At 29.7% G+C, this 72,089-nt stretch overlaps 3 protein-coding genes, 4 non-coding genes and 1 pseudogene across 7 annotated transcripts; 5 read left to right on the top strand and 3 right to left on the bottom strand.

Annotated features, from left to right (window-relative positions):
* Positions 1–3,853: 3,853 nt before the first annotated feature.
* Positions 3,854–5,187, top strand: LOC124943376 (annotated as a pseudogene).
* A 16,245-nt stretch (positions 5,188–21,432) lies between these two features.
* On the top strand, positions 21,433–21,532 carry LOC124944247. Its single transcript, XR_007099886.1, has one exon. It is a non-coding gene; the product is annotated as a small nucleolar RNA Z279/snoR105/snoR108 (small nucleolar RNA).
* Positions 21,533–25,264: 3,732 nt separating this feature from the next.
* LOC124943375 (calcium-binding protein PBP1-like) lies at positions 25,265–25,621 on the top strand. Its single transcript, XM_047483888.1, has one exon. The coding sequence runs from the start codon at positions 25,265–25,267 to the stop codon at positions 25,619–25,621; it is 357 nt and encodes a 118-aa protein (XP_047339844.1).
* Positions 25,622–31,334: 5,713 nt separating this feature from the next.
* On the bottom strand, positions 31,335–33,235 carry LOC124943374 (agamous-like MADS-box protein AGL66). Its single transcript, XM_047483887.1, has 10 exons — positions 33,051–33,235; positions 32,891–32,944; positions 32,553–32,571; positions 32,388–32,449; positions 32,275–32,281; positions 32,110–32,171; positions 31,917–32,016; positions 31,770–31,832; positions 31,634–31,686; positions 31,335–31,488 (listed from the first exon to the last, which is right to left on the bottom strand). Exons 1-10 carry the CDS (start codon positions 33,233–33,235, stop codon positions 31,335–31,337), a joined length of 759 nt encoding a protein of 252 aa, XP_047339843.1.
* Positions 33,236–38,042: 4,807 nt separating this feature from the next.
* Positions 38,043–63,815, top strand: LOC124943373. Its single transcript, XM_047483886.1, has 6 exons — positions 38,043–38,089; positions 38,163–38,222; positions 59,710–59,779; positions 62,176–62,337; positions 62,407–62,937; positions 63,144–63,815. Exons 1-6 carry the CDS (start codon positions 38,043–38,045, stop codon positions 63,813–63,815), a joined length of 1,542 nt encoding a protein of 513 aa, XP_047339842.1.
* Positions 47,534–47,620, bottom strand: TRNAM-CAU. Its single transcript is given in 2 exon segments — positions 47,534–47,569; positions 47,583–47,620. It is a non-coding gene; the product is annotated as a tRNA-Met (tRNA).
* Positions 49,228–49,301, top strand: TRNAN-GUU. Its single transcript has one exon. It is a non-coding gene; the product is annotated as a tRNA-Asn (tRNA).
* On the bottom strand, positions 56,319–56,417 carry LOC124944141. Its single transcript, XR_007099802.1, has one exon. It is a non-coding gene; the product is annotated as a small nucleolar RNA Z279/snoR105/snoR108 (small nucleolar RNA).
* Positions 63,816–72,089: the final 8,274 nt, after the last annotated feature.

Raw genomic sequence — 72,089 nt, 5'->3', positions numbered from 1 at the left:
CATCTAGAATTGTAAACCAAATTTCGGTTAAAAGACAATTCGTTCAAAGGTGTTGCGTTCATAGGTGCTGCATTTAGAGGTGTTGCATTCTTAAGTGTTGCCTTCTTAGGCGCTGCCTTCTGAGGCTCAGGCACCCCCTATCTGCATCCTCGTTCTCCCCCATCCCTATTTACCTCCTTGTTCTCCCACCCATCCCTATCTGTCATATATGCCTCCTTGTTCTCCCCCATCCCTATTTGCCCTATCTTCTTGCTTGTTCTCCCCCTCATCCTTATCTGCCTCCTCGTTCTGAAGAGGTGGTAGTGGAATGCGTTCAACATCGCTTCCACGTCCGAATCCTCCATTTTCCGACTCCGAATCCAACATAAGCTTCAACTTCGTGTCATTCCAACATGATAGTATAGAAAATCGACGATCATCAACTCCTAGACCCACTTCAGGGTTGCTAACCCTATACACGTAGCATAGTTGAAAATATACATATGTTAAAACTATTTATATTTGCAACCACGGAAATAAATTAGTGATAACTTACAATAAGGAACGTCTGTGGTCCTTGAAAATGTCGTTTTTCATGCGCCTTCCATTTTTCGCATGATTGAACTAATCCTTCAAGTACAAATTTGCAACAATTAAACTTTTTGATATTATGAACATCTTAAATAGATTTCAGAATTCTAAACCTGCAAGTGAAAAAAAACATATTTGAGATATTATTAACAATGCATATACCATACATATATGTAAGTTTTGAGATATACATGGTTAGTTGACCCAAGTGATCACACTAGAGAAAACAACTGACAACAAATAATACGAAGTCTATCTTGAAATTGTTGTCAGCTGCTTTGTTCTCCATTATTTTCATTGGCATATCGGTCACTATAGGAGCGTCATTAATAGGGTTACCCCATCGAGTCCTAAAGGCCTTCAACTTGTCATCGGTTTCGTTATGCTTGTATTCTACAATGTCTAGCTCCCCTCTAGGGAGACCCAATACGATTCAAATATCCTCTTCTTCGATTTTTACCTCCTCGTCACTCTGTGGATGAATGCACATTTACTAGGTTCAAATTGTTTGACGAGATAACGAGAGATTGTGCCGCGGCATTTTGAAAGCAATAGTGATAGAAGAGAGTCAAAGCCTATTGACTTCACAGCCTCTTTTTGTTCATTAGACAACAGTTGAAGAAGATTGAAAAGGCCAAAAGATGAGGTCCTCGTTAAAAATAAGTTGGGGGGGGTTGCTTTGGTTTCTTGGGCGGTATTCCTTTTACGTTTATTTGCTTTAAAAAAAATCATGAAGCATATAAACATTTAAAAACCATGAAGCAGATAAACAAATAAATGAACCATGAAGCAGATAATCAAATAAATGAACCATTTCTTGTCCTGAAACCAGTCTTTCAGGACGAGAAGCCACCCTTTCGAGTCATGAAACCATCATATTGTGTCTCGAAATCACCCTTGCGGGTTCCAAAAGCATCATATTATGTCCCAAAACCACCATTTCGGGTCCTGAAACCACCTATTTCAGGTCCCGAAACCACCTATTTCAGGTCCCGAAACCACCCTTTCAAGAAATGATGGTTTCTCATCCCGAGAGGATGGTTTCGGGACAATATGCAGATAATAAACCTTTCGGGACACAATATGCAGCCAATATATGACACAATATGCAACCGATATATGGATATCAAAAATGTTTCTACGTTAAACCCTAAACACTATATACTTTTCTATATTTAAACCCTAAATAGAGATAAACCCTATCAAATATTAAACAGATATCAAAATCATCTACGTTATACAGATAAGATTTCTTATTTACCTTGGAGATCTTGTAGTCTTGTCGGGCAATGTATCTGGACCAACACCATCTTGAAAATAAGAGTAGTATGAACCTGGACCTACCCTAAATTAGAAATAAAATTTCAATGAAATTCAAACTAGTGTGTTTTTATAATTTTTAGTTTCACCTTTAAAGCATCCCCATCGGTGGGTGAAAATCTGATGTGGAGACAAATTGTACATGAGTACATGAATGGGAGTATGGGTATAATTGTGGAGAGAGAAATGAGAGGAGCAAATATTTACTATCGGTACAAATGAAGAAAAGCAAGCCAAAAAGTGGTCCCCACCTGACATGTTGTTTACTTTTTGATTAAAAATGTAAAATTGTTGCTTTTTAAATTTTTTTAATTGATAAAATGTGGATCTCTTTTATTTGAAAAAAATGACCGTTTCTTTCATCAATTGAAAATATTACCGTTTTATTACAGTTTTTTTATACATATGATCAGGTTTTTTTTATTTAGATAAAATCTATAAATAGATGCTCACACATTATCTAATTTCATCTCATATTCTCTTTCAAAATTGTTTCTACTTGAAATCTGAAAATAAATAGAAAATAATTCTTCTCAAGATTCATATATTCGTCCCCAAATTTTCACTTCCTCTCCTCAAAATTCCAATGTTCGACCCCAAAATCCAAACATTCGTGCCCACAATTTATTATTTCATCTGAGCCATCAAATGAATCCTCATATATTCACCCATCCTTACATGTATTCTGCCGAAATGTATTAACATCCATATATGCCATCTCCGATCTATGGAATGGGTCCTCCTAGAGCACCTGGGATGACTTCCAAATCGTCTAGAAAAACTAGTATTTGTGGAACTAGCACATACAAAGAGTGTGAAACACCATCTTTTTGTCAAGATTCTCCATTTCATCCATATCTGTCTCCACCGGATATTGATGCAATTAATCTAGACACGAGTGAAGATGCTGATGATGGAGAAAATATGTCGGGCCTAAAGAGTCATACTTATGCTGCAAGGTACATAGGTCCAGAAAATTAGATCTTTGCACAAAGTTGGGTGAATGTCAGCGAAGATGCAGAAATCGGTAATGCTTAGAGATTGGATGCCATGTGGAAGAGGATTGGCGATGATTATAATAAAAATCGACCTGCAAACTACCCAGTGAGACGTTGGGACCTTTTAAAAACGCATTTTCACACGCTGCAAAGGTTTGTGAGTGCCTTTAACGGATTGTACAATCAGATGAAGAGGGATTGGGGAAGTGGGCAAAGTGATGTTGATATACTCATGCATGCAATGAAAGAGTGGACACAAAGGCACAACAACAATGCGTTTACTCACTTGGGCATGTGGAATATACTTAAGGAAAGTCCTAAGTGGATTAACTAGTAGGAATGTGATCATAGTGGCAGGAAGAAGACAAAAACAACTGCTCAAGGAGGATACATGTCTTCTTCTAATCCAGAAGATGCCGATGAAGAACGCGTACGTCCGATCGGTCAGAAAGCAGCGAAGAGGAAGGGTAAGATGAATCATCCCTCGAAGGATATCATGTACGAGGAGATGAAACAAAGCATCGACAAAAACATGGAGGAATACAAAACGATAGCAAATGAGAAATTGAAGGATCAAATAAAATACAACAAAAAATGGGAGTATGATGTTATCATGAAGGATACCACGGGGATGTCGCCAATGCAAATAGCAGTACATCTCAAACTTTGTGACGAAATTGCAAAGAATTGGGGTATTTGAAATTCTGTTGTAATATTTGAAATTTCGTTGTAGTATTTGAAATTTTTTGTAGGGTTTGAAATTCTGTTGTAGTATTTGAAATTTCGTTGTAGTGAAATTTCGTTACAAACTAGCTATTATAAACTAGCCGTTTGAAACTAGCCGTTGTAAACTAGTCGTTGATGTATCATTATATATTAGAGTAGTTATCTCACACTTCTTCACAATACTTAAATCAATCTTCTTATACCATTTTCTCCTCATAGTAAAGACCATCCCAAACACAATGTCTTCAAATCCCAACCACAATGTCAACACCAATGTTGATAGTGATGAAGAGTTGTGGAATGATGACTCAGATGATCAAATGTTTTTCGAAATTCTTCAACAACAACAAATGCTTCTTCAGTACATAGGGAGCTCTTCCAATGCAACAACAAGAATAAAAAGAGGAGTCGTAGAGTGTGATCGTGAAGTAGGCCATAGTCGTCTTGTTGCTGGCTATTTCTCCGAAAATCCAACATATCCGAGTGATATTTTCCGTCGTCGTTTTCGGATGAAAAGAGGCCTTTTTACACGCATAGTCGATGCCTTATCTCGTGATGACTATTTTAAATGGAGAGTCAACGCAACTAGAAGGCAAAGTTTCTCACCATTTCAAAAATGCACGGTTGCCATCCGCCAATTGGCGTACAAAGGACCCGGAGATTAATTCGATGAGTACCTACGTATTGCTAAAACTACCACCATTGAATCATTGTTTAATTTTTGTCGTTGTGTAATCGTCATTTTCGGCGAAAGATACTTGAGAAAGCCAACTACTGTTGATTGTGAACATTTGCTCCTTATGCATGAGCATAGGCACGACTTCCCCGGAATGTTGGGTAGTCTCGATTGTATGCATTGGGAATGGAAGAACTGTCCAGTCGCATGGAAAGGACAGTTTACTAGAGGTGATCATGGAACACCAACAATAATGCTTGAAGCAGTAGCATCTGCCGATTTATGGATATGGCATGCCTTTTTTGGAGTCGCGGGGTCCAACAATGACATCAATGTGCTTAATCAAAGCCCCCTCTTCAGCAATGTTTTAAGAGGAAAGGGCCCAAAGATCGACTTCGAAGTGAATGATAGACAATATACCAGAGGGTACTATCTTACAGATGGAATCTATCCTGAATGGGTTACTTTTGTCAAGAGTTTTTAGTGCCCTCATGATCCCAAGAAAGCATTGTTTAAGAAAATGCAAGAGGCTGCAAGAAAGGATGTCGAGCGGGCATTTGGTATCTTATAAGCTCGTTGGGCGATGATTAGAGGACCGAGGCGTTTTTTGTACCAGAGTAACTTGAAGGATATCATGTATACATGTATTATTTTGCATAACATGATAATTGAGGATGAAGGGGATACAGCATTCAACTGGTCGGAGGAACCCGAAGACAACAATACAATTCCAGAGATATTTCAAGGTCCCGTCGGAGGATTTAATGAGTATAGAAAGAGATGGGCTGCACTACATGACAAGCAAATGCATCAACAACTTCGATCGGACTTGATTGAGCATGTTTGGGCGTGTTACCAGAATTAGTAACAAAATATGATTTAGTAGTGTATTTTTTTAATGTATTATTGTGATTTAGTTTAACATTGTACTCGTTTTTCATTTCTTAATTAAAAATTTTTATTTTTCAAAATTTTGAACACAAATTATTGACAATTTAATGTCCTAAATTATTTTTAAAATTTTTTGATTTTTTTAATTTTTTAATATAATTTATAAATATTAGTTTTATTTATTTAAATAAATTAATATAATTAAAAATGAAACAAGATTTACTTGAATTATTGAATTAAAAAATATTGTATGAATTAGATGATATGGATGGTGGAACCCTGAAATAGTAACAATTGTACCTGAGATGGTTGGGGAATAGAGGTATAAATTGATAGGTATAATTACTTTTGATGTGGCAGCTGATGTGGCACGTATTTATACCTATGTATGGGTATAGGGATGGAGATGCTCTTAGACTATTCACAACAGGGTATCAAAATTTTCATTTAATACCCTGTCACGTCAGCTTAACACCTATTTTAACACCTACTTTTTAGCATATCCTACAGCAGGGTGTTATTAAGGTATCAAAATTACTTTTTCACTTTCTCTCACTTCCACATCATTTATACATAATTTCATTTTTTTTAACCACAAACAATATTATTTATCACTTGGTAAATCAAACATACAAATATGGTAGAAAATTTTAAAAAAAAATTGGTGTCCAAATGACACAAACCAAGTCTCTATTTATAGATCTCGAAAAATAAAAAATAATACAAATATATATTTTTTTTTGATCAATTATTATGCAAAAGTGTATTTAAAAAAAAACAAAAACAAAAAAGTAACTACCAGCGCTGCCACTTGGCACGCTGTGATTGGGCCACATCAAATTTGGTCTCGTATCAAAATTTGATACCCATATTTTAACACTTAATTTTGATACTCTACTGCACCATTTGATATTATTTTAACACTCATTTGATACCTTATTTGACACCAGTTGTGGGTGGTCTTAGTTCAGAATTTAATTATATTTTTCTTCTATTTTTTTTAAACAAAAATATATTATCATTTACAGTATTTTTAAATCAGAATGAACATTTTTAGTACAAATAGAAACTGAAATTTGTATAGTCGTTTGTCATTGGTGGTTTTGTTTATGCAGATATTTTTTTATCATTGTCTTCAAATAATAAATTATTATATATGAAAAAATTTGTTGACTCCCTAGTCTCCGTTAACACTGAGATGCTAAGTCAATTCCGAAATAAATAAATAAAATTCAAGCTTCCAATTGAATGAAAGATGTGATTTTGATTTAATTGGTGGGTGGGTGGACATAATCAATAAGAGAATTATTAATTATTAATTATTAATTATTAATGCGTAATGGTTGAGCACAAATATCACTTGATTATGACTAGTTTAGAAAGTTCAAATTTGATTTGGTGGCTGTATTTTAATAATTTAAACAAAATTAAACATTATTCTTTTTCTATTTTATTTATTAAATGACTTAATTCATTAACTAAAATATTATTTATTTTAAATTATTATTTATTATTATATATATATATATATATACTTTAGTCTTTTACTAAAATAATTATCGATCATTATTTATTTCTCTATTATTCAAATAACTCAACCAGCTCTAAGTATTTTTTTTCTCCACCATCCTCTTTTGGTTTATTGTTTTGATACTAGATTTGGTATTGGGCTCTTCATTTAGTTACATTTTGTATGAATTGGATTTATTTTTGAAATGGTTAAAATGACCCTTTTAAATCAGAATATTATAAAAATGGAAACTGAATTTTTTTTACTCTTTGGATGATTATGTTTGTACGTGATGTTTGTGTTTATGCAAATATTTTTATCATTGTCTCAAATAATAAATATTATATATGAACAAATTTTATTGAATTTTAATTAAAGAAAATCATGTATAGTGAGCTTGTTTGATGTGGGATTCTGTAAGAAAAATGATATTATTTTAGGAATACATGTTTTTGATAAAAAAAAAAGATTATTTAGGTTAAATAAAAAAAGTATTTAATATTGTAAAATAATATATAAATATGAAACAATATTTAATAAATAATTTGATAGAAATAAGTGATAGATGATAAAATATTTTATTTAGTTAATTAAATTTAATTCAAAAATAATTAAGCTCAATGGTTATATCTATATGCTATATCAACATTTAATGAGCTTGAAAACTTGACAAAAATGTCATTGTGAAAGCAATTATCTTTATACCTAGCAGTGACAATATAAAAATGTATTAAAAGTGACACTCAAACATGTAAATAACGATTATTTCTACTTTAATTACTAATCGATTAACAATCAATATCTAGAAAAAAGATGACAACTCATTAATTACGAGTGACCATGCACTTAGGGAATGTTTGGAATGAGAAAAAGAATAAATTGATGTGTCTGATTGAAGAGTTTCATTTTATCAAATAATGAATCTCATTCTTGTACAATGGATTATCTCTCCACCATTATGATGTCTACTCTATTATATTATAATATTATATATATATATATATATATTTTATAATTATATTAAATGTTCTTTTATAATTAAAATAATAATTTTTTTTGTTAATTTATTTATTTTTCAAAAATTAATTATTTAAATAATATTAATGAATAATTTAAAATAAAATAAAATTTTAATCATAATTATAATAACTAATAATAATATAATATTTTTATATAATTAATTTTAAATATTATATATTAATAATAAAATTATAATAAATTAATTAAAATATAAAAATTAAACAATTTATATAAAAAAATATTTTTTTTTTAAAAAAAATATGAAATATTTTAATAAAAAAATGTTATAAAAAATTATACCTCACTAGTGAAAAATGGACCTTTACCGATATAATTTACCGAAAGTTTTATAAATCTTTCGATAAAGGTCTCGACAGGAAGAAATTTTTCGTTATTAAAAATAATTTTCGAGAAATGTATAAAACCTTCGGTAAATCACATTACCGAAGGTTGTTTACAAATCTTTCGGTAATACCATCAACCCCCAAACACGAAAATAATTATTTTAAGTTTTGAGATGTGGTATTAACGAAGGTTTTTCAAACATCTCTCGGTTTTGACTCTCCCCCCAAAAACTAAAAAGTTGGGATGGGGTATTTACGAAGAATTTTCAAATATCTCTCGGTTTTGGCTCTCCCTAAAAGAACATAAAATAATTATAAGTGTTGGGATGGGATATTTATGAAGGTTTTTCAAATATCTCCCGGTTTTGACTTTCCTGAAAACAATAGAAAATAATTTTAAGTGTTAGGATGGGGGTATTTGCAAATGTTTTCAAATATCTCTCGTTTTGGCTCTCTTAAAAAAACATAAAATAATTCTAAGTGTTGGGATGAGGGTATTTGCGAAGATTTTTTAAATGTCTCTCGGTTTTTGGCTCTCCCAAAAAAATAAAAATTAATTTTAAGTGATGGGATGAGGGTATTTGAGAATGTTTTTCAAACATCTCTCGGGTTTTGCTTTCCCCAAAAAAACAAAAAATAATTTAAAGTGTTGGGATTATGATATTTGCAAAGATTTTTCAAACATCTCTCGGTTTTTGCTCTCCTAAAAACATAGAAAATAATTCTTAGTGTTGTGATTGGGGTATTTGCAGAGATTTTTCAAATATCTCTTAGTTTTGGCTCTACTCAAAAAAACAGAAAATAATTCTAAGGATTGAAGGCGGGAGTATTTACGAATATTTTTCAAATATCTCTCAGTTTTACTCAAGTATTGGATTGGGTATTTACAAAAAAAAATTATTAAAAAAAGAAAGAAAAACAAAAGGAAAATATGAGGATTGAATTGGTGGTGGGAAATATCCCATCCCATGAGTAGAGGAAGAGCGAAGAAGGTGGTGTATAGATAACAGCTACGTGTTACCATTTTTGAAAAACATTCATCATTCTTCTTATTCATTTTATAAAGTTTAACAAACTATCACTTTTAAAAATAATATAATTAAATCATTTCATCAAATAAATAAGTAATTCTAAAATTTTTATAAAGTAACAAATTAATAATTAAGTTATTGAATATTGAATATACTCAATCTTTAACAAATTAATAATTTAAGTGATTGAAAATTGAATAGACTTCATCTTTAACAAATTAATAATTTTGTCTTCAACGTTAACATTGAGGTTATTCAACTTTTAATTAATATTGTCAATTATATAAACCACACCCTTCAAAATAGATATGGTGTCTTACCCTTATGTCATTAGAACTTACTACCTCCAAAAAGATAAAACCAACAAATAATTGATACATTTAGTTTATCTAAAATGTGATTTAAGGAGTGGGACAGTCACTCCAAAATATTAAAAGTGTTTTTTTTTCATTTTTTTCTTCAAGCATTTTTATTTCCGTCTTGTTCTTCTCATGTTTTTTTTATGAATATTAAAAATATGAAATAGTTAGGATCCACAAATTTAATCAAACACCAAAGATAAAAGTTTTATGTCAAATATCATGAGTAAAATCCCTATTCAAATGGAGGATTATGGTGCACGCGTGTACGAATTAAGTTGTCGAAATAATTTTCTAATCATAACTAAATTTTTACCCGAAAACTCTTCATTTTCTTAGTTTTATGTTTAAAAATAAACTGTGTTGATTCTTAAAAGCTAAAAAAAGTTAATACCCTCCTACTTTTAATCTATTAAAAATAAAATAGATTAATATTTTCTTAGCAAAATATTTTTCTTACAGAGAATGAGACACGTGAAAAAGTTACACCACATATTATGAGTTGAATCAAGTTCTTCTTAGTCACGTCATTTATATTGCAAATTTAAGCCAAGTTTGGCGGAAGTGTGGAAAATACATTCTATGCACAATCATATACACATTTTTATCTAAAAAAAGTTGTTTTATGTCTGAAGAAAATTCACAATGTAGCCAAAATAGGGAAAATTGTGGCACACAAATGGACCTCATCATGAAAGGTCATAAAATGATATTCAAATCCAATTTAGAAGGATGAGGCTCGTCAAAGATTTTCATATTCATTTGAAAGCAAATAATAAACTAGAAGTTAAATTAGGTTATAAAATATTTAATAGAAGCTTGATAGTGTTATCTAGCAACATTTTTGTCAATCAAACCAACCAATTAAATAGGTTAATTTAATTTTATTCGAGTTGGACTGCACGATTACGTTATATTCAGTGAGTTTGATTAATGATGTTATCACTGTCAGTTCAATTGAATAAACTAGAGGTGGACTTGATTTAATTGGTTGATTTAGTTCACAAGAGAATTAAATAATGTATAATGGATAGGACATATATATATATTAATTAGTTTAATTAATGATAAGATTCAACCATTTTACAATATTTGAAGGCCGACTCCAAGGTCGTTTCAGTTATAGCAAGTTGAAAAAAAAAAGCAATGTCCAAAGAATATTTGCCAAATATTTCGAGTGAAACTAAAAATTGTCATTTTTTGTCGTTTGGTAATTAAGCAACGCAAACAAATTATGTCAAACAATTACAAAAAATCAGACAACAAATATGACTCAACTAAACATGATATTAAATCGAATAAAATATAATACAAACAAAACACCTTGATGCTATAAATTAAACCATTGAAGAAGATGACAAGAAAAACATTGTTTTTCATTATTTTTTCTAGAGATTTAGCTCTTACAAAATATTAGAAATGTGTGCTCTATGTTTTGTTTTCAATTAGTACTTATAGTTTGAAATACACTAACACAATAATCTATTTAAGGTACTTGATTATGATAAATATGTAAGTCACACTTCACTTATTGTTTTATTGGGCTAGAAACTCATGTATAATAATGGTTTACCCATTTAATATTATTTAACTATCAATGTTTATATAAATATTGAATAGTATACTAATATAAGGGCTTGTTTGATGTAGGGTTCAATCATTTTTTTACATTATAAATGAAACTATGTTATGAATATTAAGAATACTTCATGTATGTTACCAAAAAAAAATTATTTTACTAAAGCCGAAATGGGTAATAAATGGGGGAGAAATGTGAAATGTCCCTCAAAATGTATATGATATATATTATATATCCCACATCGGATAGAAAAGAAAATTAAATAAGGTGGAGGTGTATAAATAGGAAGCTATGTTTAATTATATTTTCATGATCCTTCAGGCAATAAATGGGAAATGAGGAGTGGTATAATCTTGCAATTTGCGAGAAGGGTGTTCGTCCATGCCTGGTTACGACAATTGGGCACTTTTCATGACAATTGGGCACTTTTCATGATGTGGCATCACTTCATTGGTTGGAAAATGTTCATTGGTTGGAAAATGTAAAAGTGAGTGGAAAATGTAAAAGTGAGAGGAAAGAGAAAAAAGAGAGAAATTATTTAATTTTTTTAACGAATAAGATTATGCCACATCATTCCCTCACCTAATCATTTCTCTTATTTTTATACTAACACTTATTTTTATACTAACACTTGGGCTCTAATATGTTGGTTCATAATAATTATATACTCATCCAAATAACAAGATATTAATAAAAATAGATTTTTTATTTTAAAATATATTATATTATGAGATTATAATAATATCTTATAATATATATAATTAAGAAAATATTATATAAATAACTCCTCAAACAAACAACTTTAACCCACAAAAACAACTAATTCAATTCAAAATCATCCATACATATTTATTGATAGTCATAAAATAACAAGATATTAATAAAATAAAAATTATGTTCAAATATATTATATTGTGTTATGAGATCAGAATAAAATCTTATAATATAATTAAGAAAAGATTATAACCAAGATTTGTTAATGGATAACTAACACCTCCACCAAATAATTCAACAAAAAAATAAAAATACCCAAATGTTTGGCCCAAATTTCCTACTTCAGACTTGGGATGTGTTGAGAAAATCACTACTTTTATGTCGTTCCTGGACGCCTATTCCAACATAACAATTTAGAGTACTTCTATGAACCAATTTTTGTTCTATCCACCTTTTAAACAATTTTTTCTAAATTATTCATCTTTTCATTCACTGTCTCAAATTACCCACATTTCTCTCCCTAAATTATTAATTATTCTTTTAATTACAACACTAATTCACTAATTATTCTATTTTATAAATATAAATATATATAATTAAATTAATAATACATGTATTAAATAAAATATATTACATTAATATTAAAATAATATATATATATATAAATATAACATATAATAAAAATTAAATATTATAAATTAAATAAATATTATACACTAAAATAAAATACATTACATAAACTTTTAATATTATATATTAAAATAACATATATATATTACCTAAATATTAAAATAACACACATATTTTATTTCTCCTTAATTTTATAAATATAATATATATAATTAATATTAAACATTATAAATTAAATAATTCAAATAAATATTATAAATTAAAATAAAATATTATACACTAAATAAAATACATTACATAAAATTTTAATATTATATATTAAAATAAAATATATTATATTATATAAATATTAAAATAATACATAAATATTAAAATAAGACTTATATTTTACATGTAAAATATTATAAATATGTTAAAATTTATATAATTTATTTTATTTTAAGGTTTTTTAAATTGATTACTTTTATAAATATTTTAAAGTTAGTTAATTTATTTTAAAGTTTTATTTATTTTATTTTATTTTAGATTTATGTTATATATTTTATTTTAATTTATAATATTTATTTTAATTATTTAATTTAGTATATTTAATTTTAATTATATATATTATATTTATAAAATCAAGTACAAATAAAATATATGTATTGTTTTAATATTTCTGTAATATATGTGTTATTTTAATATTTATATAATATAGTATATTTTATTTTAATATATAATATTAAAGGTGTATGTATTATATTTTATTTTAATTTATAATATTATTTTAAATTATTTAATTTATAATGTCTATTTTTAATTATATATTATATTTATAAAATTAAGTAAAAATAATATATATATATATATATATATAATGTAATATATCTTATTTAATTTAATTTTAATTATATATATTTATATTTATAAAATAGAATAATTAATAAATTAGTGTGGAAGATGGATAATTAAAAGGATAATTAATGATTTAGAGAGAAAAGTGGGTAATTTGGGAAAATAAATGAAAATATGGATAGTTTAAAAAAAATTGTTTAAAAGGTGAGTAAAAATAGGAATTGGTTCGTACTTCTATTATATACTTATTTTTTACGTCTTATTTTATAATTTTAAAAATAATCCACAGACTATAAATTGATTTCTAAAAGTAAATATACACAATATACACAGTCATAAATAATTAATTCGAGAATGATAATGAATTTCAAATTAATTAAATTTCGGACCATTTTAATATAAATAAAAAAAATTAAAATATAAAAGGAAAATAAAATAAATAGACTAGAGAAAATTATGCCCAGTATTACCCGAATTATAATAAAATGTTTTTTTTATTAAATAATAATAAAAATGTTGGCAAAAAAAAAAGTCATTCCCCGTTGTATGAAATTGAAGGAGCATGGGGAATGGATTTGGGCTCTGCATAAGGATGGCAATTTGAAATCGCCCTGCGAAAACTGAATCGAATTGCTCCGTTTGGGACGGTTTTTCCCCGAAACTGAACGAGGATGGGGCGAGGATGATATTTGTGTCCCCCGCCCCAACCCGCCCCGATTTCACTTCGATTCTGTCCCAAATACCATAAACATATTTAAATATATTAAATCACTAATATATTTATTTATTTACTATATTTTATAAGAGTATTAACATTATTTTTTTATAATAATATAAAATTTTTATATATTACAATATATATTATATTAAAAAATTGGTTTATATAATTTTATTGTATAATATTTATTTATTTTTTAAAATAAAAATTATTAACGGTGTCCCGCGGGATTCCCCGAAACAAAAAAAACGAACGGGGCGGGGATAGTATTAAAAAAATCCCCGAAATTAAAACGGGGCGGGGATGATAATTACATTCCCCGCCCCGAACCGCCCCATTGCCATCCCTGCCTCTGCTGGATCCGAACCTAGTCTAAGGGGCTTAGATCTAAAAGTTAAAAAAAAAAAACTTGTAAGCATTTCCAATTATCTGTATTTTTTCTCCTAAAATTTCTCATTAGTTTTATTGTCATCTAATTCTCTTTTTCAGTGGGAATAAAAGGCGACATAATCAAATTCTAAATGTGCCTAGTTATTAGAATATATAATTCACTCTAGTTAGACCATGATGACCTGATATAGTAATAATATATTCAATCAATAATGACTACAAGATCCAGCTGTGTTCAAGCTTTCATAAACAAATAAAATAAAATGTTCAATATATTTAATTGGGGTGCCCAAATGTTCAATCAACAATAAATATAAAATGTTCAATCAACAATAAATATAAAATGTTCAATCAACATTACAAACTCTTAAATGATTATTTTTATAAAATTTTATATTCATGCTGCTAGCTGTTTTTGTCTATGTTTAATAAAACTGATCAGGCAACAGTAAGATTCCCATGATGCCATCCGACCTAATTTTATTAATTTTTTAAGCATTGTCTCTAATGATTCTGTAGGCAGAAGACATATGTAAAATAAATGTACTAATTTAATTAATTTTGTAACTATTACCTTATTTTGAATGTAATCTATCTTAACATATTAATAAATGACAATAAAACAATATAATAACTCTAAAATCAATGAAATTAAAAAATAATTAAATTATAAGTTTATTTGTTTAGATAATAATAACTTAATTTTAAATTTATAAATATATATAAATTTATTTTATTTATGTAAGATTGTAAAATCAAAATAATTTATAAACTCATACTATTCTAAATTTTAGTTTAATTAGTTTAAAAATTTATCTTTTAAAACTAACTATTTGATTTTTTTAAAGATCATACAATAATAAAATTTGAAGCATAACTCCAAATTTTAATCTATGACTGAATTCTGAATAATTTGTTTAATGTTGTGTTCAATAAAAGTGACTGGCATTATTATTTTGATTTTTTTTTTGTTTCAAACAAATTCTGAATTTCTTTCCTACATAATTTACAACCCAAATCATAAATTTGAAATTTTGATTTGATATCTAATTTTTTTTATTAAAAAATAATAATAAATAGCGGCTGCCGGCAGGGAAGCTTCTCTCTCAGTTCCCATTAAAAGTTTCTAAGAAACTTCTAACAATATATAAAACAAATTATTATTTATTTTATTAATGTTTTTAAAAACCATTCCAACCCAACGGAAATTAAACTGTTTGCTATTTACCATACACATCTCGACAGCGTTGGACCAAGTCTAACATGTTTGCTAACACCGTGACTTTTTAAATAAATAAATTAATTTAATTGAGAGAAAAAATAAATGAGAAAATTAAAGAATAAAATGTATTTATTGGAAGACATTATCCTAGTATGAATTATGTCCTATTTGTTATTTTTTTCTTACATTTCCTATTTTAGATTAATACTTATTATTAAATTTTAAAATGTTTCATGTGTGAATATTTTAGGCTTGTTTGCCACATATACATGATTATCATGATATTCAACCAAAATGTCGGTCTAAATGTTTTTAATTTATTATTACTATTTTAGTTTTGTAAATGGTTTAAATATGAGCATATTTATCATTCAAAAATAAGTTAATGTGTTTTACCACTAAATTATTTTATTAGTCTTCATGGTTGGTCCCAAATGTATTTTGGAACAAGTAAAAAATAATTGATTAAAATTAAAAAATGTTCAATTATGTTAGGATGCTCCAAACTTGAACTCAAATATGTTTGTGTGTTAATTAGTTTTTTTTATTATTAAACTAACTAGAAATCCATTATATGCATGAATGTATCTATACATAAAGTTATAAAAGAAATAAAAATAATAATTTACTATACATACATACATTCTTGAGAATAAGTTATAAGCAATAAAAATGAGAGTTTTCGAAGGATAAAAAAATATAGTATTCGCAGAAAATCCGGGAATAATTCGTAGAGTGAGTTGTGTGATAAGAATATATCGTTTTACCGTAACACATTTGTTTTTCATTGATAATTCGCTCTACTTGGTTTAGGCTACCTATAGGAATTTTAAACATCTTCTAGATATTTTATAGTTATTCGGTGTTTGTTCCAGTCTTCGAATTAATTTTAATAAGTCAAACATCTTTTTCTCATATTCTGTTTTGAATAGGAGAATGATGAAGTTGACAAATGTTTTGGGGTTCAAAATTGGTATTTTTTCATCAACCTATCTTGGTATTCTATTGGGTTCTAAATTACGATCAAATATCTTTTGAGACTCGATTATCACTAAAATAAAATCTAAGTTATCAAGATGGAAAATTAAAATAATCTCGAAAAAAGGTAGGTGATAAAATTTAAGTTATATAGATGATATTTTTATTCATTCTCTCCAAGAGTGTGGCAGCGAGAATGGAGAGAATAATAAGTAAATTTTACGGAGATTTTTTAACTCATCGTTTTGTCATCTAGTTAGTTGGGATAACATTAAATATTTTAAAGATCAATGATGTCTAGTTATTCGAGTCCTTGTTTCCTTTAAATATGCTCTTCTGTCAAAATGGTGTAGTAGATTTGTAATAGAGTCAAATAGTCTATAAGTATCGATGATTAAATGTAAGTATGATCAATATTGGTCTAGTTGGTTCACCAAAATTCTAATTATCTAGCGGGGTGTAGCAATTTAAGAGGAATTTATTCTATTTGAAAAGCTTTCACGAGTAGTCCATATTCATTATGGGGAATGAATCTTCAATTAGTTTTGGGATGATATTTGGTATAGTGTCGAAATTCTAAATGCGACGTATCTTGATTTTTCATCCATTTTTATATGTATAAATATACAGTTAATGACATGTTTGATTATCGCTCTAGTAGGTTCGCTAGTAGAATTAAATATAGAAGAGATTAAATAGTAGAGAAAATCATTCTCATAATAAAGTTGATTTTTTGTAGACACAAACAAGTGTCCTCGTCAGAACAATACGTTATTTATTGGGAAAACATAAATAGTTTCTATATGGGACATTGTTACAATTTGTTTGCTAAGATAATTTCATATGATTTTTATTCGTAGAAGTTTTAGAGAGTCAAAGTTTTCATCCAAAATCTCATTTTGTGGATTGAGCGCTATTCACAATTTAATTCTTACAGATGATATGTGTATGAAAAAATGTTTGTACGCCTAAAAAATTGACCATTTCTTAAAAAGGAAAACGTTTAACTCGAATGGTCAAAGCTCCATATCTTTTGCATTCCTCTCGAATCTAGAAAATAGGATGATGAATCAAAATGATAAGCTTGACTCGAGTTTTGTTTTGAAAACAATTTTGTTGATTTGATTTGCTAATTCCTTTACTTACCTACTCTTGAATCTTGTAAAATGAGGTGAGAAAACAAACTCACTCGGGAGCTCTCTCACCTAAAATGAGATGAGGAACATAATGTAAAATTTAGCAAAAGTAAACTGTTAGGATCGATTCAACAATAGAAAGGGGGTTGAATATTATTGAGCTACTTTTGACATTCAATGCGATTTTAATCCTGTTAGAGATTATTTTTTTTTATTTCTATTCTTCACAAATCGTCGCAAGCTCTTGAACGTATTCAAGTGCGGAACTTCCTCAACTCTGTTGTTGAAGTGAGACGTCTGCTCGCGCTTCCTCAGCTTGCTGACAACGCCTCTTGAGCTGTACATGCGTGTAAACATTTGCACAACTTAGTTTTATTCATTTATGAATTCATCATCAAAACTATATCGTATTGATTAAACTTAGTTTTATTGTTCTAAGTTCATTTTAATCAATTAAATCATTTTTCTTATTTCAACTTAATTAATTTTCTTTTTTTCTTTATTTAACTTAATCTAACATAAACATACTTGGCACTATTAAAAGTCGCCACTTAGTTTAATCCTTAAGATTTTTTTTTTTATAAATTAATTTATGGTTCGGGGTGCTGGATACATGTAGAAAAGAGGAATGACATTATAGCCCACACGTCCGTCTAAAAGAACCGTCTTTACTACGAAATAATTGATTTTTTGAAAACATGAAGGAATCATTACACTTTATTTGGAAGAAATTCAAACCTAAGTAAACATCTAAGGTAAATATCATATGTTTAAGTGACCACGTTCAATATCCAATATTTTCCTAAACATGCATCTAAGTTATCCATAAGATTTTAGACAAAGCTAGAAAAGTAAAACCAAGATGTAAAAAGCAAAAATAAGGTATAAATCTGCAATTGTCCTAAATTAAAATATTAATGTATAAAGTGTTGCATACATTATAAGATTCACTTAGGTATTTTTCTCATAACTTTTGGAGTTACATAACTCAAGTTATGTGCTTTTAAAGTTTGAAAAACTTGAAAATATATATCAAACCAGTCTTAAAATTGTAAAATTATTTATTTAAATGTGAAAAATTATTCCAAATTATTTTCTATTTATTTATATGTTTAGAAAATCATTTAAGGAATTTAAATATGAATATTATTTAAAATAATCAAAGTGAGAAACAAACGGGTCATAAGAACCTACCTAGATGGAGGTTCAAATGAAAATGATAAGCTTGTAGGTTTCAGAAGAGGTTCTGATTGATCCAAGGCTTTTAGGAGATTTGGGCCTAGTATGAGACAAGCCCACATGAATTCAGCTTAATTTTTACCAGCGTTCTTGACATTTAATAACTCGGTCGGACCTTGGGCTTAGATTGTTTTCTCGGTCGCCAAGGCAAAACCTCTTTCCCTACATCTTCTTCTTCAACGCGACGGTTAGTAGGAACTTCAATCCTCAAATGGAAACTTGGTTTCATCTCCAAGTGCACCAAATCGATCGAGGTAAATTGGTTCAATCTCCAAGTGCGACAAAACCCTTTTCGAGTACTCCAAACATCATCATTCATCGAGTATTGGGATTAGAAGAATTATGGTATAATGTTTCCAAAACTTATGAATTTTTGTGAACTTTCGAAAAGGGGTCTTCATTCGATGTTTGTAAAACAACACATGGTGGTTGCATGAGATACAACACGATCTATAACCATATTCCAATTAACGACTACTTTAGATGATATTCTCAAGCTAGTATGAAATTTGGAGAACGTGATGATTTCCTTGTGACGTGGAGAACGTGATGATCATTGGATGATCATACTTGTAGACGTTTCCTTGTGACACAAGAGTTATGATTGTTAGACGATCATGCTTTCAGAAGTTTTTAGTGGTGTGGAGAACGTGAAGATTGGTGGACGATCTTGCTTGTAAGTTGTATGCGTTTCTTGATGGAGTGGAGAACATTGACGATCATTGGACAATCTGCAAATGTTTCCGGATGGAGTAGAGAACGTGATGATCGTTGGACAATCATGCTTGCGAACGTTTTTAGATAGTGTGGAGAATGTAATGATCGTTTGACGGTCATTCTTGTGGACGTTTCTAGGCATTTTTGAGAACATGGTGATGCTTGTAGACGTTTTTGGACGGTGTGGAGAACGTGATGATCGTTGGACGATCATGCTTGCGAACGTTTCCAAGCGGTGTGGAGAACATGATGATGTTTGCGGACGTTTTTAGGCGGGGAAAATGTGAAGATCGTTGGACGGTCATGCTTGCAGACGTTTTCAAAATGTGTTGAGAACATAATGATCGTGGAACGATCATGCTTGTGGGTGTTTCCGGGCGGTGTGGAGAATGTGATGGTTCGTTGGACAATCATGCTTGTAGACGTTTCAAGACGGTGTGGAAAATGTGACGATAATTGGGCGATCATTTATCGGGATATCTATTTAATATTTAACCATCAATGTTTATACTAAGATTTTTTTTTACTAAATGTCACCTTGAAAACAATTTTTGAATTTAAATTTGTATACTACTAATAGTTAATATTTTTATAGTCTACTATCAAGTCTTTAATCTGATATTCTCCCATTATTATTAGTTTAAATTGTGTGTTATAAACTACTAGTTATAATACATTACTCTTTAAGGTTCGATTATTTAAATATTTGATCGGTTTGAACGGTTAGAGCGATTTCAATGACGCTCAACCGACAAACCGAATTGTTGGAATTAGTTTGCTAAAAATGAAACCGTAATGAATTTGGTTTGACCGGTTCCGTTTGATAATCGGTTTGATTTTAGCGGTTTCAATTCGGTTGAATGGTTTGGTCAGTTTACTTACACCCATACTACTACATTGAAAATTTATTAGGAAATTGTTAAGGACGAGTCTATAGACTTTCGATCACATCTTAACCTAAATTCAAATTAGGAGGGTTGGGGCTAGGTTGATTGCCCATTCTATGGTTGGAAATCGGAAATGAAGTTGATGGACTTGCTGATACGAGGACGACTTTGTCGGATCAAAATGAGATTTTTATAGTACTTCAAGCTCCGTAGAGAAAGATTCACTTGTAATTGCCGAAAGAAAAAAGATTTGTCGACACGATTTGTCAATAAAAAAATATGTTAAATTGACTTCATTGAAAAAAAGACTAAGCTAACCGTTAATGAAAAAAATTATTCCATGGTAATTATTGTGAATGAACTAATGAATATTTAGTTGTTTATATTGGGTAGTTCAAAAAGGAAATTACTGAAAATGAAACGGCTAAATGATTATGAAAACTGTAGTTTTGATGTTTCATCAACTTGTTTAGTCAAGTTGAAATTTTGTTTAGTCTACTACGTTTCTTTTGAGAAAATGTTGTACACACAATAAAAACATGTTAATTAGTTAGTGTAAAACTGTTAATTTGTTTTTAATAGTTGTTAGTTAATTTTGATAATTTCAGTTTATATTAAACTCGAGATGTAATTATTTGATAAAAACAATTTCAATAATAATACAACTCCAATAACTTAACATACTTCACAATATAAATTAAACTATGTGATGTATAATACCAAAAAAAATATATATCCTTTATTTTACTATGGAGTATTGTTCCACCGAAACGTAGAGTATTGAATGAATAATGGGGAGATGTAAAATGTCCCTAAAAAAATATATGATATATATATATATATAATATCCCACATCGGATAGGAAAGCTAATTAAATAAGGTGGAGGTGTATAAATAGGAAGCTATGTTTAATTATATATTCATGATCCTTCAGGCAGTAAATGGGATATGAGGAGTGGTATAATCTCGCAATTTGCGAGAAGAGTGTCTGCCCACGCCTGGTTACGACAATTGGGCACTCTCATTTTAAACCATCTGATCCCTATTTCTACTTCCTTCAAGGATTTATTTTATTTTTATCATTAAACAATTTTGATTACTTATTATATTATATATTAACACGGCCCTTGTTGAATAATGGGTTATTTTGAATTGGGCCAATATTTTTTGAAAGTTATTTGAATTTTATTCTCTTGTCCATACATCCCAATAACAATTCAGTCCATTAACATATATTTATTATCTATCAATATTCTTTAATGAGTAACACCTCAAGAAGATATTAATAAAAATTTATACTTTCACATTCAAGATTTATTAGGTAGGGTTAATTGAATTGGTTATTTAAATAATTAACCATTTTCTCAGCAATCATAGTAAATTAATTAATTAAATAGTTTTTATTTATCTTATTAAATATTAATATATTTTTAATTTATTATATCAATAACTTATTTTTTTATAACTCCATTCCAACTAAATTATTTAAATAATTCTAAATAAGTTATTTAAATAACCAAATCTCAACCACAGAATAACACTTACCAAATGACAAGATACTAATATAAAAATTATTTGAATAATCATTATTGAGTTATTTAAATACTCACCATTTTTTTACTATCCTTTTATCAACTAAATTAAATAATTTATTAATTAAAAATTAAATAATTTATAAATTAAATTATTCTTTAATTCTTTTTTGTAAATAATTATTTACTCAATTTTAATATTCTTTAAATATTTTTATCAATAACTTCACTTTTCTTAATTATGTACCAAATAAATTATTGAAATAATTCATTTGAATTGTTTAATAATCTAAATCCAACAAGACTTTAGACTTTCATCCTAACCTCCTAATATGTTAGTGTGAGCAAAATACATCAATTGAGAGTCTATATTATTTAATATAGGTTAAATTCAAATTAAATTTATTTAATTTATTACTCAATTGAATATTTTTTTTTTATAAATAAATTATAAATATAAAATGAATGAAAATAAAAATATAAAATATTTTAATTCTATTTTTTAGTGGGAATAAAACGCGACGTAATAAAATTCTAAAGGTGCCTAGTTATATATATATATATAATTATAATGATGTTTAATTTTTAAAGTGTCCGGATTGCCGGGGGTCGAGAGTTGTGGTTAATTTGGATATTTATGTGAGAGTAAATGGATACTTGGGTCGGATTGTGGGTTGACTCGCCCATAAACTTAAAACGGTTAAAAATAAATTTAAAAATATTATTTGTAGGTTTCGAACTTGCAACATAACAAAACAAATATAACCTTTTAACCAACTAGGCTAACAACAATTTATATCTAAAGTTCAATACCAAATTTGATGAACACGAGACATTTTAACAATAAAAGTTCAAATTTTTAACTAACTAATCTATATATATATAATGATGCTTAATTTTTAAAGTGTCCGGATTGCCGGGTCGAGAACTGTGGTTAATTTGAATATTTATGTGAGAGTAAATGGATATTTGGGTCGAATTGTGGGTTGACTCGCCCATAAACTTAAAACGGTTAAAAATAAATTTAAAAATGTTATTTGTAAGTTTCAAACTTGCAACCTAACAAAAACAAGTACAACTTTTAACCAAATGTGACTGAGATGTGGTTTGTCGAGGGATAATAAACCGGTATCATTTGAAAGTGGTTAAAAGAATATAAATCAAATATTTAATTGACCAAAGTGTAAGGTCACAATGCTAATTATTAAAAAATATGAATCAAATATTTGATTGACAAAGTGAAAGTGTAAAGTCACGAAATAAGAGATTCATTCGGAAAAAATATGTGATGAAACATGTGAGAAAATAAGTTGTTTTATCGAAGTGAATAAAATGTGGAATGAGAGCGTTATATTTTTATTTTAATAATTTTAAACATTAAATAAATATTATTATAATTCTTTTAATTTAATTTATTTTTATCTTCATTCGTGTGTATTTTACGAAAATTTTTCATGTTAGAATAATTCAAACCATGATGACTTGATATAGTAATAATATATTCAATTTCTTAGTTGCTCGTTATAGGGGGAGGCTAAAGCAGGGTAGCGAAACTAGGAACGGAGTTGATAAAGACTACAAGATCCAGTTGTGTTCAAGCTTTCATAATCAAATAAAATAAAATAAAATGTTCAATCGACGTTAAATATTTTAATTGGGGTGCCAAATAAAAACTCTTAAATTATTTATTTTATAGAATTTCATATATACATGCTGCTAGCTGTTTTGCCTATGTTTAATAAAACTGATCAGGCAACAATAAGATTCCCACGATGCCATCCGACCTAATTTTATTAATTATTTGAGCATTGTCTTTGATTCTGTAGGCAGAAGACCGATTGCAGGTGTAAAATAATATTTATATATTTATCTTTCTTTAAGACATTTTTCTTAAAATTACATATATATAATTATATTTTGTAAGTCTTTTTAAAATTAAGTTACAAGTTACTGGTCTCCACATTATTTGAAATATCCTAATGAGTTTTAATTACGTGTCAATTTAATAAAATTAAATTTCTTGTACAAAATATTATTTTTGTAAATATTTTGAACAAATGTTCAAAATCTGATCATATACTTAAATATTTCAACTTAAGTTAGTCATAATTAAGAGTTTAATTAAAATAATTGATTAGTTATAAATTTGTAAAATAAAAACTGCATTTCATATATTAAGAATTTCCTCTACAAGAATATTAATTATATATTATTATATTTGTATACACAATTAATTCAAATAAAAAACTCAAAAAATAATAACTATTTATAAATCAAGATTTTTAAAGTTTATAAATTATTTAATTTTATAATTTTTATAAATAAGTGAATTTTGTTTATAAAATTTAAAATTAATTATTTATTACTGATTTTGTTACTATTATTTTATTTAAGGTCATTTCTTTTTTAAAAATAATAATAAAAACTCTGAAATTTAAAATTTAATTGAACAAAAATCAAAATAATATTGTGAACACTTTTAATGAGATGTTGTGCTCATTAATTAAAAATGGTTGGCAAAATTATTTTGTTTTTTTTTTCATTCAAATTCTAAATTTCATTTGAACATCATTTACAACTCCAAATCATAAATTTGAAATTTTTATTTGATATTTGATTAAAACTTAATAAATAAATATTATTTTACAAATAGTCATTTTCATTCCATCAAAATGTGACACTAAACAAGCTTTCACACATGGACGGTGGATAACGGCTGCCGACGGGGAATCGCATTTATCTGATCAGTTTCCCATTAAAAAAGAATAAAAGATGTTTACAGGAAACATAAAAAGAAACTTCTAAGAAACTTCTGCATTCTCATTTCCCTAAGCCGCAATTCAAAATAAAAATAAAAACAAAAACATGCATCAGACAATGTACAAAACAAATTATTATTAAAATATGTTTTTAAAAGACTAATTCAGATCTCAATCAACCAACTGATATTAAACAGCTTTCTATCTAGACATCTTTGGACCTAACGCCCTGTTTGTTTCTTATTCACACACCACCCCCCATAATTATCCATGAAAATTCAGCCAATTTAAATTAAACAATTGACCAAGCAAGCAAAAAGAAAGGAAAAGAGAGAGCTCTTTCGTGGAAACAATGTTAATAATAAACAAGAAAAGAAATCATCAATCAAGCAAATGACAGTTTCTTTAAATGCCCATGAATCTTCTTCCATTCTTCACCACTTCTTGATCATCTTCATCATAATCAGACAATATTCAAAGATCAATGGCGACGAGAAAATCATCATCAACAACAACAACAACAGTGCTGTTCGAAGATATGTTGCCATTAATGGCGAATAAGCTTGGAGGAGAAGGTCTAATAAAGGAACTTTGCAATGGGTTTCGTCTTTTAATGGATAAAGACAGAAAAGTTATTACATTTGACAGCTTGAAGAGAAACTCTGCCGCTGTTCTTGGCTTGAACGATCTTCTGGACGACGAGTTAATGAGCATGATGAGAGAAGGAGACATTGATGGTGATGGTACTCTATCGGAGATGGAGTTTTGTGTTTTGATGTTTAGACTTAGTCCTGAGTTGATGGTTCAGTCTCAAAATTGGCTCCATGATAGCTCCTCTTAATTAGGTTTCGTCTTCTTTTTAAACTTTCGGTTGCTTGCTTTTAACTATTTTATAATTTTCATAATAATAATAATAATAACAATTTATAGTTTGGTTTTGAATTTTGCTGGAGATACAAGTACACACCCCATTTTTAGTATTAAATCTACATCAAAAATTTATTATTATTATTTTTTTTAATTTTTTTTTATCATTGTATTGAAAAAACTAAAGTAATTCATTAAAGTAAATATTTAAGTGGTAAGAATATTTGTAAGAGAACAAATATTACGAGTTTAATTCACAAATGAGTGTTAATAAGTTACACTTATCTTTTACATGCTTAATATTATCAAAGCTAGCTCTGACTTTTGGGTAGTCTCCAAATCTAGAAGTAAACAAACTTTTATATGTTTCTTGTCTCGCATAATTACCCTAACTTAATTGTAGATAAATAATATGTTCAAATTCATAATTTATAAAAATTAAAACATTACAGTAAGCTTTAGTAAAAAAAAAAATTATAGTTATAAAAATTCGAATGAACTACACTCGGTGGGATGAGTCTGTCTAGCCCTTGGACTTGCTATGCTTAATGATAGCCTATCTTGAATATCATTTGATTGAAGGGTTGATTTAGCTATTTGTTATTTGAAGAAATCTTTTATTTCAATTAGTATTTTTCATGAAAAACAGATGAGATAACAAATTCTGTGTGTCCTCATATTTTGAATTTATAATTTAGACAGAAAAAAAAGAATAAAAGAATTATAAGATGCCACAAATGTAAACTTGGAACAAAATTTTCATCTCATACTCATTCATATAAAAATAGATAAATAATAGATGCAACTCATTCATCCAATATAAAAACATATAATAAATACATTAGTTCAATTCTCATTTAGAACGTCTTAAATTAAAATAAAAATTCTAATTGTATTTACACTACTACATTAAAAAATATATAAAATAGCAAGTATATATAAAGTGGAGAAAAATTTAGAAACAATACAATAAGTAGTTACATAAATAGTTTTGTGAATTTAATGCTATTTTATTTTGGAGAATAAAACTCTACTTAAAAAAGAAAGAAGGAAGAAAAGATAATATATAAACTTAATACATAATTTCCTTACATTGAAACTTTATGTATATACACACATTGACTGAGTATGAAGATGATTATAAAAAATATTAACAAATACCAAACTAATATCACATTGCTAAATCCACATAAAGCTTTGTAAAATTTATGACAAATTTTATAATTTTTTAAAATAGTCCATATAATTCAAATAGAGTCATAATAACGTGAAAGATTTATATTGAACAACTATGATTATATAAAGTTTTACAATTTCTCTCTAACCAAATGATTTTTCAAAAGATTAAAAGGATGTGAAAATCCAATGATTAATACCCGTCAATCTACTTATTTTGATTCAAGCTTTCCAACAATGACAACGCACCTTAATATATATAGCCACTTAATCCCAATCAAACCTAACATAATGTTGGAATAGTTCAAAATGAATTATTTTAGATGAATGAATATATATGTCTATTAAAGATGAATGTACATGTTTATCATAATAAATGAATGCGTCTATTGTAATAAATAAATACGATTATTGCAAATGAATGGACACACACCTATTACGAATGAGTGTGTCTATTGAAGCATTGTCTTCCTTCTTATAAATAGACTACATCCAATTTAGCTACATTTATTTTTAGAGAGTTTTAGAGTTATGTCATATTAGGAAAGATGATAGTTTTATACAATATGTCTTAAAAAAAGTGATATCACACATCAAATCATATTATTCAGATTTCATATTATCTAACGCAAAATGTTCCAGATATCAGTCGCACAAGGCACTGCAAAGTAAGATGCAAAGGCGACTCCAAATACATGTAACACCTACGACATTGATGGGTAATAATGACATCATTCTCATACACGTATACTCTAATAACATATACTAACAAAATTCAATTGATAGTCTTATAAAAAATGTATAACATTGTCACACAAACAAGCTTTCCAAATCTCACATAGACTTACAATTCGGTCACTCTTCAAACATCTCACAAGTCACAAGGGACAACCCTATCAAGATCTCTCCCTACTGAAATTCATTTTCAATAGCTAATACATCTCAAAACAAACTATTGGAACAAGGGTACAACATTACTTTGAGTGTGACATATATAAATGACAATAAGCAAGAAAAAGACAAATTAAACTCATATCAACACAAAAATAAATCCCTAGAAATTAATAAAAAAAATCACCAAGTATTTTTATTATTTGTACATCCTCTTCTCAAAGTAAAATGTACTGAAATTGAAAATAAAAATAAAAAATCTAATAACAAGACTCATTTTAATGAACATGGCCCTCAACTCACCTTTTATATAAACGGAAGAAAATGCAAAATAAGATGAAATGGCGTCTCCAAACACATGTAACACCTATGACATTGACGAGTCATAAATGATATCATTTCTCATACATCTGGTTAATTTAGTCAAAATCCCTCTATAATGATATTCTAACGAAAGAAAGAGATCTTATTAAAAATCTTAAACTATAATAATCTATCATAACAAAATTCAATCGATACGGTCTCATAAAAAGTGTATAACAATGTCACACATACAAGCTTTCCAAGTCTCACATAGACTCATGAATCAGCCACTATTCTGACTTCTAACAAGGAACAACCCTATCAAGATGTCTCCCACCTAATATTCACCTTCAATAGCTAATACATCTCAAAACAAACTACTAGAACTAGGGTAAAACATATATTACTTTTAGTGTGACATATATAAATGACAAAAAGCAAGAAAAACACAAACTAAACTCGTATCAATGCACAAATATTTTCCTAGAGATTAATAATAAAAAAACAATCGCCAAATATTTTTATTATTTTTACATCCCCTTCTCAAAGTAAAGTGTAATGAAATTTAAAATTAAAATAAAAAAACAACTAGTAACAAAACTCATTTAAAGAAACACTAGCCTTGACTCACCTTTTAGATAAAAAAAACGCAATGCAAAATAAGATACAATGAACTCCAAATAATGTAACACATACAACATGACGGATCATAATTATATCATTTCTCATGCACATGTTGTTAGTCAAAATTCCTCTCTATGAATGATATATTTCAACCAAAGAAAGAGATCTTATTAAGAATCTTAAGCTATAATAATCTATCCTAACAAAATTCAATTGATACAGTTATAAAAAGAGTATAACAATGTCACACATACCAGCTTTCCAAGTCTCACATAATCTCACAATTGGGTCACTCTTCTGACTTCTCACAAGGGATAACTCTATCAAGATCTCTCCCTACTGGAATTCACCTTCAATAGCTAATACATCTAAAAAAACTACTAGAACTAGGGTAAAACATCACTTTGAGTGTGACATATATAAATTACAATAAGCAAGAAAAAAAATACAAACTAAACTAGTATCAACACAAAACTTTTTGCTGAAAATTTATTGAAAAACAATAACCAAATATTTTTATTATTTCTACATCCCTTCTTAAAGTAAATTGTAATGAAATTGAAAAGAAAAAAAGAAGTTAGTAACAAGACTCATTTTAAGAAACACGAACCTTGACTCACCTTTTAGATAAACGAAAGGCAATGCAAAATAATATGCATTGTCGACACCAAACACATGTAACACCTACAGCATTGACGTGTCATAATGTTATCAGTTCTCATACACATGTTATTAATTAGAATCCCTCTATAAATGATATTCCAACCAAACGTCACACATTCAAGTTTTTAAGTCTCAATAGACTCACAATTAGGTCACTCTTCTAACTTCTCAAAAGAGACAACCCTATCAAGATCTCTTCCTACTGAAATTCACCTTCGATAGCTAATACATCTCTAAACAAACTACTAGAACTAGGGTAAACATTACTTTGAGTGTGACATATATAAATGACAATAAGCAAGAAAATACAAACTAAACTCGTCAAGTGTAATGAAATTGAAAAGAAAAATAAATAAAAAAAAGCTAGTAACAAGACTCATTTAAAAAACATGAGCCTTCACCTTTTAGATAAACGAAAGGCAATGCAAAATAAGCAAAATAAATGCAATGACGACTCCAAATAATGTAACACCTACGACATTGACGAGTTATAATGATATTTTTTCTCATCTGAATCCCTTTATGAATGATATTCTAACCAAAGAAAGAGATCTTATTAAGAATCTTAAACTATAATAACATATCCTAACAAAGTTCAATTGATACGGTCTTATAAAAAAAATGTATAACAAGGTCTCACATACAATCTTTTCAAGTCTCACATAGACTCACAATTGGGTCACTCTTCTGATTTCTCAACAACCCTATCAAGATCTCTCCCTACTGGAATTCACCTTCAATAGTTAATACATCTAAGAAAAATACAAACTAAACTCCTCGTATCAACACACAAACATTTTCCTAGAAATTAATCGAAAAACAATCACCAAATATTTTTATTATTTCTACATCTCCTCCTCAAAGTAAATTGTAATGAAATTGAAAAGAAAAATAAAATAAAAAGTTAGTAACAATACTCATTTTAAGAAACACAAGCCTGGACTAACATTTTAGATAAACAAAAGGCAATACAAAATAAGATGCAATATGGAGTACTCCAAACACATGTAATACCTACAACATTGACCGTCATAATGATATCTTTTCTCATACACCTGTTGTTAGTTAGAATCCCTTTATGAATGATATTATAACAAAAGAAAGAGATCTTATTAAGAATCTTAAACTATAATAACTTATCCTAACAAAATTCAATTGATACGGTCTTATAAAAAGTGTATAACAATGTCACAAATACAAACTTTCCAAGTCTGACATAGACTCACGATTTGGTCACTTCTCGTGACTTCTCACGGAGAACAACCCTATCAAGATCTCTCCCTACTAATATTCACCTTCAATAGCTAATACATCTCAATACAAACTACTACAATTAGAGTAAAACACTTGACTATGACATATAAATGACAATAAGCAAGAAAAATACAAATTAAACTCGTATCAACACGCAAACATTTTCCTAAAAATTAATTGAAAAACATCACCAAATGTTTTTATTATTCTTACATCTCCTTCTCAAAGTAAGTGTAATGAAATTGAAAATAAAAATAAAAATAAAACTAGTAACAAGACTATTTTAAGAAATACGAGCCTTGACCAACCTCTTAGATAAACGAACAATCAAGAATCGTAGCATTACCTACAACATGATGTAATCACCACCACCAACAAAAATGTGCAGGAATCAACTTCAAGACATTTTTACTGTCTATAATGAAGAGCTACAAATATTTCCGAGTTTCACTCTAAGAAGTGTTTATAAAAATAAGTAGAAATATTTTTAAAAATATTCATTATCCTTATACTGCATTCAATGCTAATTACGAACCCTAAAACGAGAAATAAACATTTTCTCGAAATCAAAAAAAGAAAAGAAAAAGAGAGATATCTTGTTCTCTTATATAGTAATATTGTATAAGGGCATTATATCAATTAGGGCATGAAATGTCTCCTCTAATCTTAGAGAGTCTCTCCATATGAATGGAACATTAAATAGTAATTAGAGCAACAAAAAAAAAACATATATAGTAAGTAATTATAAGCTTTTAAGTCTTTCTAATGTTAATATTTTAAATGGAGGGTCGGGTTATGTTAGAAGTAGAAGCCTGCCCACGACCTGCCAAGTTCCAATTCGTTTGGGCTTTGAGAAAATCAATGTTCAAATGATGTCCCATTGGCCTAGATTCCTCCCTCTCATGTTCAATATTGCTCCATACCATCTTACTAAAAACAAATCAAATAAAAGAGATAGTAAGTTTGGAATTTCAACTAATAATTAATTAACTATGAGTTTGCAATAGAAAATAAACTTACAAATCCCCAAATATTCTAAGTTTCATGCAATAAAAGAATGAATTCAGTTAACTACCTTTGTAAGTTAGAGTTTCCTAACTCGTCAGTGTTCGAATCCGCAGAAACCACCTACATAAATATTTCATCAAAATTTTCATACAAAAATAATTCGAGCATAATATATATATTTTTTAAAAGAGCATATTTATCACCTCATGAACATCCACATGATCCCCATTTTTCTCCTGCACAATCTGAGTATGAAGAAGCTTAACCTGGCAAAACAAACAAAAACACATAAAAATTTATTCGACCTTTCATACAAAAAAATAAAAGAAATGTAACGTTTAGGAAATCACTTTGGAGTTTTCAATGCGTTGAATTGCATTCTCGAGGAATTGTTGGTACACTCCCGCCTCAAATAGCGACGTAATGTTGTCTTCATTCGGGTCATAGTATCTGTAATTATTTAAGAGAAATGAATAAATAATATTCAATTTTTTTTCATTAATTGAATCAATATTCATAAAGTATGGATTATTGCAAATTGACCTCATCTTCTCATTGGCCTCACGTTGCTTACGGTTGAGTTTAAACAACATATCTTCCAGCATCTGAAATACACATTTTTATTTGAACTAATTAATTAAATATTCATGTAAAGATTTGCTTATTTTAATCAAATAATTAATTCAGGCTTAATTAATATATAATTACCTCAATTCTGTAATCCCAGGATGAATGAATGAAGAAAAAGAAGTTCTCATCAGACAATAAAACATTTGAATCTATATATAATTAGTTAATAAAATATGAATTTAGATACAAACTTTGCCATTTTCTCCATAATTTCCCCTTCTGTCTTAACCTGCTTCAGTCTTTGGCATAGATACTGCAAATAACAAGTTAAGAATGATTTTTTTTTTTTAAAATTTATTTGATTTTCCCAAAAAAAAAAATGCGATTAAAAATCGAGGAGAGAGCTAAGAACGCACCTCTTCATTCCATATAGGCCTGAAAATCAATATCAACATAAATGAATGAGAATGATACCAATAGATCAAACACAGTTTATATGAATTAAAAATAAAATTTGATAATAGAAATAGATTAAAAGAAATCACACTATGTCACATCTAAATCTTGATAGATTTAGATTCACATGTAACATATGATTTTTACCCTAACTTATGATCACTACTCAGATCATAATTGTTTTTTTTTTTAATTGTTTTCATCAATTATTTGTACACTCAACAAAAAAACAATTGGATGAATGAAATGGGTTTATTCAAAAAAGAAAAAAGGAATAGAAGAGAACATATATACATACCCTCCTTTTAATTCATCAGGCCGACTGATAAACCGAAGGAAGATATCTTCAATACTGCAAATAAAATGAAGAAAACATTCAACAATTAATTCAAACATAACATTATCAAAACTTATAACAAATCTTTGGTTTTATTTGAAAACAAACATATTATTATTACCTTCCGCTACTGGCGAAGCAAGTAAGCATACCAGATGGAGAAAACATGATGAGACCGACATCAGTATCACATAAAACAGAAAGTTCCCCGGCTTTCTTAACGATTCCTTCTTTTCGTTTGAAGAAAATCACTTGACGAGATGTCGGATTTTCGATTCTCTTTAGCGTAAACTTGCTGCGACCCATTTCTAATTTGGTCAAGATTAGAACAAAGAACAACAATAGATCGATAGAGCAAACTTTTCACTTTATTATAATATATAGGAGATCGAGGGTGTGAGCGTTGTTTTGAGTCTTGAATTCTGATCAGATTAACAGATATTTAAGAATCTGTTTTTTATTTAAAACATAATCTGGGTTTGAATTTATGCGGATTATCAAATGGAAAATAATCTTACACAATTAGATTTTTTATTTGCCATTATTAAGTTTACAGATCTGTCGTGTTATCTGTTGAGACACTTTTTTAATATGATCTTACATTAATGATAGTAAAATTTGGATTAGTTAGAAAAACGACCGACTTTGACGATTACGTACATTTTTTTCTCATTTAATGATCTAGATATTAATGTGAATAGACACTGCAAAAGAAGTAGGATCATGATAAAACACAAAGAGAGAAATTGTCCATATTAGTTTGAGTGATTTTAAAATGGTTAGAGTTATAGAGGAGATAGATATTTTTGGATATTATTTTTTCTAGTTTTTTGTGTGAGTCTTGGTCATTAACTTGAATCGAATAAGTAAAATATGGGGAGCGCGGAAGGCTTCACGATATTTTATTTTGTCTCATCGTAGGTCATTTTGTAATCTTTCGATTATTTTGTTTCGATATATAACTTTTGTGTAGCTTATTTTTCTTTATCGTTTTTTTTGTTCAATTTTTCTTTGTGAAAAAAAATTAAAATGATCAATACAAATTGAGAAATTTTCTACGTTAATACGAGTGATTTTAAAATGAATGAACGAGCGAAAGAGGAGTGAACTCAAGATTTTGCGATGTGATTTTTTTCTATTTTTCTTTTGTTTCATCCTAGATCATTTTGTAACTAGTTCACTTTGATTTGTTTTGATATTTAATTTTTGTGTTAAATATATATTAACATTTATATATAACTTTTGTGTAGTATTTTTTTTTTCATTTTTGTTTAATTTTTTGTTGTGAAAAAAAAAAAAAAAAGTAGAAACACAACTTCGATTTTTTTTACTTAATAGAAGTGATGTTAGAATGGTTAACACGATGATATTTTATTCTATTTTTCTTTCCATTTTGTAACTAATTCATTTGATTTGTTTTAATATATAATTTTTGAGTTAAAAATATATTAGCATTTATATATAGCTTTGGTGTAGCATGCTTTTCTTTCTTAATTGTTTGGTTTAATTTGTCACTGCGGTTAAAATATAATGACAGACACAAATTGAGAAATAGTATAAATAATACGAGTGATTTTAAAATTGTTGAATAACAAAAGAGTAGGGAACTCGAGAATCCTGGATCTGTTTCTATATCTAACTTTTGCGTTAAACATATATTAATATTAATTTATAATTTTTGTGTAGCCTCTTATATATTTTTTCTCATTGTCTTGTTCAATTTGTAACGATAGAAAGAAGTACGTAGAATGATAAACACAAATTGAAAAATTGTTTAAATTATTTTCGAGAGATTTTAAAATAGTTAGATGAGTGAAATAGTGAAAGAGTGAGGAACTCGAGAGTTCACAACATTATATTTTTGTAATTCTTTACCGCACATTCTAGATCATTATATAATTTTTGTGTAGCATGTTTTTCTTTCATGTCTGCTTTGTTCGATCCGTCGTCACTTCCTTTATCTTCTTTATGAGAATCTTGTGCTGGTCATCGTAAGAGAAGTTAAATGAGAAATACAAATCAATAAATTGTCCAATTTAATAGAATTGATTTTTAAATGGTTAGAAAAAGTGAAATAGTAGGAAACGCAATAATTTATTTTAATCCTTTTTTCTAACTCAAGATATTTTATAATTTGATTATTTTTATTGTTTTATATGATATTTTTAATATTTATATATAATTTTTGCTTAGAATTTTTATTTCGTTGTCTATTTGGTCGGTAGGTAAGTTCTTCCTATAAGTTATTTAATTTTATTTTCATTTCATGCCTTATAGTGTGCTTTTCCAAAACAAATAAAAAACATTTAAGCATAATTTTGTTAATAAAAAAACTCCAACCACTAATGGCAACCTGCAAATTACACAATTTTAAAGTCTCTCCCATTATAATGGTAATTACTTATTAGCTAATGCACATAAATTAAAGAGAAATGATTGAGAGAGAGAATTTGGGTGAAGGAATAAGAGAGGAAATGACGTGGCATAATCTAATTCGCTGAAAAAATCAAATAATTTCTCTCTCTTCTCTCTTTCCTTCCATTTTTCCAACCAATGAGGTGATATCAAGTTATTCCATCCCCAAATTCCTTCTCCCTATCACTCCTCTAAATTAAAAGGGGATCAATTTGATAGATTCTGAATAAAAATTTCAAACTAAAACAAAAACAAAATGACCATGAATGGATTAATGTATTTTAGCCTAATTAAATTTAAAAATATACTATGTATAACACAATCACATTTCACATGAATGATAAAATATAAAGAACGGGTTTAGATTTAACTTTTCATTTATCAGAAAGAAGGTAAAGAAAAATGTTTGGATTAGGATATATACAAATTTATTCAATGTAAAGTACAAAATCAAAAAGTATGACTAGAAAGATAATCTTCTTCCTTTCTTGTTGATTTAAAGTTGTTTTCTTGTTGATTTAAAGTTGTGGAGACTTGACTGATTAACGTTCCTAGTTATCCCAAAAGTGAAAAGTTAAAGACTTAATTATGTGAAAGTTTCATATTAGCTTTTCTGGTTTGTTAGGAAAATTGCTATTTTCAGGTTATGGTTAAGGAACTAAAATTATTGAAACATTTCATTTCAATTTGTTAGTTTTGATCAAAATCTGTGTTTCACTTATCTTTAAAATATAAACTAAAGTCATGAAACGCGATTCATTCGAATGTAAAATGATACACGAGATTTCACCGCTTAAAACAAAAGTTTAACCTACATGGAAGTCATTAAAATGTGTGACGATGAAATAAACCAGGGATGAAAGTTTCACATTAGCTTTTTCTGATTTGTTAGAAAAATTGATAATTTCACGTTATGGCTAAGTAACAAAAATTATCGGAACATTTCATTACGGTTTGTTAACTTTGATCAAAATTTATGTTTCACTTATCATTAAAAAATAAACTAAAGTCAAAGAACATGATTCATTCGAATGTAAAATGATAGAGATTTCTCGCTTTAAAACAAAAGTTTAACCTTCATGGAAGTCATTGAAATGTGTGACAATAAAGTGAACTATGGATGAAAGTGGTTTAATGATGAGTGCAAATCAACAAGGATGCTAAAAAATTGATTGTACGTTACAAAATAATTTGTTTAGTTTAACTTTTGAAATTAACATATTTGTTCATTATTTCTTAAATTAATATAATTTACTATTCAAATTCAGTTATCTTATTTTTTTTTTATTAATATTATAATTTATTATTAAATATATTTTAAATTTAATTATATATATATATATAATTCAATTATTAATTTTTATATAATATGATATTGTTTTTAATTTTATATTTTAATATTTGTGAAAATTTTAAATATATAATTTTAAAATTTAAATGTTATATTCATATTATAAAATTAATAAGTTTTTACAATAATAAATAATTATACTTTCAAAAAAATTAAAATGAAAGTAATTTATCAAAGCCAATTTTTTTTAGAAACTAAGATAAATAATTAAGAATAAGTATAGTCAAGAAGATCATAAAAGTGTAACAATATTGCTAATAATTAAAAAATAAGATGATTGTAATAATTTTATTTTTATATTATAATTATTAAAATATATTAAATTAATTATGTATTAAATAAATATTTATAAAACTATTAGTTTATAATAATATTTATTATACTATACTATATTATATTAAAATATATAAAAATAAAAGAAATAAAAAATTTAATTGTGTTGAAAGGGTAAACTAAGTTAATTTGGGAGGTTGAATTAAAGAAGATAAAAAGAGTAACATATTCATTAGTGGGAAATTTGATCAAATAACCTCAAAAGATGAGGTTATTTGATCTGATGGTAATATTATAATTTTTTTGCGCTCGTGGTTCTATATATTTTTTATACGATTTTGCCTTTGTCGTGAAACGCTAAGTGACTTAGCGTTTCGCGAAGTGAATTAGGGTTAGTATAAATACTCAAATATTTTCATTTTCTTAGTTTTTTTTCTCTCTCTTCTCCTGTTCTCTCCTTCACGGCGGCCAGCGGCGACGACGGACGGCGGCGGTTATCTATACAGATCTATACAGATTTACAAGATCTTTTAACATAATCCATTTATGTTTTTATCTATACAGATTTACAAGATTTATAACCCTAAATCTATTTTGCATGCAGGTTTCCGATTCTAGGGTTTATAGTATGCAGATCTCCGATTCTAAGGATTTGAAGGTCGTCGAGGTAGATGTTCATTTCAGATCTGATAAATAGTTATGTTCATGTTTACATTTTCTTCATTTCAAAACCTTTTCATATTTGTTCATATTTGGTTCATATTTGTTCATATTTGTGGGTTCATATTTGTTATTTGGTTCATATTTGACCATTTCGTTAAGTGTGGTTCATTAATGGGTTTTGCATATAATCTTGGATCATATGAGTTCCGTTTCAGGGAAGATTCGCTAAGGACTTACCGTTTCGCTAAGTGCTTAGCGTTTCGCTAAGTGCTTAGCGTTTCGCTAAGTGCTTAGCGTTTCGCTAAGTGCTTAGCATTTCGCTAAGTGCTTAGCACTTAGCGAAACGGATCTTGTCTGTCTTCATCACCGGTGAGACTGAGCTCATGATTCCTAAAGGCTCCAGTTAGAGCCATGAATCCTTTGATGGTTGCAAAAGCCTTAGGTGGAAAGCTTACATGGTATGTATCATGTATGTATGTAATGTAAGAAAATAAGAGTATAATTGAAATTTGTTTGTTTGATTGATTGTAGTTTCGAGAGGGATTGGCTACGGAAAGATCTGAACGTGATTGAGTTTGGGTTGATCGGATGGTTAGCACCTTCCAGTATTCCGGCGATCAACGGACTCTTTCCAGCATTGGGACTGAGCAATTAAAATATATTTCTGTTTCTTTCTAATATTAATATACATAAACAAGTAAACAAACAGGTTAGGCTGGTTACTTGACACTTGAGATTGTTCTTGGCATTGACTTTTGGACAAATTGGATTCAAGGGCAGGACTAAAGATTACTTCAGTAAATAAATAAATTAATTCTAATTAAGAAAATAATAATATGTAAAAAGTGAACTACTTTCTTTGGTATTTGTTAATGAATGTTTAAGCTGCTTTTGGTACTTGTTAATGAATGTTTAAGCTGATTTTGTTTCATTTCTTTCTATACCATTTCATTTATGCATCAAACTAAAACATAACCATTTCTCTACAAATGAACATTTGATTTATGCAAAAGTAAAAAAAAACAAACAAACATTTTCTATACCATTTCATTTATGCATCAAATTAAAACATAACCATAACAAACATTTTCTATACCATTTCATTTATGTATCAAATTAAAACATAACCATTTCTCTACAAATGAGCATTTGATTTATGCAAAAGTAAAAAAAAATAAAACTATAAAAACACCATCTGTGGGAATTGAACCCACAACCACATGGTTAAAAACCACGCACTCTACCAGCTGAACTAAGACAACTCATGTTAAAATATTTAGCGAAACGATAAGTCCTTAGCGAAACGGGAAGTCCTTAGCGAAACGGGAAGTAAACCCTAAACAACAGTGATTCGAAGATGCATAAACCAAACATCAATAAACTTGAAATATCATAAGATAAACGTACCAAGTGGAACAGTGCTCGTGCTCGTCGTGAAACTCATTGTCGTTTCGCCGCCGTCGCCGCCGATCGCCGCCGCCCAGTTTAGAGAGAAGGAGGAGAAGAACGGGAAGAGAGAGAAGGAGAAGAAAAGAAATGAAAAAAAATGAGGGAAGTTATATTAAATAGTAAGGGTAATTTGGACATTTCACACATTTTCACTTCGCGAAACGCTAAGTGACTTAGCGTTTCGCGACAATGGCAAAATCGTCCAAAAAAAATAAAATCACCACGAGCGCAATTAAATTATTAAATTACCACCAGGTCAAATAACCCAGTCTTTAAGGTCATTTCGTCAAATTTCCCCATTAGTGTCGATCATTTTATCGAGTTTGACAAATTCACCACGATCTTCATGAGTTCTCGCGATTTAAATAAAACTCAGTCTAATATAAAAAGTGTTTGTTGGAACTTGGATCCATGTACACATAAAAGATTGGGCCTATTATTAACAATTGGGCTAGCTATTATATCTAGCTATTAAGAAATTAATTAGGCTAGTTGTTTGTTTTGTGTATGTTGCTTCATTTTCTGTTTCATACCTTTTGTTGATTATGTTTTTTTTCTCTGTATTTGTAATTAAATGAATTGTGTAAGCATTAGAAAAACATATATCCCAAATTATAATATTAAAATAATTATTTTAAATTATTTTTAAATAAATAAAATCAAATTAATTAAGGGATAGAGCCAAAATAAAAAATAAAATTATTTGGATAATTTTTATACTCATATTATCTCAAAATAATTTTAGAAAAAATTAAAAGACATAAATAAATAATTTTGTTGTATCCATTTCATCTAAAAAGAATTATTTATTTAAATCTTAAAAATATAAAAAAGTAAACAAAATAAATTAATACAATGTTTGTCATATTTATTTTAATATTTTATGTATTTAAAAAGATTAAAATTAAAACCAATGGTGAAATAAAAATCAATTTCAAATAAACTCTTAAGGATTTAATAATATATATTAGTTGCAGCGCACGCCAGGACCATCGGATGAGCGTTGGATTTTCATCCCGCACCCAAGAGAGAGTTGCGTAACCAGTTGTAATCAAAGCAACGCGCGCCCGGACCATAGCGGAACGACTAACTTCCCGTTAGCTAGGGCGCTAAAGGAACGCCAAATTCTAACGAAACGCCAACGGTGCGTCAACGAAACACTGGAAAGTGTTCAAAACGACACGCTGAAGTGGATAAGAACAACCGCATTTGATCTTCAAATCGAAATGGAACTCTTCCATTAGTCCACCATTTCGGCTCATTTAAAGCCTGATATGATCACCCTACGATGGTGATCAATTCTCCATATCAAAATAGGGATGAATCGTCCATATTCCAACGACTTCAACCAAGAAAAGTCAAAAGCCATTAATGGCTTTTGGCCGATTCAGTCCACTTGATGCCATTAGGAGGGCTATAAATAACTTCCTTAAGTAATTTCGAGGCAGAGAATTCAATCTTAACCTTCAATCAGAAGATTTCATAAATCCACCATTGAAATTCGTTTGAGACCTTAAAGTTTGGATCCATGTATTCCAACAACTTTTCTAAGATTCAATGAGTGTTCTCAAATCCTTGATATGATTTCAATCACCCTCTAATTCATATTTACAGTTTAAATTTGAAATTTTTATATTTCAAAAGTTTGTATGCTTGTTGTTCATAGTGTTTTATGGATGAAAATCATTCTTATGATCATTTAGGAACTATCTGGATAGGATAGAACCGATCAATCGATCTAAACAACACAAACTCAAATTTGATTTTTAAAAAAAAATTATGGGTTTGTAATTTTGGGTTAATTCTGTTGAATCACAGCCTAGAAAACTTCCCAACATGATTTTAATTATGTTGGGCAACTATTTAGATCATGTTTGATACATCTCAATCATGTTTGATCTAAATCAAAATTTCAAAATAAAATAAAAATTTTGAGTTCTTGAATTGGTCAAAATGAATAGGCAATGTTCTTGTTTTGGTACCATTTAAATATATGTAGTATAAGGAAGCTATTGGATAGCTCCTTACACTTCAAAATAAATTTAAAATCAAAATCCCGATTTTTTTATCACAAACTGTTTTGAACAAGATCATCATCCATTTCGATTCATACCTTGAGATGATGATCAACATATTCTTGAGAGTTTTGTGAAACTACCCAAACTCTTAGATTAAATAATCAGAGCTAAAAAATGAATTAAAAACACTACACTTAGTATTCTTGAGGACCGAGGCTATTAGCTTAGGACCAAGTGATCTGACCGAGGATCCTCAGCCTAGACTGAAACCTAGGACTGAGAAAGTTGACCTAGGTTCGACCGATGTTTTTAAACTATGATCGAGAAATCCGAATGAGGATTTTCAGGACCGAGAGGTACGACCTAAGACCGAGAGTCCTAAACCATAGGACCAAGAGTCCTAACCTTAGGAATGAGAGGTCCGACCTTAAGATCAAGAATCCCAAGCTTAGAATCGAGAGCTCCCAAACCTAGGACCGAGGGACCTATCCTAAAGCTAGCCCTAGACTGAGATTTTTATACACCTCGACCGACGAACCTAGCCCTAGGCTAACCCATGAGTGATAGGTTTTTACACATAGACTAGTAAGATTTGCGAAGGACAGAGAATCCTTAGCACCTCGACCATGGGACTTTAGTCCTTAGACCGAGGATCCCGAACCTCGACCCGGACCGAGAGTCTTTCGACCTCGACCGATAAAATCGAACCCTAGACCTATAACTCATGTCCTAAGGCCTGTTTGATTCTACTTTTCAAAATCCAAAATTAATTTTGTAATTTTGGGACTCCAAATCATTTTCAAAAATCCCAAAAATTAGAAAATGCATTTTACATATTTTTGGGATATTTGCATAAATATATTTCGACAAAGGCTCGTTTGGTGTTTATTTCTAAACCCTAATGCCTTTAAAAATGACTAATATTCTTCAGGTGTTTTCAACCTAGTTATCATCCGCAACAGGTACTAACATTTTAAATATTATTGTTTCAATATTTTAAATAATGCTAAACCTAGAAGCATGACTAGGAACGGAAGAATAATCTGATAAACTCAAACGTTATACAACTGATTTTCAAAAATCCAACTTTATAAGTAGAGACCGTTTTTAAAACGGGTTCGAATGATGAAGTGTGAAAGCCCTTTCCTAAGTATCACAAAACTATGAACTAAAAAAACTCTGGCCAATACGTGTGTAAACGTACTAACTTTTATTGATTTCAAAAAAACAATTGGCGCCTCTATTTCAAAATAAATAATCTTTTAAATTTATTATGTTTAATTAATTTCAAAAAGCTGTCATAAATCAGTGATATTTTTTAAAAATAATGTTGAATTTTTAGAACCTCGAACTTTTCACCGGGACCCACACAAAGAGGTTTTCTAGGGTTACAAATTGTTTTATGAATTTTAATTCAAAATACAATTCTCTTTTACCAAACCAGATAATTGAAATTCGACCCCTTAATTCCAATTAAAATTCTTGACATAAACAAACAAAGCCTTAACAGAAATGAAGAGGACTTAACTAAGAGATTAGAATACAAACCTGCATATTTGGAAAAGAATGATGACATGATCATTTGTGCAACATTATTTACCTTGATTGTCCCTTTGGATATCCAACTTGTTAGGACTTGAAGAGAATTATCATTGATTAGTTTAAGATAATAAACTAACCCTCTAGAATGTAGAATTCCTGAATATCTAGAATTTTTGAAATTCAGTTTCTTATAAAAGAGTTGTGTCAAATGAAATGTGCTAAAATGTGATATCGGTTGGTCGTTATATTTGAGGATGACCAAGAAGTTGAAGATTGCATCATAACTATAAACAAACAAATTCGGCAAAAAATGCATGAGTTCCCAGTTAATAACAGTAAGTTAATAACAGTAGACTCATGGGAAGAGACAGATTCAGATAAATCGCAAGTTGATGTATATATGCACAGTTTCTACAAAGACCCTAATATAAAAAGATAAATGCTCAAGAAACAAATATGTGCTCATCTGAAATCAATTCAAGGATCTAGAACTGGATCTATATATGAATCTGCATCCATATGAGAAATCAAATCCTAAGTAGGCTAAAAGTTTTGTTCACATTTATATTCATAATGATATCCAACAAAATATATAAAGCAGAGAACTCTCCTAAAGGTAAATACTAGGTTTAGACTAGCTCTTTAAAGCATATTCATTGTATATTGAAGCTAAAGATGACATGGTGATGTGAATCAATGCAAAGATAATTATTCATAAACGGTAAGGAGAAGACATAAGAAGCAAATTAATTAGTTTTTTAGTTATGATTATAGAAACAAGTGGAAACATTACACAACATTTTGATATGATAAAATTGCGAACATAATATTTTTAAGAATCCTAATTCTTTGACTTCCTCGGAAATGCTAATCCTTGACATATGGAATTATCGAATTCCAAGCATAATAGTAATTTTGCAATCCTAATATCACTCTTGAGATAATTTTAGGGGACAAAGACTGCAAGGAAAAATGACAATTTTTTTCTTGAAATGAGACTAAATGAATAGGAATTTAAGTTTGTAAGGAAGAAAGATAAATTTCAACTAACTTATTTTTAAGCTTGTAAGTAAGGGTGTTATGACTTGAACATGATGTTAGGGGTGTTCAATATTTGGTCTGAACTGAATAACTGACCGAATTCGAATTCACCATATTCAAATTTTAAAACAATTCGAATTAAAATACGGTTTTCGAATTGATTTTCGAGTTAAGGTATCAACTCGAAAACCAAACCGAAAAACGAATTTATTTTTTATTATTTATTATATATAATATAAAATAATTTATTTATTTTATTATATATAATATATAATAATTCCTCTCTCATCTCATCTATATTCTCTAAACTTAATTTCTTAAAGCCCACGTCATGTATATTCTAAACTTAATTCATATTTATTCTATAAATTTAATCCCTCTCTATTCTCTAACATAATAAATAATTTCTCAAACTTCCCTTATCTCTATTCTCCTAACATAATCCTCTAACTGTCACCTCCCTCTTTCATCTCTATTCTAATATGAAAGAGCTTTCAGGCTTCAACTGTCATCTTTGTCTCTTAAAACTTCGATATATCTATTCTCGCTATCTCTAGAGCTTCTTCTTTGTCAAGATTCTTAAATTTTAATCGATCTACTCCATTCAACACATATTTCAAATTCAAGATCTATTTCACATGTTCAATATCTTAATTCAAATTTTTGTTTTGAATTAGAATAATTCAAATTCAAGATTTGGTAATAAGAGAAAAAAGAAAATCGAAAAAATTTGGTTTGAATTCGAATTATTCAAAATTAAGACTAAATATCAAATTCGGTTCGGTTTTATTAGAATTTATTTGAATTTAGTTCAATTTTCGAATTGGTTTTAAAAAAATTAAAAAAATCAAACCGAATAACTCAAATAATCCGAAAACCAAACTAATGAACACTACTACATAAAGCTGCCATTTTTTTTGCTTATAGATGTCATAAACGAACTGAATTAGGTAGGCTTACCAAAATAAATAAAAATCAAAACTCTTTTACTCATAAACACAAATCATTGAAGTTTATTAAAAAAAAAACATACACACAAACACATTATAAAATAAAAGATAAATTAACCCATATAAAGAAGTGATCCTTCCGAATATTACATTATACAATATTAACCTAAAATATATTTTTATAAATCTTCTAATCCAAGGTCTATAATACAACTCGAATTAGATTTAAGCTGATAACCTAGTTATAGAATTAGAAATACATTGATTTAGAGTAGAGAATATAATAGAATGAGAATGAGAATGAGATTTACAATTACAATCTGCAATAAAGAGTATTAGGTGGGTGATGTAGGAGATTAACAATTAAGAAAAAGAAGATAGAAGATATAGAGAGAAGTTGCACTTAAGAGGTTTCATGAAAAAATGTATAATCTCTATACAAATCATGATCTCTTTTTTATATACTCTCATGCTCTCATAATCAATTTTAATCAATTCTGCGTTTTTGGCTAATGCCTTACTAATAATTATTTATTTTTATATTAATAATTATTTATTTTTAATCAATTAACTATCCCATATTTTAGCTAATTGTCTTATTAATAATGATTTATTGTACATAATTAAAATAGAACTGTTAACATTAGTTACGTCTATCCCACAACTTATTATACGGTTAGGAAATATAACCCTATGATCCCTTGTAACATTAGCCTCTCCTTCAACGTTTGTTCGACCATGAACACTACAATTAAAATGAGAAGATGACTTATTTCCATCCAATCCAAGTTCTGGAAATTCGTATTTCAGCTAAGGGTCACTTCCCTTGTAGCATCATCATCCGTTGAATTGGACCAACAAACTAAATATTGACCAATGTTGCGTCCATCTTTCAAATAACTTTTTCATCCAAAATAGAAACTGTAGAGATGGAACATGTGTCATAACCATTGCATTTCCTATTTTCTTTTTAAGTTGCGACACATGAATCACATTATGCATCTTAACTATAGTTGAAATATCCAATTTATTACCCACTTGTCCCACCCGCTCTATAATTCGTAAAGGTCCATAGAACTTTGGACTAATTTTATGAGTATTCCCTATAATTGACGCATATCGATAAGGCTGTAATTTAACGAACACCTAATCATCCACTGTCAAAATACAGTTCAGTAGTTTCTTGTTTGCTAGCTACTTTATTCGATGTTTGGCTCTATGAAGATGAAATCGTAACAATTTCAAAGCTTCCTCTCTAACTAATAAACTTCTATAAATTGTTTCTACTCTGAAATCACCAGCCAAAAAAGGATAATTAATTGTAGATGGATGACCATAGACAATCTCATATGGTGATTATAGTGCAACCGAATGTAAATTTGTATTGTACCACCATTCGGTAAAAATCATCCATTTAGCCAATGTCTGCGATTTTTGATCATCCATGCAGCTCAAGTATGTCTCCACACTTCTATTTACCACTTCTGTTTAACCATTGGTCTGAGGATGATATATTGTCGACATTGCTTAGGTAATTTCCTATAATTTGCATATTTTTTTTTAAAATGTACTGGCAAATATCTTATCTTTATCACTAACTATAGTGAGTGACATACCATGTAACTTGAATATATGATCCAGAAAGACCTGAGCGACACTATTTCTAAATAGGGGTGTCCCAAACTAATGAAGTGTGTCATCTTTGAAAGTCGATAAACTATAACCAGAATAACCATATGCCCTTATAATTTTGATAATCCTTCTATAAAATCCATAGATATATCTCACTCCAAATAGAATTATGAATCGCTAATGGTTGTAGTAAACCCTTCATCCATTGATTTTCCCATTTTTGTTGCTTACATTCAAGACTATTCCTAAGGAACTTCCATACATCGCGCTCCATACAATAGAGAATCCAGAGCCAGATTTCAATGTGTGCTCCAAAATTTATCAAGTATAATTTTTTTTACTATACAACACTTATATAAAAATAAAAGTATAATTAACAATGATAATAATGAAGATACAAAATCACGTTGATACTAATAAAATATTTATCCTTTTACAATTCAACTACTACTAGACGTACAAACAAATGGAGACAGTTGAATTCTTCGGGTGTTCATTTTTTGAAAATATTGTAAATTTTGTTCATTTTCAATTGTGGCAAAAATCTCTTTCTCGAAGTATAATACCAAAATTTCGTTCATCCACTCATCACTCATTCTGTTACGTAAATTAGTCTTAATAATTTTCATCGTAGAAAAGGCCTTTTCAACAGAAGTAGTCGTAACATGTAAAACTAATGCTAACTCAATCAACCGATATACCAATGTAAAAACTTTATGTTACCCAGTTTCAACAATCTTCTTAGTAAGACTTCCCAAATATTGAATCATAAAAAATTCATTTCGTACATTTGGAATGTAAGTCTAAAGTTGGTTCTCAAGTACTATACAGTTAGTTAACAAAAAATCCTCTAGATAAAGTTCAACAAGGTAGAGTATCTTACCAATATCAAATTGAGAAAATAAGTCCTTTGGATCTAAACAAGAATACAAGTAAGTACCTCTGTAGTTGATTCCGAAAAACGATTATTCATCTCTTGAATCATCGTATCAAAATCTATTATTATATAAAAAAAGAGAATAAAAAATGTTATTAGAAAACAATTAAAGATGTTTTTGCCTATACACTATAGTACAAATTTTTTTGCAGTAACACGCAATTATAAATGAATACAACAGTTTTAATGGTAAAGTTGAACATTAAAATGTAGCATATTAATGGTATCTATCACAAAAACATACTTTAAGGGTATATTTCAAAATCAGTCTATATTTTTAGGGAACTAGCCCCAAAAAAATATACGGTCATACATAGAGAAGTGCAATAAAAATGGGGTGAGAGAGGCTCGAACTCTCGACCTCAGGATTACTCGTAGAAGCTATGAGACCTACGCGCTAGCCAACTGCGCCACCACCCCTTTGTACCATTTCTTAATTTCTAATTATATATAGAGAGATAAATATATATTTCATAATTAATTTGAATAAATTATACCCAAACTTTTCACAAAAGTCATGGGGTGCTTAAACCCCTTCTTACACTCCCTTGGATCCTCCACTGGCTCCATACCACACCAATAATGTGTTTGTCTTAGTTTTGGGTATGTCACCATCACACCTAAATAGCTTTACACCATTGAGTTATTCAATGTAGATATTATGTATGATCTCCTTACCATCTCCCATAATTATACGTTCGTCTTTTCTCAACTGCCTATTCATAAATAAAAAAACCCTTAATGCCTTGATTTTCGAATTATAACTTAATAACAATGTGCTTCAGATTCACATCCTCATTCCCTGTCTTAACATTTTTTTCAATAATATCGATGAGAATTTAGATAATGCTAAAAAAGTTCCCTCAGAATTGACACTAGATAATACATCAACAACTACATTCTCCTTGTCTTTCGTATATTACATTGAAAACTCCAACCTTAACAGTTTATAAAGTCATTTCTCCTGACTATAGTGTTTAATCTTTTGGTCTAACATGTGTTTCAATGCTTAAAGATCTATTTTAATAATGAATGGTGTTGAGTTGTCTTGAATTGGTAGTGCAAGAAAAGAAAATATTAAACAAAAGGAAACTATATTTTTTTGGTGTATAATCTTGATTTAAGGAAATAAAACTAACAGAAAAAGAAATGTGATATTTTGTTATGTTAATATAACTAGGAAAGTATTGTGATAATATTTTGGAGATTATTTGTCAATATATTAATGTTGACCTAGTTGAAGCTTTTTTTTAATGAAGGAGAACTAACATGACACCCACAAGCATGGCCTCTCGCTTTAACTCAAAGCGCTTTCATGTGGAATCGAACCCGTGACCTTTTGATTTCTTAAGTTGACTTTTACCACTGGACTACCTTGGTGGGTTCCTAGTTGAAGTTTATTTAAAAGTGTAATCGGACACTTTAGAACACTGAAGTCTTTGACTTGAGAGCATCGTTTCCAATCCTAGTTTAGTATCTGTAAATATTTCAAAGGACTGAGTGTTATATAAACTTGTGTCATAATCCTAATTTGTCTAGATGTAATCTTAGTTTTTTATAGTATCCTTTCAAGCCCAAAAATCTTCTAGTATCATGATTGTAGGGATTCATCAATATCCTCATCTCACGTATTACCAATAACTTACGGTAAAACAAATTTGTATGCAATAGTAATCTATCTTAGAATTCTAAGAACAATATATCTATCTAGCATGAGATTTGAGTACTAAACATTACTTCAAATGATAACTTGAATATGTCATTATATCATTTTCTTTTAGGAATTTAATATTCTTGTTAATATTAAAAGTATTTTTTACTTTAGAAACTAATCAACATTGATTTGAATTTGGTTTTAAAAAGAATCAATTCAAAGGTTTTTTCACAAACCATATATTTATTATTGACCTTTTTCACTTGGTTAAGTCTATTTGATGACAATAACTTAATTAAGTCAAATATAAAGTTATTTAATTGATACAATTAAATAATTCCTTTATAATTTTCATTTAAATTAAAAAATAAAAGCTGGAATAGCTCAGTTGGTTAGAGCGTGTGGCTGTTAACCACAAGGTCGGAGGTTCAAGCCCTCCTTCTAGCGTTTTACATTTTTTTTGGTTTAGGTCATGATCGCACTAGTTCGATACTTATTAAAACGCAATGATTAAAGTTAACTAATATGATAGTGGAGTCTTAATAACCTATCATAGAGAATAAATTTTGATTGTGTATAATACTCGGCTATATCCTCATCTCAAAGTACCAACTTACTCAAAATGGTGTTAAAATATAAAAAAACAAAGTTGCTACATTTTCTTAACTTCTATTTAAAGGTTTAATTGGATACTATAAACTCAATTGTATTGTCAAACTATATATAAATATAGAGAGACGGATCCAAAATTCAGGGTTGTGGGTGGTAAAAAAAATTTGGGGTGGACATAAAAAACAAGAAAATTCTAAATAAACAAATAGATATAAGTAAATTTTACTTTTTTTTAATAATTAAATAAATAAACCTTGAATTATATTTAAATTTTTATTTTTTTAATTTTTTAAAGTTCATAGTGGAGTATAAAACGAGTGAATATAATTTTTTATATTGAAAATTATATATAGATTAATTAATTTATAATATATAATTAACAATCTATTTAAATAAATAAAAAAATATGTATCACCTTTTATATTAATATTTGTAATTCCCTCCATATATATTAGATACATTATTATTTTAATTCTTTTTTTTAATTTAATTTATTTAATTTTTATATTTTTTTCTTCAAAATATAATTTTGTTTTTAATAAATAGTTATATATATATATATATATATATATTATAACAATAATTCTATTTGTATTAAATATTTTATAATATATAGTTATATATAACCACTTATTTAAATAAATAAAATTTATTATTTGTCACTTTTATTTATATATATATATATATATATAATATATATATACTATTTAAATAAAAACTTATTAATTATCACCTTTTTATTTATAATATACATGATACATAAAATTAATAATTCAAATTTTATTTTAAACAATATTAAAAAATAAACATTTATAATGTAATAATAATTCATTCATATATATAAATATAAACCTTAGTAAAAAAATTAATAAATTTTAAAAATAAATATTTAATTTAAACATATTAAAATAATAAATATTTTAAAAATACAAATATTATATATATATATATATATATATATATATAAATATATAAAAGTATTTTTTAATTATTAGTCATATAAATTTTATATGCATACACAAAATTATAAATATAAATTAATAATCTTAAATGGTCTTTTTGGATGTAGTCTTCAGACTACATAATAAAAATCATGGTTTAAATCTCGTTCCCAATCTCGTTAGACACAAATTATGTTCATTAATATGCGAATTCACAACAAATTTACGAAATTAAGTTAACGATCATTTCAAGTGTTTTTCATTATCTAAACGCATCTATGGTTGGTCATGACTCATGACTAGTATATATATTTAGGTTCTAAATCATCTACTAAACAACCTTAAGGTTTTAGTTTTCATTTTGGTGAACTTAATCAAAACTTCACCAAAAATCCATACATTCTGGAAACATTATGCCAGAATTCTTCTAATCCCAATACTCTTGGTGAATGATGATGTTTGGAGTACTCGAAAAGAGTTTGTGTCACAATTTGAGACTGAACTATTTATCTCGATCTATTTGGTGCACTTGGAGATGGAAACAAGTTTCCATTTGAGGATTGGATTTTCTACATGCCGTCACGTTGAAGAAGAAGATGTATGGGAAGAGGTTCTACCTTGACGACCAAGAAAACAAGTCAGGCATAAGATCCGATCGAGTAATTTATCAGTTTATTAGTTTATTTGAACCTCCATCTAGATCGGTTCTAAAGACCGTTTGTTTCTTACTTTGATTATTTTAAATAATTTTCCTATTTAAATGCCATAAATGATTTTCTAAAATTTAAAAAAATAAAAATAGGAAATGATTTGGAATAATTTTTCAGATTTAAATAAATAATTTTATAATTTTAAGACTCGTTTGAGACATTTTCTCAAGTTTTCCAAAATTTAAGAGTTCATAACTTAGGTTGTAACTTTAAAAATTATGAAAAAAATACTCAAATGAATCTTATAATTTATGAAACACTTTCATACATTAATTTTTGAATTTTAGATAATTACACATTTATACTTTGTTTTTGCCCTCTTACAATAGGTATTTCATCTCGGTTTTACTTTTCTAGCTTTGTCTAAAATATTATGGATACCTTAGATGCATGTTTAAGAACATATTAGAGGTGGTCACTTAGGCATATGCTATTTACCTTATATGTATACTTATGTTTGAATTTCTTTCAAATAAAATTTAATGATTCCTTCACGTTTTCAAAAAAATCAATTATTTCATAGTAGAGACCGTTCTTTTGGACGGGCGTGTGAGACATAACGTCGATGCTCTTTTCTACACGTAACCAAGCATCGAACGCTAAACGAATTTCTAAAAAATCTATTCTTTCTAATTTCTTAAGGATTAAACTAAGCGATGACTCTTAGTGCCTAATATGTTTAGTACTTTTGCTAAATTTCACATTCGGTTCCACATCTCATTTTAGGTGAGACAGCTCTCGAGTGAGTTTGTTTTCTCATCTCATTTTACAAGATTCGAGAGCAAGGTAAGTAAAATAAAATAGAAAACCAAATTGATAAAATTGCTTTCAAAACAAAACTCGAGTCAATCTTGCCATTTTGATTACTCATCCTATTTTCCAAGATTCGATAGGAGTGTAAAACATGGAACTTTGACCATTTGAGCCAAACATTTTCCTTTTTAAGAAACGGTCAATTTTTAGGCGTACAAACATTTTTCTTGCACATCTCATCAATAAGAATTCTACAATGAACATCGCTCCATCAACTAAACGAGATTTTGGATGAAAACTTTGACTCTCAAATTTTTTTTTTAACAAAAATCAAATAAAATTATTTTAGCAAACAAATTGTAACAATGCCCCATATAGAAATTATCCATTTTTTCCAACAAATAATATATTATTCTAACGGGGACACTTGTTTGCATGTAAACAAATAAACTCTATTATGAGAAAGATTCTCTCTAATGTTTAATCTCCTTATATATTTAATTCTGCTAGCGAAACTACTAGACCAATGATCAAACATGTCATTAATTGTATATTTATACATATAGAAATGGAAGGAAACTCAAGATACGTCGCATTTAGAATTTTGACACTATACCAAATATTATCCCAAAAATGATTGAAGATTCATCCCCGCAGTGAATTTGGACTACTCACGAAAAAAAATTAAATAGAATAAATTTTTCTCAAAATTCTACATTCCGCTAAATAATTAGACACTTTGGTTAACCAACTAGACCAATATTGACCACACTTATATCTAATCATCGATGCCTAGAGACTATTCGACTCTGTTACAAATCTACTACACCATTTTGATAGAAGAGTCCTTTTAAAGTAAACAAGGTCTCGAATAGCTAGACGTCATTGATCTTTAAAATATTAAACTTTATCCCAACTAATTAGATGACAAAACGATGAATTAAAAGATCTTCATAAAATTTACATATTATTTTCTTCATTCTCACAGCCACACTCTTTGAGAGAATGCATAAATATATCATATATGTGGACATAGATGACAACACAATCTTAATTATAATTAACTTACCATTTTTTAGATTATTTTGATTTTCCATCTAGATAACTTAAATTTCATTTTAGTGATAATCGATTCACAAAAAACATTTCATCGTAATTTAGCACCCACTAAAATATCAAAATATGTTGACTGAAAAACACCAATTTCAAACTTCAAACATTTGTCAACCTCATCGTTCTTCTATTCAAAACAGAATATGAGAAAATGATGTTTAACTTATTAAAGTTAACTCGAAGACTAGAACAAGAACAAGCCCGAATAACTATAAAATATTTAGAATTTAAAATTACAAATAGTACATAATTCATATTAGGATGCTAGTATGCCATCTAATGTCTTCCAATAAATACATTTTATTCTTTAATTTTTTTAGGTTTATTTTTTCTATCAATTAAATTAATTAATTTAATAAAAAAACAAGTTGTTAGCAAATATGTTAGACCGTGTCCAACGCTGTCAAGATGTGTATGGTCAGTAGCAAACAGATTAGTTTCCGTTGGTTTGGAATGAGATCTGAATTAGTCTTTAAAAACATTAATAAAAAAATAATTATTTGTTTTATATATTGTTAGAAGTTTCTATGAAGTTTCTTTTTGCTTCCTATAAACAATCTTCTGAGAAAAACTTGCCCACCACCGACAGATCAGACGCTATATTTTGTAAGGAGAGAATTTTTATATTTTTAATCCAATTAAGAAATGATACATCATTCTTTACACTTTTTGTCAATATATTTTTCGCTCTCTATCAATATTTTTTTTTCTATTAACTTTTAATAAGAAAATTAAATATCAAATCAAAATTTCAAATTTATGATTTGGGATTATGTAGGAAAGAAATTCAGAATTTGTTTGAAAAAAAAAATCAAAATAATAATACCAATCACTTTTTATTGAACACAACATTAAACAAATTATTCAGAATTCTTCATAGATTAAAATTTGGTTATGCTTCAAATTTTATTATTGTATGATTTTTAAAAAAAATATCAAATAGTTAGATTTATAAGATAAATTTTTAAACTAATTAAACTCAAATTTAAACTAGTATGAGTTTATAAATTATTTTGATTTTACAATCATACATAAATAAAATAAATTTATATTTATAAATTTAAAAATAAGCTGTTATGATTTAAACAAATAAACTTTATTTAATTATTTTTTAATTTCATTGATTTTAGAGTTATTATATTGTTTTAATGTCATTTATTAATACGTTAAGATATATAGATTACATTCAAAATAAGGTAATAGTTACAAAATTAATTAAATTAGCTAGTACATTTATTTTACAATGTCTTCTGCCTATAGAATCAGAGACAATGCTTAAAATAATTTATAAAATTACTGTTGCCTGCTCAGTTTTATTACACAGACAAAACAGCTAGCAGCATGAATATAAAATAAATAATTTAAGAGTTTTTATTTGGCACCCCAATTAATATTTAATGTTGATTGAACATTTTATTTTATTTGATTATGAAAGCTTGAACACAACTGGATCTTGTAGTCATTATTACTATTTGATTGAATATATTATTAGTATATCAGGTCATCATGGTCTAACTAGAGTGAATTATATATTCTAATAACTAACAGGCACATTTAGAATTTTATTATGTCTTTTTATTCCCACTGAAAAAGAGAATTAGATGACAATAAAACTAATGAGAATTTCTAAATTGATTCTCAAAATTTCAATAAAATTAATGAAAATTTGTAATTTTGTTCCAGTTAAATAATAAATATTTCTTAAATAATAATGAAATAAACTAGAATTTGTAAAAAAAAATATCTGGTGTTGTAATTCCCCAAATCGGCAGTGTTTAAACTTTTAAAGGAGAAGAAATACAGATAATAATTGAAAATTGATTCCAAATTCTTAAAAAGAATTTTTTTTGTTTTTTTTCTATTCTTAGATCGAAGCCCTTTAGACCATCTCCAACCCTCAACACCATTCTCAACTCCAAAATCAGTAAACATCACATCAAACAGTAATCCATCTCCAACCCAAAAACTCATTTCCAAACTTAAAAGAATATTCTCATAATATTTTTTTTATACCAACTTTTTAACTTTACTAATATTATCTATATATTTATCAACTTTATAAATTTAATCCCAATCTTTTCTTATTTATTTATGAAACAAAATTTAATTATAAATTAACAAATATTAATATATATGTAACGAATTATTATTATTTTATGTTTTCTGAAAGTTGTTAATTTTTCTATATTAATATTATTTATAATTATAAATTTATAATATAAATAAATAAATTATTAAATACTTAAATAAATTATATATAAATATAAAAAGATTATATATTAAAGATTATAAATATATAAAATTAGAGAAATGTTTAATATAAAAATAAATAAAGAAATACTTAATTAAAAGAAACAAAAAAGTTGGAAGACATGATTACATTTTATGCCTAATTGCAGTGATGAAAGCTTCCCTATTTTGTATCCTTAAAAATAATATAAAATAATAATATCTATAATCAAAATATAAATTATTCTATATCAGCTTCCTTATCCTTATCCATATATCATTTAAATATTCATATATATTTAAATGAGAAATGATTAGGTGAGGGAATTTGGTGAGGGAATGACGTGGCATAATCGCTGAAAAAATCAAATAATTTCTCTATTTTCTCTCTTTCCTCTCACTTTTACGTTTTCTAACCAATGAAGGCCCACATCATTCCCTCACCAAATTCCCTCACTAAATTCTCTCACTCTATCACTCCTCATATTTAAATAGCCATGAAAGAGAAAATATATTATTTTATTATTTAGGGATGCTACAGTAATCCCTAAATATAAATATTCACTGTTCATCATCCCTACAAAATTATAAGGATAGGGAATTTGATAAAACATTTTTTTTACAACTTTTATTTATAATAGAGATATAACACATTTTAAGGATTCTACTACAAATGCGCTTAGCGTGAATGGCTTCTACTTGAAAAAAAAATTTATTATACGTTCCAGGACATATTCTTCTCTAGTCTATTTATTTCCTTTTTCTTTTATATTTTATTTATTTATATTTATTTATTTTAAAATGATCCGAAATGAAATTTATTATCGCTTTTGGATTGAATAAGTTGTTTCTGTGGGTTCAAGTTGTTTGTTTGAGGTGTTATCCATTAAAAAATCTGTTTATAATATTTTCTTAATTATATTATAAGATATTATTATAATCTCATAATACAATATAATATATTTTAACATAAAAAAAAAATTATTAATATCTTGTTATCTGGATGAGTATATACAGAGCCCAAGTGTTAATATAAAAAAATAATAAGTAAACAAAATTTTTATTTCATAAAAATAAAAAAAAAATCCTTGAAGGAAGTAGAAATAGGGATCAGATGGTTTAAATGAGAGTGCCCAATTGTCGTAACCAGGCGTGGGCGGACACCCTTGTCGCAAATTACAAGATTATACCACTCCTCATTTCCCATTTACTGCCTGAAGGATCATGAGAATATAATTAAACATAGCTTCCTATTTATACACCTCCACCTTATTTAATTAGCTTTTACCTATCCGATGTGGGATATTATATATATATCATATACTCTTTGAGGGACATTTCACATTTCTCCCTCATTTAATCATTCGATTCTCTCCTGCTTTCAGCTAGGCCTTATGCTGAGTCATACAAATATGTAGTATGTGAATAACTAAATAAATATTATGTTGTTCTTATAATGGAGTGATGATTGATATTTTATTACCCGTTTCGGCTTTAGTAACATACATGAAGTATTCTTAATATTCATAACATAGTTTCATTTATAATGTAAGAAAATGATTGAACTCTACATCAAACAAGCTCTTGTGTTAGTATACTATTCAATATTTATGAAAACATTTATATTTAAATAATATTAAATGGATAAACCATTATTATACATGATTTTCTAGCCCAATAAAACAATAAGTGAAGTGTGTCTTACATATTTATCATAATCAAGGGTCTTAAATAGATTATCGGTTAGGGTCTTAAATAGATTATCGGTTAGATGTGTTTAGTAAGCCTGGAATTAGAATTGGAAGTGGAAGTGAAAGTGAAAGGTCAATTCTAAATCTTATATTTGGTAGATTCTTTAATATTAAGAATTGAAATTAAAATTAGAATTTTAATGAAATTCAATAGTGTGTAATTTTATAGTTATAAATTCTATATTTTTAAGGTCGAAATTATAATTCTAAACTTTATTTTATTTTATTTTTATGTTTTCTCAAACAAAATAATTTTATATTTTAAAATTTTGAACTAATATATATAAATATTTTAAGAAGTTAACATGTTAAATCGATATTTTTTTTAATAAAAAGTTGAAATTTAATTTTTTTTAATACTATTCTAATCGGTTATGTCAAATCAATATTTTAATAAAATAGATAATATATATTAAAATTATTATTTTTTTAAAACAAAGAATTGAGATTGTATTATATCATAAATGTAATTCAAATTCAAATTTTAATTCTAATTTCAATTTTAATTTTAATTTCACCTATCCAATCATACCTTAAATCATTTTATCGAGTTCGAGATCGAGTTTGAGTGATTTTAATAAAACTGGAGTCTAATAATGGATAAGGTTCAATCCCACCTACACACTTAAGCTCCAATTGAGTGAGATTTTCAAGTTAAATGAAAAGTGTTAGTTGGAACATGGATCCATGTACACATAAAAGATTGGGCTTATTATTAACAATTGGGCCACAATACACAAAGTGTTTGGACCATTGGATATTAATTGACACTGAGTTTCAACATTAGAAAAGTGAATGATATAATCATTTTATTTTATTGGTAAAAAAAAAGTTTGAGGAAATTAAAAAGAGATAAATTCTTTTATTTTTTCAGTCAATTGTGTTATATCATTATTTTCTTTAATTATTTCTCTAAAAATTATATTTTAGTTCGTTGTGAAGAGATATATTTAATTAATTTTATTAATTGAATTAAAGAAGGTCCAATCAAATTTTATACTATGTGGCTGTGAAATAAAAAATAAAATTAGAACTTTTAGATGACCCAACCCAAATAGATTGGGAAATTTGCAAACGTGTTTATTTGACCTGGTGGAATTTTATAATTTTTTTTGCGCTCGTGGTGTTCTAATTTTTTTTATACGATTTTGCCCTTGTCGCGAAACGCTAAGTCACTTAGCGTTTCGCGAAGTGGATTAGAGGTTTGTATAAATACCCAAATAATTTCATTTCACTAAATTTTTTTCTCTCTCTTCCTCCAATACTCTCCTTCACTCACGGTGGCCGGCGACGACGGCGCCGGCGGCGACGACATCTCCGTTTCCTCCAATATCCATACAAATCAAACCCGATCAGAGCTCTTCTAACCTAACTAATTCATTTATGTTTATCTATTGCCGATTTCTAACCCTAGATCTATTTTGCATGCAGGTTTCTTATACTAGGGTTTATGTGAGTTCTCCGATTCTAACTATTTGAACGGCGTCGAGGTAGATCTTCATTCTAACAGTTATGTTCTTGTTTACATTTTCTTCATTTCAAAAACTTTTTCATATTTCCTTTATGTCCATCATTTTCTCCGTTTTGGTTGATTCTTATTTCTTATATGGTTCATATTGGTTCATTGAGCATTTCGTTAGGTTATTATTTGTTATCTGTTCATATTTGCAGAAAATCTCTGTCTGATAAGAGCGTATGTGTTTCCGTTTCAGATCTGCTTACCGTTTCGCTACGGACTTACCGTTTCGCTACGGACTTACCGTTTCGCTAAGTATACCTCGCGATTCGCTAAGTATCAAGATTTTTTGTTATTTATAGTTAATCATGAACTTCATTTGACAAGGTATTTACATCACTTCATGGTTATGAAGAGAACATGTGTTAACAAAACAAACTTTCTAATTTTACATTGGAAACATTTAGATTCTTCAGAAAATGCCTTTGAAGAATCTATCATTGACCTCCAGATAAGCAAAGATTGGCTGACTTTGATTTCGTTAGTCGTTAAGCTAAAGAAATAAATTTCAAACAATTTTCTCTTATCTGGAGTTCAACGATCGCTTCTTCAAAGATTTTTTCTGAAGAATCTAAATGTTTCCATGTAAAATTATAGGGTTTGTTTTGCTAACACATGTTCTTTTCAAAACCATGACTTTGTTGTTGATACCTTGTCAAACGAGATAGATTACCTATGAAACCAATAAAAAATTTTGTACTTGACGATTCGCTAAGTACTACGAGCTCCAGCTAGGAGAATGGTTTGAATTCGATTTCGTTATTAAAATATAGTAGCGAAAACGTATTCAAACCATCTTCTCTTAGCTGGAGCTCGTTGACCTCTCGATTCGCTAAGTCCCTCCCGATTCGCTAAGTCCCTCCCGATTCGCTAAGTCCCTCCCGATTCGCTAAGTCCCTCCCGATTCGCTAAGTGCCTCCCGTTTCGCTAAGTGCCTCCCGATTCGCTAAGTGCCTCCCGACTCGCTACGGAAGTTGAAGAGACGCGCGTACTCACACGCGCTAGACCTTATATATTCAAAAAATTCAGAACATTTCATTTCAACCGCCCGACTCTCTCTCTCTAACCCATTTTCTCTTCACTGAATCTTGTCAAGCCCGATCATTTCTGCTTTCTTCTCGTTCGTCATTAAGGTTAGTTCATTATCATTTTCTGCTTTTTTGTTCATTGGTGGTTTTTGCATGTTAGTGTAATGTTGTTTCTGTTCAGTATATATTTTTTTGCCAGTAGGGTTTCTGTTCAGTATATTTTTGTTGCCATTAGGGTTTCATCAGGGTTTCGCGAGGTACCTTCCGATTCGGTAAGTACCTTCCGATTCGGTAAGGACCTAGCGATTCGCTAAATACCTAGTTGTGGTCGATCATTTTCTGGTTTTTTGCTTATGGATTTTGGTCTTTGCATGTTAAGTTTAAGTGTTTGTTTCAGATTTTTTGTTTAGGGTTTTTGCATGTTAAGTTTATTGTTTGTTTCTGATTAGTTTCGTATTGTTTCCGATTCGGTAATGCTGTCTTATGTTCAGTTAACGGTTTCGCTCGGTACCTCTCGATTCGCTATCTGCCTCCTGATTCGCTAAGTGCCTAGCGATTCGCTAAGTGCCTCCCGATTCGCGAAGTACTTAGCGAATCGGGAGGCACTTAGCGAATCGATAGGTTCCTCCCGATTCGCTAAGTTCTTACGTTTGTATGTGTTTGTTCTAACATTTTTGATGATGTTGTTTCCTTTTGTAGATGGCAGAAACAACTGTTACTGAGTTTCCCGGTCGGATTTCGTGGAAAAGTGCCCTCACCCTGAAGAAGATTGTGAATAAGTTCGAGGAAATGGATCTTCTGGAGAGTGTGTACAATACCCAGTTCAGATCATTATTCACAGCCCCCCTCTTGCAGTTCTCAGGAAGTATTGTACATCAAATGTTGATGAGGAGGTTAAGCTCAAACTCCAAGGAGATAACTTTCATGGTGAATGGGCAAAAGCTTGTATTTGGTATGAAGGAGTATGCGTTAGTTACCGGCCTATGTTTCGGCGTTTATCCTGAATTGGACCAAGAAAAATTGCGCTGTTGTCCACCTCTCTCGGTTAAATACTTTAAAGGGAGCATGAGTGTGAAAATGTGCGACTTCGAGAAGGCTTTTTTCAAATGCAAAGACAAGGAAGATGCATTCAAGATGGGGCTGGTAGTACTGATTTGCCAGTACCTATTCACATTTGACCCAAAAAGAGTTATATTTCCAAAAATACTCAACATGGTGGAAGACAAGGACACTTTCCTCAAATATCCATGGGGTAAGGTCACCTTTAGAGCCACCCTCAAGGGTTTAAACAAGAACATGAAACATCTCTGTACCTCATTTTTTGACAAGAAGGAGAAGGCTGAACAACCTTATGCTCCTTTTGCATATAACATCTATGGGTTCGCATTGGCACTTCAAGTGTGGACGTATGAGGTCATCGAAAACTTTATCCCTAAATTCGCCAGAAGGAATCAGATTAATGACCCTCTACGCCCAAGGTTGTTACTCTATCATTCCAACAGGAAAAACACATCGATGGAGGTAAAGACTGCCCTAGAGACCACGGATGTGACTGAGATGGAAGAGTCCTCCATGGAGAAGAGGTTATACAGTGGTGATGTATTTGAGAAAATCGACGAGACAGCTGATGATTTTTTTGAGGGATTTACTGATGGGAAGGTAATAAAAGATGATTTTGATGAAGATGATGAAAGTGAAGATGAAGAAGTTACTCCGATTCCCCCCAAACCTGCCACGAGGAAGAGAAAGGCTGATGCTACTCTTAAAGAAGCAGCCAACTTGAAGAAGAAGCTTGCTTATGAATCGATTCCGGCCCGCATTCTTACTCCCCCATCCGCGACCTCAAGTCCTCGGGCTGACACACCTTCTCCTCGGGCTGACACACCTTCTCCTCGGGCTCCAACACCTACTGTTGGATGTGATTTTAATGAGATGAAGGAGGAGCTGAAAATAGAGTTGAAAGAGGAGATGAAAAAGATGAAAACAGAGCTCATCAAAGAGCTAAAAATCACAATCCAAGAAACTCAACAAACTCACGTTGAGTCGTTCAAGAAGATGGTTTTTAATATGTCCACACAGTTGTTAGAAAAATCCAACAAAAGGATGTCCATATTATTAACCAGATTAGATGATATGGAGGATAATATAAAGAAGAAGAAGAGTAAGAAGAAGGATTCTAAGAAGGCTGTGAAGGTTGAAGAGGAAAAGACTACTGAGGTATGGAGATATTGAATTTTGCACTTTACATTTTATTTCGCTAAGTACATATCTGATCTAACCAGTACATATTTTGCAGGTTAAGGATTCTAAGAAGGATGTCGAAGTTGAGAAGAGCAAGGTTGAACAGGAGGAGGAGAAGAAAGAGGTATTCTGCGAACTTTTCGTTTCGCAAAGTAGTTTCCGTTTCGCTAAGTTAGTATTTTTCGATTCGCAAAGTAGTTTCCGTTTCGCTAAGTTAGTATTTTTCGTTTCGCAAAGTAGTTTCCGTTTCGCTAAGTTAGTATTTTTCATTTCGCAAAGTAGTTTCCGTTTCGCTAAGTTAGTATTTTTCGTTTCGCAAAGTAGTTTCCGTTTCGCTAAGTTAGTATTTTTCGTTTCGCAAAGTAGTTTCCGTTTCGCAAATTATTTGTTGTCGATTCGCTAAGTGTGAATTTTGTCTATTTTGTAGGAGATGATAGCGATGCAGGAGACTGTGGGGGATGATGAGAAGGTGAATGATGGGACTGATGGGAAAGACGATGTAATGGAGGACAATGAGAAGGTGGAGGATGAAAAAAAAGAGGACGTTGAGAAGGTGGAGGACGCACAGAAGGTGGAGACCGATGAGAAGGTGGATGATGATGAAAAGATGGATGAGGATAAGGTGGAGAACGATGAGAAGGTCGATGATGAAGAGAAGGTGGAGGATGAAAGAAAAGACAACGATGAGAAGGTAGATGATGATGAGAAGGTGGAGGATGCGAAGGTGGAGGACGTAAAGATAGAGGTTGAGGCTAAATTGGAGGACGGTGAGAAGCTGGATGGTGTGGCTAGGGTGGATGATGTGGAGGTTGATCTGAAACTGAAGGATTTGAAAGTGAAGGTGAAGGATGAGAAGACTGTGGGGGATGTGAAGGCAAATGATGACAATGATGACAATGACGATTTCCAGTTATACAATACTCCTCCTAAAGGAAATTATGGGAGGAGAGTGAGGAAGCCGAAAAAAGATGACTCGTACACCAACCCTTCCTTGTCAAAAATGCCCAAGACAAAGGATCCTATGAAAGTGAATCACCTTCAAAAATTTGATGATGAGCTACTTCATAAAGTAAAGGCGTGGTTGGATGATCCAAAAACCGATAATTCGACAACGGATTTACATACGGTTCAAGCAAAGAAGGAAGTGTTGGTTAGAGTTGTAACATGGCTTACATGGATTGAAGACGAGGTAAGTCGTTCAAATCAATTCATTAATCTTCGTTTCGCAAAGTACTCTTCGTTTCGCAAAGTACTCTTCGTTTCGCAAAGTACTCTTCGTTTCGCAAAGTACTCTTCGTTTCGCAAAGTACTCTTCGTTTCGCAAAGTACTCTTCGTTTCGCAAAGTATGTTGTTTGATATGTACTCAATGTATGTTGTATGCTCCCATTGTGCAGGAAATCGATGCATTCTGCCATCTTCTGCGGAAAAGGATTTCCTGCTATCCCAAGACATATAAAAATACACATGCGGCAATTGGGGATTGCGTATTGTCGGATAGAATCAGGCGACTGCACAGGGATTTTATTAAGGATCCTGCCAAATTTCCAGTCGACGAATTCAAAGACTATTATATGGGCGCACCACATAGATATATGCCAGAGTGGTCAACAATTGACGACGTCTACATGCCAGTGAACATTAACCAGAAACACTGGATTTTATGTGTAGCACGTCTTCAAAAGTACCGCATTGACGTGTACGACTGTGACGCCTATCTTTATAAGAATCTGGATCCTTATTTGAAACCCTTCTGCGACATGATTCCATTTATATTCGCCAAAACAATCACTCCCGGTGAGAGGGTAAGGTATCCTAATTTCAACTTCGAAGGCCCCCTCCAACCAATGACATACAAACGGTTTCCACACCCCAAAGTGAAAACCGCTGCTGCTAAGGTTGGAGAAGTCCCGCGGGCAACAGAGAGCGGGGACTGTGGGGTCTTCACGCTAATGTACATGGAACACTTGACCGCTAATCAACCCGTGCATAATGTGACCTCAGAAAATATGGGATTTTTTAGGCAGAAGATGGCGGTCCGGTTATTCCATCAGATTATGGAACCTTAAACATTATTATTTGTAAATTGGATAACTTATTTTGATGTATTGTAAACCTTGATGAATATGTTGGAAGTTGGATTATGTATTGTAAATTATTTTGTGTAAATTGATGTATTGTAAATTCGCAAAGTACTCTTCGTTTCGCAAAGTACTCTTCGTTTCGCTAAGTCCCTCCCGTTTCGTTAAGTCCATCCCGTTTCGCCAAGTCCCTCCCGTTTCGCAAAGTACTCTACGTTTCGCTAAGTGCCCTCCCATCAGATTGATTATATTTTCCATCTGTTTCTTTAGCAACCTTAATTCATTTCTCAATTGAGATTGGTTTGGTCGGTGGATGGATATATTTGAAATCAAGATTGAACAATTTTGTAATTTGTTAAGGTTGAATTCAAAGATTTATAACGATGGGATTAAGTAGAACAAGGATTATATAATGCCAATTGACAATATTTTAAACAAGCATTAAACCTCAATTAACAACATACCAGTACCATAGTTCAATTAACAACATATATTACAACATAGTATCTATCAAGCTAAAGGTTCATATTGTTGAGATGATGAGTCATGCTGCTTAGATGATGAGTCATGCTGCTTAGATGATGAAGCTCGTGCAGTAGATGGTGCAGGCATCACTACTTTGCATGTTGCCCTATTATGTCCAAGCCCATCACATGAGCTGCATCGTCTCGGGATCTTACGGACCTCACCCTGGGATGACCTACGCTTTGTTTGTGGCCTGCCTTTCTTAACCTTCACATTTGGTTTAAGACATGAACGTTGCTTGATATTTTCGGGAACATCCCAATTTTCTTCATCACCGGGAGGATAACATGTCTCGGCATATGAATTTATCCAACACTCAGTTGTGTAATACCTGTGTGTAGGGAAAATATAACGAATTATTAATTGGTTAAACAGAATGAACACGTGAGCTAGATATTAATACCTTGAACAGAAGTCATAAGAAACCAAATTCCGACTACGGGCAGCAGCCATTGCATGCGTACAAGGAAGACCCGAAACTTCGAATACTCTACAAGTGCAGTTCATGTCTTTCAAATTGACTTTGAAATGGGACTGATTGTCATGCACATAAAACTCGAATCGGTTAAGCGATTGGACTGTATAGAATCTGGCCTTCTCGAATCCCTCACGTAACACCTTCTCATAATTTGGAGATAAAACTTCTTCGTGATTAGACGCTCTTTCTCTTCTATCGTTAAACCATTGTTGTATTGTGAATCTTAAATACTCAGCCATTTCTGAAATGGGATACTTTCTGGCTTCCCTGCTCTGACTATTGAAACTCTCAGCATAATTGCTTGTCAGTTGATTGTATCGCTTACCGGGAAAAAATGCTCTACTCCATCTTGGGAACCCAATTTCTTCCAAATAGGCAGCAATCCTGTGATCTTTAACCTTGATTTTCTCAAACCACCGATTAAATTCGTGGACAGTGTATGCCCTTGAAGCCGAATCAAACTCCGCATGACACTTATCACTTTTAAATTTGGCCACAATATTCATCTTTATGTGATTTGTGCACGCGCCGTGGTCTGCTTCTGGGAAAACAGCGCACAAGGCATTAGCGATGCTTGGGTGTCTGTCGGATACGAAGACGAGATCATCAACTAATCCAATTGCGTCTCTCAGTTTTTGCATGAAATAAGTCCAGGAGTTATTATTCTCTGAATCAACAACGCCGAATGCGACAGGATATAGTTGCTCATTCGCATCCAATGCAATAGCCACCAATAATTGACCACCCACCTTGTGCTTAAGAAAACTAGCATCAACACATAATACAGGACGGCAAAAGGATTTGAAACCCCTAATTGAGAGGCCTAGGGACATGAACATATACTTGAAGTGACCGAGCTCGTCTGTCTGTATGTCGGTTATGGTACCAGGATTACACTTCTCCAACATGTAAAGGTATGATGGCAGTATTCCATAAGAATCCTCTACCGTTCCTCGCACCGCTATTAAAGCATTTTCCCTTGCCCTCCATGCCTTATTATAAGTCAAAAATATCCCATAAGTTGTCTGCATGTCTTCAATTATTTTCTTAGGCAAGTGGTTATGATGATGGTCCATGTACTTGCTCTTCACGCACTGCCCAATAACCCATGCTGGTGTTTGCATTTTTTTCTTGGGCCTCGACAAAGTTGAGCATGAGTGTTGATGCTCAAATGTCCGGATCTCAAACATCTCAGAAAACTTACCTTTCACAGCCCGCAAGCTCCACTTGCATGTCTCATCCAAACATTTGAGTTCCCAAAGATTTTTCCTTGACTTCTCCACTTTGAATTCAAAATGATTGGCCATCGCATATTTATATAGAGCAAGTTGAAGTTCTTTTTTATTTTCAAACAACGAACCGACTTCCAATACGGTTTCACTAGTTAATGCCATCGCAAATGTGGGGTCTGGCGGTGATGTGTCTGTCGGGTCTGTCGATGGTGTACCCATTGAAGATCGTCTTGCACTAGATGGTGTACCCATTGATGATCTTCTTGCACTTGTTGGTGTACCATTTGATGCCTTTCTTGCACTAGTTGGTGTACCCAATGATGATCTTCTTGCACTTGGTTGTATAGGTATTGATGCTTTCTCACCACTATTAACATGCAAGTCCTGAGTAAGTGGGATGTGAGGCAAAGAGGTTTCTCCGGCTTCATTTTGACTTTCAACAAAGAATTCCAAGGGTACAACAGGTGGAACAAATTTCTGAGTAAGTTGTGGTGGTAGTATACTTTCTTGAGTTGGGTATGTAAGTAGTGGTATCTTTTCTTTAGTAAACGCTGACTTCTCCACTACAGATACACACAATGGTGACACTGTTCGACCCAAAATCAAGCGTGATAGATATGTGTTCAAATCCCCATCATTATCAATAAAAACAGGTTTTGGATTTCTGATATTCGGAATATCATACTTCACTTGGAGCACTAAATCGTATGCTGATAACTGGAGATTAAGTCTATCGTAGAGTATATCAAGTAATTCAGCATAACGAGTACTTTGGGGTAGATCAAATGTTTTGATTGAAGATGCATCAAAATACAGTATTCCATCAGCATCAAGTTTCCACTCTCCATTATAGAAAACGAAAACTTCAGCTGCAATATAAAAACATGATTTGATTTAGAGACGTATAATTAATACTTCGCGAATCGAAAGGCACTTAGCGAAACGGGAAGGGCTTCGCGAATCGTAAGGCACTTAGCGAAACGGGAAGTCCTTCGCGAATCGCCAGGCACTGAGCGAAACGGGAGGTAAACCCTAACCAATCTCAGAAACCGAACATCAATAAAACATGCTTCAAATAGACGTACCTATTGGAACAGTGCTCGTGCACGTCGTCGAGCTCATAGTGGATTTTGAATGAACTTCGCCGCCGAGATCTCCGCCGAGTTCGTCGCCGCCGCCGGAGTTTAGAGAGAAGGAGGAGAAGAGCGGGAAGAGAGAGAAGGAGAAGAAAAGAAATGAAAAAAAAGTACGGAGGTTATATTAAATAGTAAGGGCAATCTGGACATTTCACATATCGTCACTTCGCGAAACGCTAAGTGACTTAGCGTTTCGCGACGAGGGCAAAATCGTCCAAAAAAAATAAAATCACCACGAGCGCAATTAAATTATCAAAATTTCACCAGGTCAAATAACCCGGTTTGCAAGGTCATTTCGTCAAATTTCCCAATAGATTTAGTTAACCATGAACCCCAAGTGATATAATAATGAGTTAACTGTTAAGTCATATGAGTTCACAAGTTAACTCAAATGATTAGTGTTATTTAAATTAATTACTTCTCCAATATAACAAAGCGATGTTAGGGTTCATTACAAGAGTATGATGTGTGTTATTATTTCAAAAAAACAATTTGTTCATGAGTTCACAAGTTAACTCGAATTATTAGCGTTTTTTAAATTAATTGTGTTTTTTAAATTAATTATTTCTCCAATGTGACAAGCGTGGTTAGGGTTCACTGGAAGTGTACGATGGTTTTATTACCTTAATTTTAACTTGATTAACATTTTTTTAGTTTTAAAAATTTAATATTCAATTTGAAATTTATTATTTCATTTATTAATAATTAAATATTTTTAAAATTAATTTTTATATAACATGCTTAATCAAAATTATATATCTGTTTAATATATTTTTTTTCTAGAACAATGTGAGAATAATAATATTTTATAAAAAACATACTAGTTAATATGACAAACTAATGAATTAATCGAGTTATCTAGAAAAATAATATTAAGATAAATTATCTTTTTTAAATAACAAATAAGTGATTAAAAAGTTCATTTGAGTTCTACTCAATACCTATAGGAAAAAAATTGTGAATCAATTTTTTAAAATTGAAAAACCTACTATGATATTAGGTAGAAAATTGAAGGTAGAAAATTGAAGGAGGAATAATATTATTTAAATGTCGAGTTTGGTTTACATGAAAATTCATATATTTAAAAGACATTAAGTATAATTATATTTTATTTATTTTGTAATTAAATGAACTTTTACAAAAGGAGGTGTAAATACTAAATATCTACTTCCCAATTTATAATATTAAAATAATTGTTTTAAATTATTTTTGAAAAATAAATCAAATTAATTAAGGGTCAGAGTCAAAATAAAAAATAAAATTATTTGGGATAAATATTATACCCATATTATTTTAAAATAATTTTTAAAAAAAATTAAAGGACACAAATAAATAATTTTAATGAATTGTTGTATCCATTCATCTAAAAAAGAATTATTTATTTAAATCCTAAAAATATATAAAAATAAATAAATAAAATAAATTGGTGAAATATTGCCATATTTATTATAATATTTAGTGTATTAAAAATATCAAAATTAAAACCAAAAAGGTGGAAAAAAAATTAATTTCAAATAAACTCTTAAAGATTTAATTAAAATATATAGTTGTGATCTTGTGTGTCCGAAACTAAAGGAATTAGTTGCAGCGCACGCTGGGACCACCGGATGAGCGCTGAATTTTCATCAAACGCCTAGGAGCGAGTCGCATAGCCGGTTGTAGATAGAGCAACGCGCGTCCGGGTCACAACAGAACGACTAACACCCCGTTTGTTAGGATGCTAACGGAACATCAACTTTTGACATAACGCCAATGGAGCATCAACAGAACGTTGGAAAGCGCTCAAAATGACATCGTTTTGAGCGCCACATTCGGCTCCAATACAACGCTGGGTTGGATAAGAACAACCGTATTTGATCTTTAAATCGAAATAGAACTCCTCCATTAGTCCACCATTTTGGCTCATTTAAAGCCTAAAATGATCACCTATGATGGTGATCATTTCTCCCTATCAAAATATGGATAAATCATCCCTATTTCTACAACTTTAGCCAAAAACAATCAAAAGCCATTAATGGCTTTTGGCCGATTCAACCACTTGAGGCCATCAACCGACTTACGAATGCTATAAATTGATTCCCTAAGTAATTTCGAGGTAGAGAATCCAATCTCCTCATTCAAATCGGAAGATTTCAGAAAACCTCCATTGAAACTCAAAGCTTATGGAGTTTTCGAAAATTCGTTTGTGACCTTAAAGCTTGGATCCAAGTATCCCAACAGCTTCCATAAGGTCCAAGAAGTGTTCTCCAATCCTTGATATTATTCTAATCACCCTATAATTCATATTTATAGTTTGAATTTGAAATTTTTATATTTCAAATTGCAAAATTTTGTATGCTTGTTGTTCATAGTGTTTTATGGATGAAAAACAATCTTACGATCATTTAGGAACTATCTAGACAGGATAGAACCAATCAATCAATCTAAATAACAAAAACCCAAATTTGAATTTAAAAAAAAAACGGGTTTGTTATTCTTGGGTTAATTCTATTGAATCACAGCCCAAAAAACTACCTAACATGATTGTAATGATGTTGAACAACTATTTGAATCATGTTTGATACATTCCGATCATGTTTGATCTAAATCAAAATATTAAAATAAAATTAAAATTTTGAGTTTTTGAATTGGTTAAAACGAACAGCCAATATTGGATAACTCCTTACACTTCAAAACATTTTTAAAATAAAAACCCGATTTTTGATCACAAACTGTTTTGAACTAATTGATCATCATTTAGGTCAATTCATACATTGAGATGATGTTCAACATGTTCCTGAGAGCTTTGTGAAGCTACCCAAGCTCTTAGTTTAAAAAATTAGAGTTAAAAAATGAATTTAAAAAACCTACACTTGGTGTTCTTGAGGATCAAAGCTCTTAGCCTAAGACCGAGAGATTTGACCAAGGATCCTCGGTCTGGACCGAAACCTAGGACTGAGAAAGTTGACCTAGGACCAAGAGGTCCGACCGATTTCATGAGCTAGGATCGAGAAATTCGACTAAGGATTTTCACCTAGGACCGAGAGTCCTTAATCCTAGGACTGAGAGTCATAACCTTATGACCGAGAATCCCAAGCTTGGGACCAAGAGCTCCCGAACCTAGAACTGATGGACCAAACCTAAAGTTAGCCTTAGGCAAACCCAGCCCTAGGCAAACCCAGGACCGATGGGTTTTTACACCTAGACTAGTAAGAGCAGCCAAGGACTAAGAGTCCTTAGCACCTCGATCGAGAAACTTCGGTCCTTAAACCGAGGATCCTAAACCTCGACCCAGATCGAGAGTCTTTCGACCTCAACTGATAAAAATGAACTTCAAACCTGTGACTCCGGTCCTAAGGCCTGTTTGATTTCACTTTTCAAAATCCAAAATTATTTTTAGAATTTTGAGACTCCAAATCATTTTTTAAAATTCCCAAAAAATTCGAAAATATATTTTAAATATTTTTTGGATATTTCCTCAAAAATATTTCGACAAGGGCTCATTTGGTATTTATTTCTAAACATTAATGTCTTTAAAAATGACTGATATTCTTCAAGTATTTCCAACCTAGTTATCATCCGCAAATGTACCAATATTTTAAATATTGTTGTTTCAATATTTTAAATAATGTTAAAACCTAGAAGCATGACTATGACTAGAAGAATGATCAGTTAAAACTCAAACGTTATATAACCGATTTTTAAAAAGCCAACTTTATAAGTAGAGACCGTTTTTAAAACGGGTACGGAAGATGAAGCGCGAAAGCACTTTCCCGAGTATCACCATACTACGAACTAAAAAAACTCTAGTCAACACGTTTGAATAAGTATTCAAACTTTTATTGATTAAAAAAAATCAATTGGCGACTGTGTTTCAAAATAAATAATCTTTTAAAGTAATTATGTTTAATTCATTTGAACTAAATGATTTTCTAAAAATCAAACAATGATTTGATTACCATAAATTCCTGAATTATTTAAAATTTAACCCCCAAAATTAATTATTTTTAATTAATTACAAAAAGTTGTCAATAATTAGTGACATCTTTTAAAAATAATGCTTTATTTTGAAAGAAAATTCATGACACGCAAACCGATGTTAAATTTCTTGAACCTCGAGCATTTCATCAGGACCCACACAATGAGTTTTTCCAGGGGTTACATATTGTTTTATGAATTTTAATTCAAAATAAAATTTTCTTTTACTAAACCGGATAATTGAAATTCGACCCCTCAATTCCAATTAAAATTCTTGATATAAACAAATAAAGCCTTAACATAAATGAAGAGGACTGAACTAAGAGATTATAATATAAACCTGCATATTTAGAAAAGAATGATGACATAATCCCTTGTGCAACATTATTTCCCTTGAGTGTCTCTCCGGATATCCAAGTTCTCATGACATGAAGAGAATTATCGATGCTTAGTTTAAGATAACAAACTAATCATCTAAAATGTAGAATTCCTGATATCTAAAAATTTTAAATTCAGTTTCTTATAAATGAGTTATGTCAAATGAATGCGCTAAAATGTGATATTGGTTGGTTGTTACCCATGAAGATGTCCAAGAAGTCGAAGATTGCATCATAACTATAAAGAAACAAATTCTGCAGAAAATGCATGAGTTCCCAGTTAATAACAATAGAGTGTTCAAAAAAAAAAAAAAGACAAATCAGATAAATTGCAAGTTGATGTATATATGCACAGTTTCTACAAAGGTCTTAATATAAAAAGATAAATGCTCAATAAGCAAATATGGCCCATCTCAAATCAGTTCAAGGATCTGAAACTTGATTTGGATCCATATGAGAAATCAAATTCTAAGTAGGCTAAAAGTTTTTTTCACAAGTTTTTTTCACACTTATGTTCATAATGATATCCAACAAAATATAGAAAGTAGAGAACTTGC

Source organism: Impatiens glandulifera, chromosome 6, assembly GCF_907164915.1.
Source record: "Impatiens glandulifera chromosome 6, dImpGla2.1, whole genome shotgun sequence".
Classification (NCBI taxonomy): Eukaryota; Viridiplantae; Streptophyta; class Magnoliopsida; order Ericales; family Balsaminaceae; genus Impatiens; species Impatiens glandulifera.
This window is presented reverse-complemented; position numbering and strand designations above follow the sequence as displayed.

Bases quoted from the DNA above. Each gene is read 5' to 3' on its own strand.
- LOC124943375 (XM_047483888.1), top strand. From the start codon at position 25,265: ATGGCGACGAGAAAATCATCATCAACAACAACAACAACAGTGCTGTTC.
- LOC124943374 (XM_047483887.1), bottom strand. From the start codon at position 33,235: ATGGGTCGCAGCAAGTTTACGCTAAAGAGAATCGAAAATCCGACATCT. The intron at 32,945-33,050 runs GTAATAATAATA...TTTTATTTGCAG, and splicing joins TGCTTCGCCAGTAGCGGAAG to TATTGAAGATATCTTCCTTC. The intron at 31,687-31,769 runs GTGATAAATATG...ATATTTATGTAG, and splicing joins ATCATGTGGATGTTCATGAG to GTGGTTTCTGCGGATTCGAA.
- LOC124943373 (XM_047483886.1), top strand. From the start codon at position 38,043: ATGAATCCTTTGATGGTTGCAAAAGCCTTAGGTGGAAAGCTTACATG. The intron at 38,090-38,162 runs GTATGTATCATG...GATTGATTGTAG, and splicing joins TTAGGTGGAAAGCTTACATG to TTTCGAGAGGGATTGGCTAC. The intron at 62,338-62,406 runs GTGGATGATGAT...GATGAAGAGAAG, and splicing joins AGGTGGAGACCGATGAGAAG to GTGGAGGATGAAAGAAAAGA.